Here is a 72,089-nt window from a genome sequence, read left to right on the forward strand (position 1 = left end):
AATTATATTATTGTAAAAAAAAAAAAAAATTATAAATGCAATTCACGATATATATTATATGTACATATATACATACATATATACACACATACATACATATATACACACATACATACATATATACACACATACATACATATATACACACATACATACATATATACACACATACATACATATATACACACATACATACATATATACATACATACATATATACATACATACATACATACATAAATACATATATACGTACATACATAGATACATATATATATATATATATATACATACATACATACATACATAAATACATATATACATACATACATTCACCTATACATACCCACACATACATGTACATGCGTATACATATGTACATACACATACATATATATATATGCAAAATAAAAATAAACATTAAATCATATAAACCTACTACTTGATCTTAAAATAATAAAAAAAAAAAAAAAAAAACTTTATTTTTTTTTTTTTATAAATAAATGTATGTATATATATTTATATATACATATATGTAATACATATACACATACATATATACATACATATATACATACATATATGTAATACATATATACATATACATAGCAGTATATATGGACTTAATTGTAAAAAAAATTTTTTTTTTTATATTATATAAACACATACATATAACCCATATGTATGTTTTGCTGTAAGTATTCACATGTATATACAAAGTATTTTTATTTATATAATAAATAGGTGAACACTTATTCTTCACTTCGTATTCTTAACTACTTATAATTCACTTCTTATGGTTTACTTCTTATTCCTAACTACTTATTCTTCTACTCATCGATTCTTATTCGTCAACTCTCACGTTGCACTTGTAATTCTTTTCCTTCTTTATTCTTTGTTTTTTTTTCTATATTCTTCTATTTCTTTAGAGTAACGAACTTTATCTAACTGCGCCTTCTTCTCATATGGTGACTTCTGAGCTGGACTTAGTTGACCCCAAGCTTCACCTACCAACTTCCCTACTTGTGCTACATCCTTTGCTAATTCTGGTCTTTCTTTTATTATTTCTAATCTTTTGTCCTTAACGTAAAACATATATGCTGACAAGGCTCTCTTTGGAGCTAATGGATCTTTTTTCTTTTTTTTATTCTGTTTTTTTAAAACTTTCTTTTGAGTTTTCGTTGCCATTTTTTATGACCTGAAAATGGGGGGAGATGGTTAAAAGGGAAAAAAAAAAAAAATGAATAGCAATAAAAAAAAATATAATTAAAAAAATAGCTACCAAAAAAAAAAAAAAAAAATGAACAGCAATAAAAAAGGAAATAAAAGGAACAGCAATAAAAAAGGAAATAAAAGGAACGGCAATAAAAAAAGTAAAATAAAAGGAACGGCAATAAAAAAGTAAAATAAAAGGAGCGGCAATAAAAAAAGTAAAATAAAAGGAGCGGCAATAAAAAAAGTAAAATAAAAGGAACGGCAATAAAAAAAGTAAAATAAAAGGAACGGCAATAATTAAAAGTAAAAAATAAAACAAAATAAAGAAGAATGACTAAAAATATATTATATTAAAAAGGCATAAAAACGGGATGTCTCTTGTGCTCATTTGTGCAATTATTCATTCATAAATATTCAAATAGAATAAAGGCAGGGAGGGCCCTTGTAGAACGACGGAATAATAAGTCACAAGTATATAATACATCGGATGGGGGAGCTTACAGGCATATTATGCCTGTATGTATGTATGTATGTATATATATATATATATATATATATATATATATATATATATATATATGAAGCGTTGCAAAAGCATGATAGTTCTTTTTTTTTTTTTTTTTATAAATAGCTAAACAAACAAACAAAAAAATAAAAAGCTTATGAAAGAAAAAAAAAAAAACAAGAGAAATAAAACCATTAGAAATGTAGAATTTAGCTAGTTAAAAAAAAAAAAAAATTAAAAACAGTCAACTATACACATATTACGTTAAAAAGTTGTGTTTACCATAATACATAATTGATATGAAAAGGACGTTTAAGAATCAACGAAATATATGCAAATGTGAACGAATATAAACAAATACGAAAAATAATATATATATATATATATATATAATACATGATTGCATGGTACATATATACACACGAACGAAAATTACCGTAACTTTATGCAATTTAACGCGTGGGACTTGCACAAAGACACATAAAACATAACTACATGACGAACGAATGTAATGTATAGAAAATGTATGTAGCTTGTTTTATTTTAAAACTTCTATTCACAACAAAAAGGAGAAGTAAACAAGAGGATATAAAACAAAAATAATAGTTCCTCGAAGAAATAAATAAACATGGCACAACAAGGAAGGAAAACACGCAACATAAAGCACAGCCATGCATATATACATATATATATATATATACATACACGTAACACATACATACATTCATAAGATCAAATATACAAAAACGACGTGGGCGCACAAATTACATATGCAAGCGTGTAAGTTTCCCACGAGGAAGCAAAGTATGCATTTGAAAGTATTTCTATACGCATAGATATGCATGTATGTATATATATATGGATATACTTATGTGGAACTCATTATATATGAAACGAATCATAATATATTGTTTAACATGTAAACATATGCTGATGTACAATACGGCAATCTGTCATAAAATTAAAATATCCATAACGTATATATACATATGTATATGTATACTTACATATATGTATATGTATCTCATGAATACGTTTATATATGTATACGCTAAATACAAATAATATAATATGAAGCAAAGGTACAAAATAACTATAACATACATAGTGGTCCTTACGTATATTATACATCCGTATGTATGTATATATGTATGTATATATGTATGTATATATGTATGTATATATGTATGTATATATGTATGTATGTATATATGTATATATGTATGTATATATGTATGTATATATGTATGTATATATGTATGTATATATGTATGTATGTATATATGTATATATGTATATATGTATATATGTACGTATATATGTACGTATATATGTATATATGTATGTATATATGTGTGTATATATGTATGTATGTATATACGTGTATATTTATATATACATAAAAAGCTTTCGTTCTTTCATTTTTACCTTTTTTTTTTTAATTATTTAATATTTGATTAAAATAAAAATTTCAAAAATACTTAAGTTGTTATGAGGAAATTAATGAGTTGTGATTATTACAATATTATAACTTATGTTTAAATAAAAATATTCTTATAAATATGATTGTTGGAAATTTTTTAAAACTTTAAATGAATTAATGAAAAAAAAAAAAAGAAACAAATTATTTTTAACATTAATAATAATAATTATTTAATTTTATTTTAATTTTATTTTTATTTAATTTTAATTTCATTAATGTATTAAATAAGTGCTTATTTTTTAATTTTAATGTATTTAAAAAAAAAAAAATTTAAGTACTGAGGAGTAGGACTTACTAATTACTACATTAAAATATATATATATATATAAATATATATATATATAAATATATATATATATATATATATATACATATACATATACATATACATATACATATACATATACATATACATATACATATACATATACATATACATATACATATACATATACATATACATATACATATACATATACATATACATATACATATACATATACATATACATATACATATACATATACATAAACATATACATATACGTATACATATACATATATATATACATATATATATACAACGTAAACAATGTTGCTTTAAAAAAAAAAAATTGTAACCTTGTTTTTTATGTATATATATACATAAGTACATATATGTACATATAGTATATGTATATTTATATATATTTTACTTGTATACTCCGTTTTATATACTTACATATGCAATAACGTCAACAAGAGTATGTACGTATACATGTATTCATACATATATAAGTGTATATATATAAATGTACATATATAAATTATATATATATATATATATATATATATATATATATATTTTATTTTATACAATAGGGGGAAACGATATTTTTACAAGAAAAAAAAAAAATTGAGGGTTATTCACATACGTATATAATATATTATATATGTTTTTATATACGTATTACTGCTGCTTGTCGTTAAAAGGCTCTTGTTGCAGTAAAGGTATTACATATATAAGAATGACTAATTTTCATGCATGTATTAAACACCGAAATTATGTATTTTTCATGTTTATATAAAGGAAATAAAATATATATATAAATATATGAGTACAAATATACGTTTACGTATATATATACATATTGCTTTAATTTTTATGTTTTTATTAGCTACTAATTTTTTTTTTCGTCCTACGACGAGTTAATGATTTATATATGGCATATTAATATACGTATTTAATTGAATATGGTATGTTTATATGTTCGTATATTTTAATATGTTTGTATATATGTATATATATATATATACATATATACATACATTATTACAAACATATGTATTTTTTTTTGCGCAGTTTATAAAAGTGCAAATTATGCTGTACCCGTGTAAGATAAATAATTGATATGAGACGAAAGATTATATTTATTTTAAGTTTTAAAATTTTCATTTAATTTTACATGGGTGTTTATAAGGCAGATTGTACAAGGGAACGACAAATGCTTGTACGTAATTGTAAGTTCTATGTATGCATATATATATATATATATATATATATATATATGTATTCATTTAAATGTATTTGTTTATATGTACGTGCGTAAACGTACATTCGTTTGTGTATGCATCCATATGCACCTATGTATAGTTATATGTATAAGAATACTAGCCTTTTTTTATAAACATGTATAGGCTTTTACGAAATGAAATTTTGTTCATATATGTATATACATATATGTATATACATATATATATATATATGTATATATATGTATATATAAATACACGTTTATTTGCCTATACATATGGCTCTTCGATGCGATTGTAAATGATTGTGTGTTTGAACACCATCGGCTTTTATTAAAAAGGGTGTCTCAATACTTTTAAGGAAAATGCATTTTTCCCCCCGAATTAGTATTATTGTGTGTACATGAATATATAACATGTGCATGTGTACATGTATATATATTTATATATTGTGTATAAGTACACACATATGACATATGTTAATGTGCCGGAAAAGCTTAGCAATTAATTAAAAGCACCTCTCGGAATGCTTCATTTAGAGCGGTATTTAATATTTATAATAGTTGTGTATGTATTTACTTTTACCTTTTTATTTCCCCCATGTTCTTACCAAAAAAAAAAAAAAAAAAAAAAAAAAAGAAAAAAAAATGAAGCAATGAATGCAGTAAAAAATAAAAATGCGACGAAGGTGTAGCTCACGATACCTATAAAATGCAATGATATATACTGTTATGCTGTGGAACATTTCCCTTTGTAATTATTTCCAGTAGTTACAAAATATGTCGTTTAAATAGGAATATATGTTTTTACTATATTTTTAAGAACATTTAATAACTGGGTCTTTTTAACGCAGTAAAATCGGTTGAACCGAAATCTGCTAAGTATTTAAAAGGAAAAATAAAAAAAATAATATTAAAAAAAATAATATTAAAAAATAATATTAAAATAATTTTAAAAAATAATATTAAAATAATATTAAAAAATAATATTAAAATAATATTAAAAAATAATATTAAAATAATATTAAAATAATTTTAAAAAATAATATTAAAAAATAATATTAAAAAATAACAAGGTTGAAGTAAATCTTGTTGCCCATTTTATATACTTCATTTTATTTTAACCCCATGTAGAAATGCTAAAATTGACAGAAGCGTTTTCATTGTTTTGCATATGTGTGTGTGACTAGTGTGCTAGTGCTGTTTCTTCCGTGTATACAATGTAGAAAATGTTCTCTGATATTTTAGTGTAATTTAAAATGCTTTAACGGCAAGAAGAGCAGTTACGTGGCAACACAGACTTAACAACATACCATCATAATAATTATTTTCGCTGTTGCACACTACTCATTAAATTATTGTTATGTCTGTGACCATATTACGTGTGTGCATACGTGTATAACACATATGAACTATGAGAAGAGCAAAAAGAACGGAGAGATCATATATAAGACAAAAAAATTTACAAAAAAAAAATTTACCATTTTGAAATACAAAATACCCCTCTTTGGCAGTATTATATTTCGGCATTTTAGATGGAAAGTTTATTGAAGATCTTGTTAAAATGTGTTAAACAGTTTTTATATTATATATCGTTTTATGTTTTCTTCTTTTTTTTGAACATTTTTGTATCCTTTTTTATGTGTAATGGATATACAATTATAGTTACTCCTTTTTTTGTCAACTTATTTAAATATTCTGAACATGTTCATTTTTTTTTTTTTTTTATTTATATTAAAAATGTTCAGAATGCTCAAATGCATGAATTTGTTTCCATAAAAAAGGCCAATAAAATGGTTGGGGCTTGGGTTAACGCGTACAATAAAAGTAATAATAGTAGTAGTAATAATGAGGAATATATATATATATATATATATTACCACGTTAGTGCGACAATATTGAATAAATGTGTATATGTTTACACAACTAGGTAGCAAAAAAAAAAAAAGAGAGTGTGGATCCATTGAAGTTACATTTTTTTCATTTTCAAACGTCCTTATTTGAATGATTATTTAAAAGAATAAAAATAAAGGCATTCATATTTTTTCCTAACTGAACCAAATCAAAGAGATTATAACACAGTATTTTTTCAACGCCTTATTTTATTGTGTCAATAGGTGGAACATATATATTCCTAACGTACTTACAAAGAAATAAAAAAATAAAAATAGAGCGTTTGTTTAGATTTTTCTGCAACCGGATGAGGGAATACAATTGGGGTATTCACCTATAAGTACATAATTATATGCATATATATATATATATATATACTGTTGCGTATGAATGTGTACATATATTATATGCGTTTACATGGACAATCCACGTACAACTTGAATTTTCTAAATAAGAATAAAAAGCAATTACCATGGGATACTGCCGAAAAGATAGAAGCAAATGCAAAATGAAAGTTAAGCATAAGTCCTCAAAACAGTAACTCAACTTGATAGAATAATTTGGTTAAGTGTTAAAAGATAGAGAAAAAAAAAAATTACAAAAAAGATAAAATAAGGCTTGGAAAAACGAAAAAATGTGTTCTCTTGATGCCTTGCATGTGCACATGCACGTATACATGCGTATATGTAAGAACCTATGTACGTATTTATGTATTTATGTATTTGTATATATATATATATATATATATTTATATTTATATTTATATTTATTTATTTAATTTAACTGAAGCAAAAAAAAAAAAAAAAAAAAAAGGAAAAATATTCCACCTCGATTAATCCTATTTGCTCCCGTAACATAAAATTGATATTTCTATAGTTGAGTAAGAAATGAAAAGATGTTAATATATATTATATTATGTCATATAGCCCCTTTCGATTTTTCAAATAAAAAAATAAAATAAATAAAAATATATATATAAATAAAAATATAAATATAAATATAAATACAAATAAAAATATAAATACAAATAAAAATATAAATACAAATAAAAATATAAATAAAAATGTAAATATTTTGACTTCATAGAATATATAGTAGTTATAAACTGTTCTTTCCTTACTAGAAATTAAATGAAAATAAAATTTTCAAAGTTAGATAAAGAGCAGTATAGTAATACATATTAATTTAATTTATCTTATTTCATATCATCTTTACCATGATTTAATTATTTGAAAGTTTGCCTTTATAAAACTAAGAACGTAAATATACATAAGTATATACAAGTATAAGTCAGCGTATGTTAATGTTTACATTTCCGTATTATACATAAATTCTTCTACCGCATAACTTCTTATTTTCTAATGGCAAATTAATAATACAGGATATTTTATTGTGAGGTTTTATTTTTCATCTAACACAATTACATAGTCCCTTTTTTTTTTTATTTTTTTTTTATTTTACATGTATAGAAACGTGCATATTTATTCTAACTGACCACGTTGAATTGCGTATTCGTGCATCATTTTATACATTAGTTAATACCTATGAATGAATATATCCACGTATATATTTACGTGTATCTAAGTCTATATCTACATATCTACATATCTACATATCTACATATCTACATATACATATATATATATATATATATATATACGCATGTTTACTTGTAGAAGGAATGCATATGAGGATTTTTCCGCTTTTCCTTTAATTTATTACATATAATAGATACATTATTAGTTCATTCACTCTGCATATAGGCATACATTTACGAGTTCATATATACATGTACATGTGTATGTATCCATACGCGCATAATTAGAGACCGCCAGTTCCTGTCATCTTCCTTAAAGTCAGCATAATTTAAATTTCTTTTTTTTATTTTTAAAAACTCAGAGTTTTTTAATATATAAGGAGCTCGTAGTACAGCAGTGTGACAGAGTTAATCGTTGAGTATATAATGTACATGCTTTATCAGTAACATATGCGCATTTTTTTTTCCATTCTGTAAAATAAGAAAAAGAGGAAAAAAAAAGAAGGTTGCGTATTGTTCTGGAAATTTTAAAAGAAAAAAGAAGAGAAAATAAAGAAAAAAAAAAAAAAGAGTACAGAAAAAAGAGAAAATAAAAAAGAAGAGAAAATAAAGAAAAAAAAAAAAAAAAGTAAAAAAAAAAAAAAAAAAAAAAAAAAAAAAAAAAAAAAGAAAAAAAAAAAAAAAAAGAGAAAAAAGAAAAATACATACGAACATGTCATTTGATATAAAGCCGAAATGATTGATCATGTTTAACGCCCTTTTCAAAAGTAAAAACAAACCGGCTGATGAGTTAACGTCGACAAAAGAAAATATCGAATCGAATAAGAGAAGACCTGACAGTACAGATTATTATAACAGGAGTGATGTAGAGGTGGATGGGAATAATAATAATAATGATGAGAGTGACAAAGGAAAAATCAAAAACAATGTAGAAGTATATGAACAAAGTATACAAGGTAAGGAAACAGAAGTATTATCGTATAACGAACATCGAAATGACGAAAATAATGATTGTATAGAAAATAATTATGAACAAAGGAGTAAAGAAAAATCGATAGACAGGAACAGCGAAAAAAGACATGAAATGAACAATGATGAAAATAATGTTGTTATAGATAGCATAAATGAAATAATGAATGTGAGCTCAAGTTTTAGTTCAATTGATAGGAGCAGCAATCATCAGAGGAGCAAACACCGCAGAAGGAGAAGAAGTAGAGACAGAAAGAGACATAGAAGTAGGGGTAGGAGGAGACACAAAAGTACGTCTAGAAGTAGGGATAGAAGTAGGGATAGAAGTAGGGGTAGAAGTAGGGATAGAAGTAGGGATAGAAGTAGGGGTAGAAGTAGGGGTAGAAGTAGGGGTAGAAGTAGGGGTAGAAGTAGGGGTAGAAGTAGGGGTAGAAGTAGGGGTAGAAGTAGGGACAGAGACAAAGACATGCATAGACACAGGCACAGACATAGGCACAGGCAAAGAAGCCGGGATAGGCATAGGAGCAGGGATAGGCATAGGAGCAGGGATAGGCATAGGAGCAGGGATAGGCATAGGAGCAGGGATAGGCAAAGAAGCCGGGATAGGCATAGAAGCAGGGATAGGCATAGGAGCAGGGATAGGCATAGAAGAACGTCAAGTAATGCTCTTCAAAGGTATAGCACAAACAGGGGAAGCAACAGAAGGAGTAACGAAGAGAGCAATAGAGGGAGTGTTCTCAGTTCGAGTGTTTTTCCAAAGAGTGAAAAAAGAAGGAGAAGCATTTCGTTTGGACAGAATGATGATGCAAGGGATAGGGATGAAGCAGTTAACACTAATGTGAACAGTAATAGTAATATTAATAGTAATACAATTGCGCAAAGGGTAAGAGGGGGATATAACACAAATAATGAGTCGAATGAAACGAATGGTCCCAATGAATTGAACGAATTGCCAGAACTATATGATTTTGATGAGGATCACTGGAAAAATAAACGCATCAGAAAGGATCTAGTACAAAATAATCATCTCACATATTCGATGTTAAACAGAAATAAAGAATTGCCGCAATTGTCAAATGACAAAGAAAAGAAGGAGGATAGTTTATCAGAGAACAGTGATATTGAAGATTTGTCTGAAGGTCAACTGTTAAAAAGACTTATGGGTATAAGCGAATTTGCATCGACAGATAATAAATGTCATAATGAAACGGACATTTCAGGCATTAACAGAAGAACAAAAAGAAAATATAGACAGTACATGAACAGGAGGGGTGGATTCAATAGACCATTATCCCCTGCCTTCTAGATCATGTTGTCATGGTACTGTGGCATATCATTATAACGTAGTTTATAGTAATCTAAAGTAGTATATGGAGGAGAGGTATGATTGCTCGAGCACGCTGACCTGCACATTTGCTAGTACTAACTAGAAGCACGAACAACAGTGTATACCCCCCCCCCTCTCCACCCCTTATATGCTATTACACCATTTGATTATGTATCGTCGAAAGTCTTTATTTAGAACCTTTTGCGCTTAAAATGAATACTTTCTTCCACCATCCACGTACCAAGTTTTTATTTCTCTCCTTTTAAATTTGTTTTTAACGTTTAATTATTTTCTAACATATTTTTTATGTACTTTTGTGTGTATGTAATAATCATTTGACTGTGTAACCGTGTATATCTGTTTACATAAATTTTTTTTTTTTTTTTTTTTTTTTTTTGTTTAATGCAAAATTTGTTAATCATCTAAACACAGTAAAGCATAGCAGTTTCGCGAACATGCGAATAAATATATGCAATTGGAAAAAAAAAAAAAATGCAAAATAAATGCAAAGTAGATCTAAAAATTGTAAACGCGCTTCCAATATTTCTTAGTTTACAGTGAACTTCTATATATTGCACTGCTGTGTTATTGCAGCTAGTCATTGGCCATTGCGCCGCTGTGCTACTTTATATAGGGAAATATAAAGAAGTTATCACTTGTCGGGATGTGTTCTAATTTTAAGTGCGTAATATATCATATACACACATATACGAATTTACACATAAACCCATTACACACATACATACACATTTTTACATTTTTGTCCCTTTTTTTATAGGTCCTCCCATCAACAAATAAAGCTTGCACCTTGTGCTATAATAATTAGTTTATAAACATGTACAATATATATATGCATAGCCCTCATCACATCACGCGTTATTGCCTAAGTAGTTTTTATGATATCCCCTATTTCATGCAAAAAAATGAGCAAATTTTTTGATGTATTTTCTTCTTCTTTTTAGCTGAACAGGTTTGTTTGCTTAAGTTAACAAGAAGAAAAAAAACAAAAAAAAAAAAAAAAAAAAAGAATAAGAAAAAGAAAAATAAATTGCAACGGGCTTGAAGCATGTTTTTTAACAGGAAATGATGAAGCACTTCAAAAAATAAGTTTTTAACAACTTCTAAATTAATACGAATTTTTCAAACTCGTGTAGTTTTACATGCATGTGCTGATATGACCGCGTATTCGCTCATTCGTTAATTCGCTCGTTTGTGATTTCATATATTTTTTCCATTTTTTTTTTTTTTTTATGAACGCGGTAAAATTGTGGTTTGACAAATCAGGCACAGCATCTATGACCTATGGACTGCTACGCCCTTTTAGTCAAAATGGCAAAAAACAAAACGAAACAAAACAAAACAAAATCAAACAAAACAAAACAAAATCAAACAAAACAATATCAAACAGAACATAATCAAACAAAACAATATCAAACAAAACATAATCAAACAAAACAAAATCAAACAAAACAAAATCAAACAAAACAAAATCAAACAAAACAAAATCAAACAAAACATAATCAAACAAAACAATATCAAACAAAACAAAATCAAACAAAACAAGATCAAACAATACGTAGGGCATTGAGAACTCTTTCACATGTTAGTAGCTGCATAGTACATGGCTTAAGCAAAAGAGCAAACGAAAGAAAAAGCTTAATTAATACCGCTTTATTAAGCAATGCCATTTTTTAAAGAAAAATAGTTTATTCCATTGAGTAAAATTTAAATAAATAAATAAAAAAAAAAAAAAGTACTTCAATAAAACTCTTTTTCCTTCCTTTGAATTGGAATAAAAATATAGATAATATTTTAAAACAAAAAAAATAAAAAATAAAAAAAAAATGTATTTCTCCTATCAGAAGCCAAAAGGGCATGCGTTTCTTCCTTAGCATATTTTGAACATGCATAGAAGTACATGTATATTTTGGGAGCAATTAATTTTGGCTAGTATGTGTAGCGAATGTAGGCTGAACATTTTGTGCATACATGGATAACTACGAACTACATTTTTGCCATATGCTAATACATTTTGGAAATATGAAATAAATTGGTGTTAATGTTTATATGCTTATACGAACGTACTAATTTTAGTTCCCCTGTTTGGTCATGCAGATGTTCATCGTGTACTCCATTATGCTGCTTCTCCCAGTTGAAGAAGCTCATAATTTTTGTGTATTGAGCAACAAACTATCTCTCACTTTAAACACTTTGGTGCGATACGCATGATTTAACAAGAGTTTGTCCTTACAGAGGTTAGGAAAACGTGCATATTTAGAAAAAGGAAAATAAAAAAAAAATATATATATATATATATATGTATATGTATATATACACTCTTCTAAATGGTATGTGTTGTACTCCCACCCCACCTCTAACACACACACATGAACGCACATGCAAACAATTACGTACACATATAAACACATATACATGCAAACATATACCACTAATTATTGCCCTAATTACCGCTCGAATTGTTCTTTATGTAAATCGGGGAAAAGATCAGCATGCACTACCATTTTTAAAATATGCAAAAATATTTAGGTATGTGCATATATATGTACATATACATACACACATATATGTGTATACATTTTTTCCGTACACATTTCTACACATTCAAACAAAAACTTGTACACTCCTCATTTGTGCTTTTTTAAAAAAATATACTCTTCTAAGTACAAAAAAAATGAAAAATGTTTTTCCTTTTAGCTATATATAATAGTTTTTACTGCATAAAAATCCGAAACGTAAAAGAAGATTTACGAGAAATTAATCTTATTTTCCAAAGTGGAAAAAATAAAAAAAGAAAAGAAAAAACGATAAAACATAGAATAAAATAAAAAGGACAAAAAAAAAAAAAAAAAAAAAAAAAAATAAAGTAAAAGAAAAAATAAAGTGAAATGAGAAAAATAAATTAAAAAGGGAATAATAAAACAAAATAAAGCGGAATAAAGGAAATAAAGCGAAGTACGGTAAATCAAAATAGGAGAACACGAAGCAGCGGAAAACGCGCTGGGTGAGGTGACGGAAGAACAAGAAAAGAAAAGAAAAAAAAGGAATTTTAATCCATACATGGTTTTCTGTAAACTTTTACAAAAGTTGAAAATATTAAGCATACTTGTATAAGTTAAAATTTACGCTTTTCTCCCCTTCTTACTGTTGTAGTTTCCATTTGTTCTGTTCTTACAACTGTTCTTGTAACTGTTTACACTAGCTTATGGTTCAACGCTTTTTTTTTTTTTTTTTTTTTTTTTTTTTTTTTTACATGCCCGCTTGGGAATTAAGATGCACTGGGGGGGGGGAAAAATCGAGTAGGAAATGAATAAAAAGAAGTGTAAAAAGAGGTTTAAAAAAGGTTTAAAAAAGATTAAAAATAGATTAACAAAACAGATTAACAAAACAGATTAACAAAATAGATTGACAAAATAGATTGACAAAATAGATTGACAAAATAGATTGACAAAATAGATAAATAAAATATATTAAAACCAGATTAAAAACCATCAGAAAAAGGAAGAAAAGCGAACAAAAAAGAATAAAAAAATAAACTCAAAAAGGACATTTAAAAAAAAAAAAAAAAATTAACAAAAGAAAAAAATATATCAGAAAAAATGTGTAAAAAAAAAAACGAAAAAAGGAGTAAAAAAAAAAAAAAAAAAAAAAAAAAGCCGAAAAAATGAGTAAGTAAAAAAGCCGAAAGAATGAGTAAGCAAAAAAGCCGAAAAAAAGATTTAAAAAAAAGAAAAAAGAAAAAAGAAAGCTCTAAAAAGAGAAAACAAAATTTTTTATGGAAAATTAAGTAAACATAATTGTTAACACAAAAACGTGCTTATAAAACTTTAATCATATGTATATACATATATATTTACACATGTATACAAATATTAATTCATTTTTATGTATCCGAACTCGTTTGAATTTATCTCAACTCGTTTGAATTTATCTCAACTCGTTTGAATTTATCTCAACTCGTTTGAATTTATCACAACTCGTTTGAATTTATCTCAACTCGTTTGAATTTATCACAACTCGTTTAAATTTATCTCAACTCGTTTGAATTTATCACAACTCGTTTGAATTTATCACAACTCGTTTGAATTTATCTCAACTCGTTTGAATTTATCTCAACTCATTTGAATTTATTTCAGCTCATCATATTCCACTAGTCGAGAAAATTTAAAAATGTAAACAAAGCATTCATTAGCTTAATATTGTGTTGTTAGTTCTATATTTTTTTTGTAAAATTGCTCGTTCGAATTTTTTGGTTTATTGCTTATAAAAATCTTCTTTTTTTCATTTTATAACCATTTCTGTTTTTTCCATTTTTTTCTATCTTTTTCTCGTTTTTTCCATTTTTTTCTATCTTTTTCTCGTTTTTTACATTTTTTCCATTTTTTCAATTATTTCCATTTTATCCATTTTTTCCATTTTTTCTTTTTTATTTCCCTTTTTTTGCTCATTCCATTTTTCGTTTTTCTTTTCTGCCCCACTTTCCTGGCTTGACCCCCTTATAGCAAACACGTTGTGCTATCTGCTTTTAATTTTGTTTTATTTTATTTTTTATAATATTTCTTTCGAATTGTTTTTTTTTTTTTTTTTTTCTTTTTTATTTCGCCCTTTATGGTTAACTATATTTTAATAATTTTTTTTTTTTTCCTTCAAGTTTATAAAGCTCTATAACTTAAGAGGGTAACTCTTTAATTTTTTTTGTTTTACGTGCGTATGTATGGGTAGCTGTGTAGGCATATGTATGTGTAGCTGTGTAAGCATATGTATGTGTAGCTGTGTAAGCATATGTATGTGTAGCTGTGTAAGCATATGTATGTGTAGCTGTGTAAGCATATGTATGTGTAGCTGTGTAAGCATATGTATGTGTAGCTGTGTAAGCATATGTATGTGTAGCTGTGTAAGCATATGTATGTGTATATGTTTATATGCTCACTTGTGCAAACGTATGTATGTGATAGCGCAATGCGTGACTGCACACATTTACTGCCATTTTCTACTTACGTGCATAAAACAGCTCTTTTTTTTATTCCCTGAGTGAACGTATAACTTCAACTCTCTGGTTGTCCATCTGCCCATATACACGCACAAGTACAAACACAAGAGCATACGCCCACACGTATGCATACGTAGATAGGTACGTACATGTGTGCGCATGTTTGTTACCCATATTGCGATTTCTTTTACATGCTGCCGCACTCCACGTTTTGAGTACTTGTTTACTCACTTCCAACCAGCGTAACCACTTCCAATCAGTATAACCACCTCCAATCAGCATAACCACCTCCAATCAGAGTAGTCACTTCCAGTTTATTTAATTCCAGTATGGCATGCTCACCGCTGCTGAGTGAAGAGGACTTATATCGATTTAGGACTAAGCAATGCTTACGATTAGCTAAAGGAATGTGCAAGTTTGGGGTTGACAGGTGTCAATACAGTCATAATGGCGAGTGGATAAGGAGAAGCCCGTACTATATATCTTTACCTTCTTACCTTAGGTATATTCCTGTATCATGTCCATTCTTCATAAAAAATGTAAATAACAACAATAATGAACAAGATAAAGAGAAAAAGAATACTATTATAAAAAATAGTGTATTTCTGACTAACAAAGATGGAAGTGTAAATAATAATTTTTATAAATATATTGAAGAAACAAATATTCATAAATGCCCTTTAGGTGTAGAATGTCCATTAGCACATAGTAAAGATGAAATAGAGTATCACCCTCTTGTTTATAAAACGAAAAGATGTGAAAATTATAAACATGCTAATTGTAATAGGTATTACTGTCCTAATTTACATGGATTAGCTGAACAAAGAAAGATTAAACAATATTTTATTCCATTTTCAAATAAAATTCATATTCCACATTATCCAAATGTTACTATAGTTAATAAAATACAGTATGGCTCATTCAAAGGGCAAAATCAAATTAACTCTTCCGATAAAAAGGACATCATAATACGACCCTTTAATTCATGTTCTTATGATTTTCATTTTATGCATGTGAGTGAGAGAGACTCTAATATAGACGAGAGTATGAAATATGGAGTGAACAGTAGTATTATGGAGAACATAAAACATAACATGGTGAAAAGCAGTACGAATAATAATAAGGGATACGTTAATAGTTATAATACTAGTAACAGCTACAATCGAAAGGAAGAATATAGAATAGTGCCAAATGGTGGGGGGAAGGACCGAAAAATTAAAGATTTCAAAAGCAATTCAATTAATGTACCATGTGATGAAAAGAATATAGTGAAGACAAGAGGAACCAGCTATTCTACGGGATATCCCATTTGGTGTTCCTACATATTAAAGAACAATGGAAATTCGTTATCAAAAAAAAAAAAAAAAAATTCTATTTTTAGTTATTTGAATAATTATGATGATGATAAATCTAAGTTATATTTGCACATATTAAACAAGTTTCCATACTTGTTTAATTTGAATGTTACTGACATTCATTCGAACAGCAGTTACTTGGGACCAGTAAACATGACCAAGTTGCCAAATCGTTCAGTTTTGGACGATAATACTACGAGTGTACTTCATGCCAAAAACAATGCCAGAGCCATGTTTGACCCAGTCATCATTGATGGAGATACTCCTGGAACAACTCCTTCCTCTGCAGCCGGATGTAGTAGAGAAAACATTTTCTCTAAATTTTCTGCAAAGGCAGATGGAGTAACGGATGCCGACAGGAGGGAAGAAATACAATATGAAATGTTTGAAGAGAAAACTAAACATTTATTTTTAAACAACACATATTACGATATAATAAACCATATTTTAAAAAAAAATTTAGAAATTACGAGAAATAAAATAAAACATGAACACAACTCATCAAGTGCATTAATCGACTTAGATAATTCTCAAAAAAACTGTTCAAATGATCTTGTTAATTTGGAATTTATTAAACGTTGCACAAGTCAAAAAGGGAACACGGATGAGATACAAATTGAATCGTATGACAGCTTTTTAAATTTATTAAGCTATGTACTATGCTTGCTTTATTTTACAACAAATTCAAGAGCACATTCCTCATTCGACTTGTATGCACAGCAGCTGGCCAAACATGTAAAATGAACTTAAAAAGAAAAGTGCCGAGGCAAACTACATACATAAACGTCAATATGAGCGCATATATACATATATATATACATTCATATGAACTTCATATGTATCCGTGCACCTACACTTCTTGTGTTTACCCATTTAGGGCGAAGAAATGCAAGAGAAATTGCTTATTTTGTCTCATGGCAAATATTTCTATTGTTCTTCATATCTGCCTTAGTGTGCACAGTTACACGTACCTACGAATTCGTTTATTTATTTGTTTATTCATTTATTAATGTATCTATTTATATATGTATTCATTTATATATTTGTTCATTTGTTCATCTGTTCATTTGTTCATTTGTTCATTTGTTCATTTGTTCATCTGTTCATTTGTTCATTTGTTCATCTGTTCATTTGTTCATTTGTTCATTTGTTCATTTGTTCATTTGTTCATTTGTTCATCTGTTCATCTGTTCATCTGTTCATCTGTTTATTTGTTCATTTGTTCATCTGTTCATCTGTTCATCTGTTCATTTGCTTATTTGTTTATTTGCTTATTTATTTTTTTATTTTTTATTTTTTTTTTTAATATTTATATTTTGGCTAGCTGAGATATATTCAAATGAAAGCTCCTTTTGTGTTTGTTTTTTCTCCTGCATTCTGACATGTACATACGTACACTCATGTGTGCATATTTTTTTTTTTTTCTCCCCTTTTAGCTACATAGTGAAAGCAAGAAAATGAGGGACTTTTCCATGGGAACAAATATGAACAAAGCGGTAAAAGAACTATTTTAGATTAACTCAGAATCTTTTACTTTAAGCAATAAAGAGGAAACGTTTTGCAGAAAATTTTATTCAAAGGTATACACATGCTAATGTTATAAATAGTGGTGATATATATATATATATATATATTTTTTTTATTATTTTTATTTTTTTTCTGCTCGTTCATAAGTTATACAAAGGATGAAATGTTATGGAGCAATATAAAAATGAGGGTACCTTCAGTGTACCTTTAGTGTATCTTTATTATGTTGATTTCTATGGATTAGTAATGTACATATATGTACATATATATATGTATACACACTTAAACTTTTCAATTTTTATTTCTGCTTCATTATTAGTTAATTTTGTTTTTTGGTATCCTTCCTTTTAAACGAAATTAAAATTATATTCGTATATATATAATACATGAGCACATAAGCACATAAGCACACAGTTCACTGTAAAAAAGCTAATTTTTAATTTGTGACATGTTCAGGAAATTAAAAAGATTATGTTATCTCAATCCTTTCTTCAATTTGAAGCATACAAGAATTATATGAGGAGTTAGGAGAGGTCTTAAAATGATGTATTCATAAATAAAGGAAATATTAATTAGTACTTCTTATACAAAAAAAAAAAAAAAAATATATTAAGTTTTTTAATTTAATTATACTTCACATTTGTGCTACTTTTAATTTATTCGTGCATTTCAATTTTACATGACCCTTTTATATTATATTTGTTTATTGATGAACTGTATGCTTAGGGATGTAGAATTTCTTTTGTAAATTTTTTAAATGCCAAATTGTAGTTTTAAATTGATTTATGCGTTATTTGGTTTTATATACATGGGCACATATTAACATAGGTACATATTTACATGTCCATATATTTACATGTCCATATATTTACATGTCCATATATTTACATGTCCATATATTTACATGTCCATATATTTACATGTCCATATATTTACATGTCCATATATTTACATGTTCATATATTTACATGTTCATATAATTACCATTGCGAATGCTCATATGTCCTACTACGCACTTCATATATTTGCTTATCCTTTTAAACTTGAAAAACACAAAATAACTCAGAACAGACTTTTAAGAATCTGCTCATTAACTACTTTACTGTTTTCAATAAACTTATTTTTATACGCCTCACTGGGGCGAAATATCAATGACAAATGCAAAAATAATTACAAAAAAAAAAAAATAATATATAATGAATAGTACATAATAAATAGCAAATAATAAATACCTGACATGTTAATAATAATAGGCACGTATACACTTATATAAAGATGTAAACGCAATGGTTTTATTAAATTCTATTTAAGAATTTCGTTTTAATCATTTTATTTATATATCGCCATATTTTGTTTTTAAATTGTATATTATGACGTTCAAATGAGCTAACACTTTGAGCGCTTTTGTGTGTAACCCGTAAAAAAAGCACACACATATACACATATATATATATTTATGCATATATTTGCTTTTACAATATTAGCTTTTTTTCTTTTTCTTTTTTTTAATGCAGAGAAGAAAATTTATTAGTCAGTGCTGTTAATACACAAGCGCAAACACACACACGCTCACACACATAAATATAGGGTACATGTTGTTGTAATGAACGTTATAATATGAAACCTTTTTTTTTTTTTTTTTTTTTTTTTTTGCTGTTGTTTGTTGTTGTTTGCTGCTATCTAATAATACTGTAAATGCAAAACATCAACTTTTTCGTGCTTCTTTATAACAAGTTCCCACCATTTATTTCTTTTTAAAAGGTAAGTAAAAATAAATTATATTAAAATGTGACTTACACATATGCATATGCATATTAATATGTGTAAACGCGCCAGCATAAGAATTGATGATTGCACTTTTAAAGGCAACACAATGAAAGGCTCCAACGATTTGATATATTTTCATTAATATGTCAAAAAGATATAAAAAAAAAAAAATAAAAATACATATATATATATATACATATAATAATAATATATAACACAGCCCAATCATCATACGAATTTCCTGCAAAGTATCAATTATCTTTCCGTCATGCAAATATATACGTATGTACTTTACGTGCATATAAATATTTTTTATAATATTACACAAATACCTAATCAAAATTTATAACAAGTTAACGTAGGGGGAAATATACATTTACATAAGTTAAAAGGAAATGATACAAAAATAATTTGTAGTAAGTGCCACAGAGAAGTTTCAAATAAAAAAAAAAAAAAATATATATATATATATATATATATATAGAAAAACATACTTATATTTACTTATTTATTTCTAACGTACTGTACATAAGTACGTGCGTATATGTATACCTTAAGCCTCAAACAAAATTATGTTTACGCAATGATCGCTTATAAATACAATGTACACTTATCATAAACTTGGTATAAAAAATTGATAAGTAAAAAATCGTACGTTTTTGCTTTTTCCCTTATTAAAGCATGAACACTTTTTTTTATTTAATCCAGCGAAAAATAATTTTCTTATATTAAAATGTGTATTATAAATATGTTTACTAAGATTACACAGATATTTCCTTTCTTCTTTTTAAAAATAAATTATTTGTTAATTTTGCTTCATTTATATGTAAAATATTTAAATTTTACTTATTTTAGTTTCTTCTTACATTTTTTTTTTTTTTTTTCTTTGTGCTATTAATCAAATTTTCATTTCTTTTCAATTTTTAAGCTTAAGTTGATGCTTAAGGTATATATGAGCTATGTACATAAATAATTATACATATATATATATATATATGTACAACTCCGTAACATATGCATATTATTTATTATATACGCCCCACTCTCACATATGTATTATCGTATGTATATACATATATATATACATATATATATATATATAATATACTTATATATCATATATGTGTAGTAGTATATATATATGTATACGGTTACAAGGTTATGATTAAAAATTTTTCCTGCTCATGCCATATGTGAAAGTGTATGCATATCAACAAGAAAAATATTTGAAAGCATGCGACAAGCAGAGCAAAGTAACATTCCTCAAGTCGTTAAAAAATGGAATAAAATGAAATCAAATAAAATATGTAAAATAAATATTCAAAATGTATATGTGAAAAGTAAAATAATAATATAAAACTTGATATAAAATAGTTAAACATATTCAATTAATTGTTCATTGAAATGATAGTAAAGCACAAATAATAAATGGTACATATTTTTTAAGAAAAAAAAAAAAAAAAAAAAAAGATATTGCATAAACATTATGCACACAGGTTTGGGGACAAGTTTAACAAAAAAAAAAAAAAAAAAACTAGGAAGATAGAAAGAGCAAAAAGTTAAAGTGAGATATTTTATATGTTCACTATATATATGTATATATATATGAATAAAAAAAAAGAACAAAATATAAAAACATCATAAAGAATATATATTATATATGTATGTATAAAAAAGAAAAAATATTTAAAAAAAAAAAAGAAAATAATCTTTTAATTTCAAGATCGATTGATAAAACTAAATACCTATTGTGCTTTACTATTATATTTACAATTTAAAACAAGCGGGCTATTTTTTGAATATAAACATACAAACATACATACATACATACACTTATATATTACATATGTATATATATAATGTACATTATGTACGTATGTGCTTGCACATTAAGTGTTGAAAAGAACATATTCTGGAGAGAATAAATAATAAATAATTGAAACAAAAAAAAAAAAAAATAAATAAATAAAAGTAAAATATGCAAAATATGCAAAAATGCAAAATATGCAAAAATGCAAAATATGCAAAATAAGCAAAATATGCAAAATAAGCAAAATAAGCAAAATATGCAAAATAAGCACAATAAGCAAAATATGCAAAATAAATTTAATTTTTTTTTTTTTTTAAACAAAATAATAAAATATTTTATGCTGAATAATAAAAGATATAACTTTCAGTGCATAGCTTGAACTTGAAATAATTTATACATATATAATATATATATAAATACATATATGCATATTTATACGTATATGTATACATGTAAACATACATAATAGAAGTTTATTTTATTTTTTTTCTTTTTTGCCTTAGGCTCCTCTTAATGATTCTTGACTTAAACTTCTTTTCCATTTTTTTTTTTTTTTTTTTATAATATATATATTATATATATATATATATTTATATATATATTTTTATGTATGTATATGTTCATTTATTGAGTACATTATTTATATTTTGATTACAGTAATACATAGTGTAATAGATACAAAATCGCATTTAAAAATACATACGGCTGAGGAGTTTTTAGCTTTTACAAAAATATTAATAATATACATTTATAATATAAGGAGGAACATTAAACAGAAGAAATAAATAAAGTTTAATATACATATATATATATATATATATATATATGAACGTGAACGTGTATAAACATTTACATAGTTACGCTTACATACACATTTACCTGTATGCAAATACGTTTATTTACAAGTACATTTATATACAAGTACGTAAACATACGCTAATATAAAAAATGGCAACCGCAGAAGAGTTAAAACAGTTAAGATCTGATTGTACATACCGATCCAAGTTAGCCGAGCAAGCCGAGAGATATGATGGTATAAATAATACGTTTAATAAAAGGGGAAAGAGCAAATGATGTTATCGTACTGTATCGTAGCTAATGTGATATAATGCTATATAATGCGATGTATTACATATTCGTGCATACGTATCTTTGTCAAACACACATATATACTTATATAAGGGCTAATTATGTGTACACTCATAGATACATATATTTTTAAATATATTACACAGTGCTACTAGGTTAATGATTATTTAATTTAATTTTATTTTATTTTTTTGTTCTTTTTAATAATGTGTACAAAAGTGTTGTTTATTTTTTAAAAGAGAACTGCTTTTTTTTTTTTTTTAGTAAAACAAGAAATGTCCTTGTTTGTATGTTTAAGGAAATTTTTCTTTTTCCATTGCATTATAATAATATTTTTAAATACATTTTAAAAAAATTGACGAAATTATTTCTGCACTAACCTTTTACCTGAAATGTTCATAAAATTGTATATATTTTTCATTTTTAATTGCACTAACCTTTTTTTTTTGAAAATTTTTTTGGAATTGTGTAGAAATGGCCGATGCGATGAGGACATTAGTGGAGCAGTGCGTTAATAACGATAAAGATGAGTTAACAGTTGAAGAGAGGAATCTATTGGTAGGGGGCGAATGCATGCACACATGCATAACATATATATATATATATATATATGCATATATACAATAACACGTTTGTTACATTTAGTGTGTATCTGTTTACCCAGTCCTTTGAACATTATAGTTTTTACATTTTTATTTGATTTAAATTGCGATAAAATATACACGATAGATATATATATTACTCATTAAGATTTTTTTTTTTTTTTTTTTTGTTTTTCATTTTTTTATTAATTCCATTTCTTTATAGTCTGTTGCATATAAAAATGCCGTTGGTGCTCGTAGAGCTTCGTGGAGAATTATATCAAGTGTTGAACAGAAGGAAATGAGCAAAGCGAATGTTCATAATAAGAATGTTGCTGCTACTTATAGAAAGAAAGTAGAAGAGGAATTAAATAATATATGTCAAGATATTTTAAATTTGCTAACAAAAAAGTTAATACCAAATACATCGGAAAGTGAGAGTAAAGTATTTTATTACAAAATGAAAGGCGATTATTATCGTTACATCAGTGAGTTTTCATGTGATGAAGGAAAGAAAGAAGCATCGAATTTTGCCCAAGAAGCTTATCAAAAAGCTACTGATATTGCAGAAAACGAATTACCTTCAACACATCCAATACGTTTAGGTTTAGCATTAAACTATTCTGTTTTCTTCTATGAAATTTTAAATCAACCACATCAGGCATGTGAAATGGCCAAAAGAGCTTTTGATGATGCTATAACTGAATTCGACAATGTTAGTGAAGATTCGTATAAGGACTCTACGTTGATTATGCAGTTGTTAAGAGATAATTTAACCTTATGGACTTCTGACTTGCAAGGAGATCAAACAGAGGGTAATACATGAACAAATCTGCGTCGTTGCGCGGAAAAGAAAAAATGAAAAATAAGAAAAGGTGTAAATGAAAAATATTGAAAAAGTGTACCTACTTAGGCCTACGATAATTCGAGCAAACACTTTTTTTTGTGTGTGTGTGTGTGTGTGTGTGTGTGTTATTTAAATGTTTGGCTATTTCATTTCTCCCTGAACTGTTAATATATTTTGCATGAATTATGCGCTAATTTTTTTTTTTTTTTTTTTTTTGTTCAGAAAAATCAAAAGATGAAGGCTTAGAATAAAATAGCAAGTTATTTTTATATCAAGTACAAGCAGCCATATATTTTAAATGTATGGGTATTTACGTCATGTACACTTACATTTACCTGTACATATATATATGTATACACATGTACATGTATATATGTATGTACATGTATATATGTATGTACATGTATATATGTATGTATATGTATATATGTATGTACTTGTATATATGTATGTACATGTATATATGTATGTATATGTATGTATGTATGTATATATGTATGTATATGTATATATGTATGTATTGTATATATGTATGTATATGTATATATGTATGTATATGTATATATGTATGTACTTGTATATATGTATGTACTTGTATATATGTATGTACTTGTATATACATGTATATATATATGTGTGTATGTATATGTACCCTTGGTTTATTGAAAAATGTCGTATTTTTTGAGAACGTTATCAACTGTTTGATTTCATAGGTTTAAAACTTGCAAATACATTTAAAGAATTTACCCTTTAAAAAAAAAAAAAAATCATACATGTATGTATGCATACGTATGTATACATATGCATATAAGCGTTTATATGTTCATATTCTTTCTTTACTATAATGGATTCTTTATTTAAAGAAGAAACACATATGAAGTGAAGGTGCTAGCGTTTATCTGCGTGTATTTATATATATGAGAATTACGAATATGTATATACACATATGCCGCCTGTACATGTATATATGTATACATATATATATATATATATATATATATATATATATATATATATATATATATATATATATATGTATATACAGATGTACACGTGCATATACGAATATATATATTCCCAAAAGTACACCTATATATGCATGTTTATAAATATGTACATACATGTACGAAGAAAAGATGAAGAAAAAAGAATTAAGAAATGAGATTTTAAATGTTGATACAATATTGCCAACAAATTATTTTCACTTTTTTCCCTTTTAACTTTCAATTAAAGTGTTATATTATTTAATATTATTGCATTTTATTTTATTTATTTATTTTCTATTTTTTATCCTTTATTTTTTATCATATAAACATTTTTTTCTTTTTTCTTTTTTTTATATCAATTACATAATGTTCATTTAATGAAAAATCCTTTTTTCTAAATTTTTTTTTTTTTTTCATCCCACATGTAAAAATTTATTCTTTACAAGGATGAATAAATAATTAAAGAGAAGAAAAATAGAAAATAAATGCGAAATAAATGCGAAATAAATGCAAAATAAATGCGAAATAAATGCGAAATAAATGCGAAATAAATGCAAAATAAATGCGAAATAAATGCAAAATAAATGCGAAATAAATGCAAAATAAATGCGAAATAAATGCAAAATAAATGCGAAATAAATGCAAAATAAATGCGAAATAAATGCAAAATAAATGCGAAATAAATGAGAAATAAATGCGAAATAAATGCGAAATAAATGTGAAATACGCAGAGAGAAGATTAGAGCAAAAGATAAAATTGCTTTGAAAAGGTCGAAATGAAAGGTACATGTCCAACCATATATATGTTGATGTAATGACCCCAGTAACGTCAAATCAAAATTGTTTATTGTATATAATGTATTAAAAAGGTATAAGTACTTTTATAAAATAATACCATGTTGCCCACCTAACAACATTTGTTTGTTTGCTTGTTGGTGGTTAGTTGTTTTTTTTTTTTTTTTTTTTCTTTTTAATTCGCAGTTGTATGTTTGTTTATGTATATATATATATATATATATATATATGTGAGTGCGTGTGAATGACATACTATTCTGGTACCACTTTTTTTCTTGTTCTAACGATTTGACAATCGTAGAGAAACACAAATAAGTTTTGCAATTTTGCACCCGTATTGTCAGCTCACTATTCGTTATATGCATTTTATCTTTGCAGTAACAATAAATATCTTTTCCCATTTTTGAACATCTCTTGTGTTAACTTGAATTAACATGAGTAGATCCTCACTATTGTGCTTTTTTTTTATACCTACACAGATTTTACTTTTTTTTTAAAGGTTTTGTTTAGCACAAATTCTTTTCATCATTCTATTTTATAATAAAGAGAATTTAGCATTCTATTTAAACGTGTAAGCAACAAAGTAAAGGTTCCTTCAATACGAGTATTTAAATGTTGGTTTTATCTACACATATAGATCTAAATGTAAGAGTGTATATGTGTGTGTATATGTGTGTGTATATGTGTGTATATGTGTGTATATGTGTGTATATGTGTGTGTATATGTGTGTATATGTGTGTATATGTGTGTGTATATGTGTGTATATGTGTGTGTATATGTGTGTATATGTGTGTATATGTGTGTATATGTGTGTGTATATGTGTGTATATGTGTGTATATGTGTGTATATGTGTGTGTATATGTGTGTATACGTATGAGTGTGTGTGTGTATATTTGTGTATACGTATGAGTGTGTGTGTGTATATTTGTGTATATGTATGAGTGTATGTGGGTGTGTGCGTATGGGTTTGAGGGTATATTCATTTATACTTGAACAAAGCGTCAGGGTTGTGATCACTTGTTATTCGAATATATACAAGACATGGTCTTATATACACCTATAATAATACTCTACTAGAAGCAAGTCTTCCGACGCTCCAAATTTTGTTTTATTGTGTTGTAGGGGCTTCTTTGAATAATATTGGGTAGACTAACTAATACTGGATAATGGAGGAAAAAAATGGAAAAAGAAAGTTTTGAAATAAAACTAATAGCTGTGCCAAATGTAGTGATAATTTTTTTCAAAATTTTTTATTTTACCATTATTTTGACTATAAAGACACTAACTCGTACGAATAAATGTCTACGTGTTCAAATATGCGAATTTGTATGTATATGCTCATATGAGTATATATCTATATATATATATTATATATATATATATATATATATATATATATATATATATATATATATATATATATATATATGTATATGTATATACATATGTAGACATATCTGCATGTACTGGAGTTTTTGTTAAGCGTACCTACGGCAAATACTTTAGAAAAAATGCCCTTAAACAGCTACTTTAATTTATATCTATTTTTACTTTACCCCTTTTGTGTAAACGCACACATTATTTTTGACACGTAAGGAAATTGGCCACTTGTTCATCGCTTACTCGTTCGCTTAATCATTCAGTTGTTCATATTTTTTTTTTTTTCCTTTTTTTTTTGTGTGTTTGTGTGTATGTGTTTGGACAAAACAACATATATCTTATTCCTTTTTCGTGCGTTCATTTTGAATTACCACAGCTACATTTAACCTCATTTTTGCTTTTGTTCTTCTTTTATTTTTGTTCTTTTATTTTTGTTCTTTTATTTTTGTTCTTTTATTTTTGTTCTTTTATTTTTGTTCTTTTATTTTTGTTCTTCTTTTATTTTTGTTCTTTTATTTTTGTTTTTATTTTCATCTAAAATGGAGGAACCAGGTTTATGTATCTATCTTTGTAGCTTCTTTCTAAATTTTTTTTTTTTTTTTTTTTGGATCAGCAAATATGTTAATAAAAAAATGAGTACGAAATTTTGTTTTTTTTTTTTTTTTTTTTTTTTTTTCTTACGTTAAAAGCCAAATTATACATGATTTAAAAAAAAATGAGTAGCGACAAATATGTAAAGTTACTTTCGTTAAATTTGGATAGGCGTATAAATAGAAGCCAAAGCACTGCCAAGAATGGAACTACAAAATCTAACTTGGATTTATCACCTACATTGAGCAGTGTTGGTAGGAAGTCAAACAGCTTGTTAGGCTTAGTTTCGGTTAAAACGTCTACAAACTATTCAAACACTTCACGCTCGTCCAGTGCATCAGACGTATCCATTGCTTCTGATCTGTCTAACTTGTCTAACAAATCCATTAAAAGCGAGCAGTTAAACCCCTATAAAAGAGTGAACTCCCTAAGTGAGTACATATTCAAGTTTAAAAAATTAAAGACAGAAAACAATACAAAGCTGGGTAGTATCATATTCAAAAAATTTAATACAAACAAAAAAAAAAGGGTAGATACATTAAATAAATATACGGACACTAACTTATTAAGTTTTAGATGTGTATCAACAAATAGTGAAACAAATCCTACCAAGGACCTTTACAATTTGCATAGCAAACAAAAAGGTCATTTAGAATGCAGCCAGAGTACCCTAATAGAGGGCGAAATGGGGTGCACCAACATTACTACTACTACCACTACTACTTTTCTGTTCAACAACATTAAAGGTATTAGTAACAGTAGTAGTAACAGTAGTAGTAACAGTAGTAGTAATAGTAGTAATAATAGTAGTGGCAATTGCAGTGGTAACAGTAGTAACAACGGACGTAGTAATAACAGTCCAAGTAATAATAAAAATCGTAGTAATAGTAATAGGAGTAATAATAATAGGAGTAGTAGTAAAAGGAGTAGTAGTAAAAGGAGTAGTAGTAAAAGGAGTAGTAGTAAAAGGAGTAGTAGTAAAAGGAGTAGTAGTAAAAGGAGTAGTAGTAAAAGGAGTAGTAGTAAAAGGAGTAGTAGTAATAGTAGTAGTAGTAATAGTAGTAGTAGTCGTCGTAGATCATGTGAACACCACACGGCAATAGGCGAGTCCCCCCTGTGGTCCTACGTCAAGAGTGTACACAACCTAGGAATAAATGTTCTCCATGAGCAGACAAAGTCATCCATGTATTTTTTATCTTTCATAAAAATTAATAGAGAGATAAGCAAAAAAGGTAAAACGAAAGAGGAAAACGTAAATGCGCTAATAATGTGTATTAAATAAAAACAAAAAAGAAAGACTAAAGGAAAAAAAACTACAAAAAAAAAAAAAAGAGATAAAAATAAAAAAGGTACAAAACACTGAATGACAAGCTTGCAAGGGTGCAAGTTAAAGTTTTGCAAAAGGTTGTACACTACTAAACTTGCCACTTCAATTGCTTGTGTTATTGCATTTGTTACTCCTAAAAAAGCACATGCATTAGTATATGTATACGTGCATATACATATCCACGTACGTACTTATACATGTGCATATACATATCCACGTACGTACTTATACATGTGCATATACATATCTACGTGCGTACTTATACATGTGCATATACATATCTACGTGCGTACTTACACACGCGAGGATGTTCGTCCTCCCCAACTTCATTCCTGTTTTCGACTAGTGAGTAAATATGCACTTCAACTCCTTTGAATGAGAAGCGATTACACGTACAGAATAAAACATGACTTCGTTCTGCATATATAGCAACGAACATATAATTCCCTTGTTCATTAGTATCGTCTTGTTGCTCCTTTTTTTTTTTTTTTTCTTACATATCTTCATTTTATTTCTTTGCACTTTCTTTGTAGACCTACTAAAGGAACCCAAGGAGATGGAGTATATGCTCAGAACAGTACCAAAAAAGTATTGCCTTAAAAGAAGTGCAATAGATTACTTGTTTAAATATGTTAGAAAGTCTGATGAACTGATGTATAAACACAAAGGAGATAATAAAAAAAAAGCAATAAAAGTTTTACACAAAAATGGAAAGACAATGGTAACAATGATGATAAAAAAGATGATAATAATAATGATGCAAATGTGTAGTATACAAAGGAACAATTCGAAAAAACAAAAAAAAAAAAATTGGAAGCATTTAACACATAGTAATCACAAAAAAAAATTGATGAAGATTTTATGGGAAAAAAGGAATTACAGATATAACGAAAAAAATAAAAATCACATTTTAAAATTATTTTTGGATTATATTATTTCTTTTTATTCAAAAAAAGCAAAAAATTGTTCAGCTTTAAAAAGAAATTGGGGTCGAATAGATACATATATTTCAAAATTACTTTTTAAAAATATTTATAAAAAGAATGAAGACGATTTAGTATTATCATCAATTGATCATTCTTGTAAAAATTCAAGGATGAGTACTACGAAGGAACAGAATGAACATGTCCAAAAAGAGTGTAATATAAAATCTTCTGTTATTGTTCAATTAAGTAAAAATGTAACTATAGGTAGTGGTAATATATTATTCCCTGGTTCAACTTTTATTTCGAACAATGCAAAAATATACATAGGTCATCATAATTTATTTGAAGATAATGTCATGATAATAAATAATACAAATAAGACTATGCATATTGGAAGTTATAATATTTTCCGTTCAGGCACTTGCATAACAAATACTCTTTCGATAGGAAATAGGAACTACTTCGACTATAAATGTAGGTTGTGTCGGGCGTTGTGGCGTATGATTCATAGGTGCATGTGTATATACATATGCATATACACATGCCCATATACATATGTACATTTTATTTTTCATACCTTTATTTTGTCCCCCTCACCCCCTACTCATAACAATGCTAAACATTATGCTTATTATGCATTCGAACCAAATGTATATTGCTTCCGTTTCATGGTCCCCAGGAGCTTGATGAATATATGTACACATGCTTACACATACATGTATTACCCAATAAAGTAATATACAGTCTCAAGCATATCATATTTTTTTACGTGCATACAGGTACCATTTCCAACGGAGGTATTGACTGTTGTTCATTTATAGGGACAAATATGCTTTTCAGTGATCCGTGGAACGAAAAAAAAAATTATAAAATTGTTAGCAGCGCTATAAGCAAATTACATCCCGTGCTTGTTGAAGTAAAGAGGAAATGGAAAAAAAAAAAGAAAAAAAAAAAAAAAAATGCAAATTGCAAATTGCAAATTGCAAATGTAAATATGAAAAAAGAAAAATCAAAATAATAAATTATACGTTCCATATTACGATGTGAAATTTTTAAATTGCAGCTTCCTTATAATATCGCATATATAAAATGCTGTTATTTATTTTTTTTTTTTTAGGAAAACGTAAATGAAATATTTTTAAGATATAATCACCTGAATAATTCAGGATAAATTGGATGTCCTGAATGATTCAGGATAAATTGGATGTTCCTTTTTCCTGTAAGGGATGCAATAAGTCTTGAGCTTACAAGTTCATGTTTTACTTCTTTCGAATTAAGTTATTTTTTTTTCATACGATGTGAGGACTTTTTTCAGCGCTATAGTAAATTGTACTAACTTTGACAATGTTCATTGAGCATGTTACATGTATGGATTTGCAGCGTACATATATATGTGTATATATATATATGTACGTATGTGACAAGTCGATTAACCCTTAACCGAAAGATTATTCAGCATTATTATTATTATTTTTTTTTTTTTTTTAAAGTTTGGATACTATTATACCCCATTTTGCCTGAACGGTTAATATAAATTTTTTTGGCTAGTTATATTATGTTGTATTTTATTTTACGCCCTTTCAAGTTTGCTTTTCATTTTTTGTTTGCCTATTTTAAGATATTCTTTTTTTTTTTTTTTTCTCTTTCTTTATTGTTTAACTCGTTTATTTTTTTGCTGAATTGATTTTCACATCGTATAAATATTTCGAGTTTTTTTTTATTATTTTATTTTATTTTATTTTTTTTGCTACAACAAATAAGATTTGATATTGTGGAATAACTTGACAAATTAAAAAAATAGTACCATTAATTCTGGTATTTATTACCCAAAATGTTTTTTTCTTTTTTTTTTTTTTTTTTTAAACCATATAATATATAACTAATAGGAGCAGTATACGGAACATATATATATATAGGGGTGTAGGGGTTACATATAAAAAGCAAATGGTAAATATAAATTATTACCATGAAACGAAAAAAGCAAATAAGAGTACACCAGAATGTATACATATATATATCACACTTCATATTATACATAATATTGTAGCATTCCCTGCTGCCATTTTTTTTTTCTTTTTTAAGGTATTAAATTGCTTCAATATGCTATGTAAAATGGGAATGTACCAAGGTAGATGTGTATTTTTACATCCCACAAATTATGAACAAATTAATATTCTGCTTAAATTTATATGCACGTTAATATCACTACATCGTAATATCATTATATCATAATATTGTCAGGAAGTCTTTCAATTCTGTACTTGAAATTTTTGGCATATAAAATTGGCACTCCAGGTATTTTTCGTAATCTTATTTTTAAATCTTTGTCATTCGTTGCAATAATATAACAACGACTTTCAGTAACTCGGTTAACAATACAATCATCTGCATATGTGCCTTTATGTGTACATGTTAATCTATTATATCTGGGGTCCTTGAGCAATTTTAATGCAAGTGAAAAACGTTGACCTAGCTTTTCCATTTCTGCTACAACACAGTCAGTTACGTAAATATTACATTTGGCTAATAACAATTCTGAACATCCTTTAATAATATCAATTTTATATTGTATACTTGAATTAATAAAATTCGTATCAAGTATTATGTTATATGGTGGACTTAGATTCTCATTATAATTAAAAAATAAATTGCTGTCAATTGGGGCAACTTGCTTTATTTTTTTCCCATCTTTATAACTGTTACTATTATTATTATTATTATTTTTTACTTGTTTTTCCTTGTTTTGTTTTATTCTACTATCATTGGGGTTTATTACTCTTTTCAATTTTAGTATCTTTTTGGTTTTCTTAAACTTCCCCTGAAATGCAAAAGGGATAAATGGCCATTAGGTGGATGCAAGAACACATGTCAGCAAATAATGCTAAAATGTACGTGCGTACATACATATATATATATATATATATATATATACATGTACGTGTTTATGCGATTATTCTAAACGCAGGAAATGCACGAAATCATAAAATATAAACCCGTAATAGCACAGACATAGATATACGCCAACACATGCATTCTTTAATATATACGCACATTTGCAAATGCATAGGCACATTTTGCGCGTTTCTTACCATTTCTGCATTTTTTTTCTCTTCATATCAGTAACCAAATTAGAGACAATTTTAAAAATTCATTCGTCGCTATGCATATAATATATATGTTTGTAAATATACATGTACTAACGTACATACGTACATATGTACATACATACATACATACGTATGTACGTACATATGTACGTACATGAATATATTTATTTTCTTGGAAAGAACAAACTTTTCTTTATTTACAAAAAATAAAATAACAACAAAATGATATAATAACGACATGCGAAAAAAGATAATTGCAAAATTGCCATATAACTTTCAGTTATGTACTATTTTTACAAGAAAGCGAAAAAAAAAAATAAAAAAAAAATTAAAGCATATCTATAATTTATTTGACTTTTATACCTGTAATAAACATTAGGAAAAAAGCCAGCTCATCCAATGCATATTCTTTTTTTCTCTCCACAATATATAAATATACATAAATAAATGTACATATATAAAATGTACGAACATAATTTGTACATACAATATGTTTATACATTTATTTAATTTTTATGCGTATAGGCACACGCTCAGGGATTCGTTTATATGAATTTTGAATATCGCTGTAAATACATACAAGTTGGTACCATTTGGTATCGACATAAAGCTTAAATTTTTACATACATAAAAATTGCATATAATATGAACAGTTAATGCATAAAAGGAGAGAGAAAAATTCTAAAAAAAATTTAAAGTAATCGTAGAACGTACATATATATTAATGTTAATTCGAAAAGGAGAATTTTATATTTTCGACTGATTGATTATTTATAAAATTAAGCTAATTTTTGTAAAATATGTTCTTACGTTTATGTTATTAGGTCTAAGTATATATATATATATATATATATATATATATATATATATATATGTACATGTACAAAAAATAACAAAAAACAAAAACAAAAACAAAAACATTTCTAATGATATAATGATATAATGTGATATAAGATTGTTTCGTTTCGTTTCGTTTCGTTTGGAAGGAATGGAATTACGTGTAAACATAAATTCATCAATTGCAAACATTCCATAAGAATCTGATGAGAAAAACGGGAGTACATGTTTATTTTTAAAAAAGCGCAGTAACAAAGTTAAGCAAGATAAGAGAGTACATACATTTAATATGTACGTATATGAATATATATATGTACATATGTGTACATGTTAATATGCAAAATTATACGTTAATTTTGCCATATTACCAATATTTGCTTTTTTCTAGTAGGAGATAATTATTCATTATTGTAATTATTGTAATTATTGTAATTATTGTTATTATTGTTATTATTGTTATTATTGTAATTATTGTTATTATTGTTATTATTGTTATAACGCGTAAAAGTGGCTTGCCCTTAGAAGACGTTTAAAAAGTTTGACTATTTTAAATAAAAATTACAAACGTAAAGGAGGAAGAGGAGAAAAAAAGGAAAAAAAAAAAAAAAAATTTCATATTACCGCTAGAATTACCTGTATTGTTCAGAATTTTTTGATCATAGTTGAGAGATTAAATTTAAACAGTTCGAGTAACAGAATATTTTTTTATTACTGATTATGTTTTATTCTGTGTTAATGTACAGCAGTTTACACAAGCGTGTTAAAGCAAGTGTATGTACATACATACGTACATACAAACATACATTTATAATTCCTATATCATACGTTCATATACGCAGACAAATTTCCCCCCTTTATTATTTTGCATAGTACATCAGTTTTTGCTGAAAGTTACGTATACATATATATATATATATATATGTATATATATGTATATACATATATGTATATGTATATATATATATATATATATATATTATAAATATATTTACACGTTCCCATTAAATTTCAACAAAATATATATATTTTCCTTGCATATTTGATAATTAAAAGCAAAGAATTCATTCGTACGAAATACTCTCCTGTTAATATAGTCATTATACACGCATTAAAAGTTTCTTCAGTGTGTTGATTCAAACGCTAAGAGAACTTAAAAAAAAAAATTTTACTGCTTTTGCAAAAAGCTCGCATGTAGTGTGTGTACACGTACATGTACACAGTCATGTGAATAATGAGGAATATTGAGTTGATTTGTGCTTTCCCTTTCTTTGTATACCTTTTCTTATTTATTTTTCTTTTTTTCCCACCCCTTATTTTGCATATATATAATGCTATATATTGCTTCAAACACGCGCGAACACCCCATGTAACGCATTAATGCATATAAATAGTGCGATCCGGTTGTGTGCATATATATATATATGCATGTATACATATATATTATTTATGTGCGTATAATATATATATGAACAAACATATGCAGCATATGTATTATCGCATAAAATTTAGGTTATTCAAATTTTATATATTTATTATTTGGAATATTTTAAAAGAAAAAGATCATAAATTACTATGAGCTTGTATAATAATCGCTAGCTCCCTTCGAAGGAGGTTAACGATTAATCAAATACGTATCTCATGTGAATACTTGCAAAATAAATTATTTAAGCGCACATATTGCGAACAGTGATGATGGTAAAAAAAAAAAAAAAAAAAAAAAAAAAAAAAAAAAAAAAAAAAAAAGGGCAAATTCCTTCAGCAACCGCGTGTATACTTTTCTAGGTCAAAATGTATAATGTGTACAAGTATAAATATAAATATAAATATATATATATATATATATATATATAAATATATATATATATATATATATAAATATAAATATAAATATAAATATAAATATATATATAAATATAAATATAAATATATATATATATATATATATATATATATATATACATACGTACATACATTTGCTCTATTTTGACACTTTTGATTTTCAATCAACTCATTTTTTCGGATGAGTACATTTCCTCCATCATTAACTTTAAGCGGTACGGGGTCGCCATGACTGATATTATTTCATATTGCTCTTAAATTTTTCATTTTTTGGATTCGTTTATTTTTGTTAAGTTATCTTTCAATTGATGAAATTATTTTATATTACATTGTAATGCCTTATATTTCATCATATTTATTTACATTACACTATATTTCACTATTTTATTTTATTTTTTTTTATTTTATTTTATTTTATTTTTTTTTTTTTTTTTTTTGGAGTGAACGGCATACAAATAAAAAGAAATTAGTACTGCTTCGAGGTATAATATTGTACATATATGAATAATATGTAAACTTATAAATACATACATACATACATATATGTACATATATATACAAATATATACATACATATATATATATATATATATATAAATAATATATAATCGAATAATTTTATTTATTGCCTTTTTCCTTCTGCGTTTTGCTTTTATGCCCGAAATTTGCTTTATATTTCTTACTCGCAATTACTCAAAACAAATTTGTGATAATTTTATTTTTATTCATTTTTTTTAAATACAGCAAATTTCAATAAAAAACTGTTATATATAATACAGTTTTTCCTAAATTGTTCATACAAAAACAGCCATGGGGGTAGCCTACACATATATATTTTTTTTATATACGTTCATTGGCATCTTACTAGTATTATGCGTCTGAAGGTATATATATGTACATATGTATGTATATATATGTATATATTTAAATGTATATATACGTGCTGTATGGACGTATGAAGTACATTCTTGTATATATTCGTGCGCTTAGCGCATAAGCGTAATATTATGTTTTCACTATATACAAAATTATGCGCTATATAATTTGCTAAACATATGTATGTATGTATATATATATATATATTATATGCATATTATGTACAAGTATACATATATTTGTTTTGTAACTATAAAATGTGGTTAGCTCATATATTTTTTTTTATTGTACCCCCCTCGTTTATTTTTTTTTATTTTCCTTTATGCATTATATAAACGTTTAGCAGTTTTTTTCTTCCTAGTAACTGCTTAAAAAGCGCCGAATGTACATGTTAATGATGAAATTCGTTACGCCAAATATGGCCCCTTATATCCAAAAATTTTTACTTATGCATATATGTTGTATAAACAAATAAATATATACATGTACATACGTACAAATATACATACGTACGTATACAAATGCTTTATACGTGCGCGCATTATAAGAATTCAAGAAATATATACATATATATACATACATATATTGTACTAACGTAGTACGAATTCTTGTTATAGTCGTCTATTAATAAAACATGCATATAATATACGTACGAAATGAATGTATTATATATTAATATCTTAAAATAAAAAAACAAAAAATATAAACGCTAATAATATTACGCGGGAAGGTGGTAGAACTAAGCAGCTAGCAGATATATTGTTTTAAATAGTTACATGTACATATACGTATATATGTACATAAATATATATAAACTTTTATGTACGTACTTCTACATTCATATATTTCTTTTATGTACAACGAAAAATGGTTGGCACGCGGTAGCTGTAATGTTATGTATTTATGAATACATATAATCAATTTGTACAGTGATATATACAATAAAACAATGTAAATCTAGAGTAATGGAAAAATAGAAAAAATAAAAGAAAAATTAAATTATAAAAATAAAACCAAAGAATTAAAACCAACAAGATATAAAAACAACCAAAGAAATGAAAACAATAAAAGATATAAAAACAACGAAAGAAATGAAAGCAACAAAAGATATAAAAACTGTAAAAAAAAAAAAAAAAAAAAAATAGCAAAATAGAAAAATAGCAAAAAAGAAAAATAACAAAATAGAAAAATAGCAAAATAGAAAAATAACAAAATAGAAAAATAGCAAAATAGAAAAATAACAAAATAGCAAAATAGAAAAATAGCAAAATAGCAAAATCAATAAAAAAAAAAAAAAAAAGGGCATATATTCTGTGTCAACTTAACACGAAGTAAAGTGCATCGCAATATATGACAGCAAACGGTACATATAAATGTATACAATAAAAATAATACGTTATTATATGAACGTATGTTAATATAATTTAACTATATTTATACATGTATAAATATTATAATATATATTTGTATATAATTTATTCATACTATTTTCTTTATTCGTTTTTTGGCATAACGCGCATATAAAATAAATCTAATAGTTTTTGAACCAAAAAAAAACAGTTCATGTATGTTATATATATATATATATGTACATATATATATATACATATATATACATATATATACATATATATACATATATATATATACATATATATATATATTATGCACGTATATGTATAATATATACATTATATATTATAAACTTTAAGAAAATAAATAAATTTACATTATTGAACAAATTTTTAGTATATTCACTTGTGTAATAAACGAATTGTTTTTGCTTTTTTGCTTTGCTTTCTTCATTTTTTGATATCCAACCAATTTCTTTTGTTATATATAGCATTATTGCTTTTTGTTATATACGTATATTATATATATATATATATATATATATATATATATATTACTCACAAAACAATAAATATAATATATATATTTACATTAATACATATATATATATATATATATATAATATAACAAGTATATAATAATTTAAACAGTCCTTTGCCTGTTGATGAACCATAACTACATGCGCTGATTACATATATTTTATATCATAATTTTTAAGCAACCGTTTCATTCGTTCATTCATTTATATCTTTATTCGTTTTTAAATATAGTTGCCTGGGTTTTTGAAATCAAAGTTTTTTTTGTTAGCCACGTACATACATATATATATATAGGAGTGTATATATATATTTTATATGTATACCCGTTTTGTTTGTTTGTTTTTTCTTCCAACGTACAAATTTTCATCTTTCTGAAGTCAGGGTAGCGTTGTGCTACGTTTTCACATGTACATGTACATATAAATATACATACAAATATTTGTACGTATATATATATATATATATATAGGCTTACGTACATGTAAATGCTTAAATATATTTACGCATAACACAATTACGTATAATGTAATTACATATGTAGTACATTTACTTGTAATAAATGTACTTGTTACTCTTTTATTCGTACTATATTTACTATGTACATTTGTGTTTTTTTTTCCCTTGTCAAATGCAAAGGAGAAAAATTGATGATGAAAAACAAAAACGTATACTAAAATAAAAATTTTTTTTTTGATAAGTTACATAATATACCAAAAAAAGAAAAGTGCAAAATTGTAGATTTTGTGTTATTTTATATATATATATATATATATATTTATGTATATATATTTATGTATATATATATATATATATCAATTAGCTAAAAATTGCAAAAAAAAAAAAAAAATTAAAAAAAATTTCGTGCTCATTTTTTTATGAACATATCAGCTAATCCAAAAAAAAAAAAAAAAAAAAAAATTACATACATATATATACTTACATATATATACATGTATAGATATATATACATATATATTTTCATATATATGTATATATACACCTACACGTGTACACATTTGTATATGTATACACGTAGTTCTACAGTACTGATATATATATACATACATATATATATATATACATATACTTACCTTCTTTTTGCGGAGGTTAAAACGAAAAAAAGGTAAGAAAAGGCTAAGAAGAAGGAAGGACACAATTATTTTATCAAATGACCAATATAGTTGAATAATTAAAAAAAAAAAAAAAAAAAAAAAAAAGTGTGATTTAATAATATATATATATATATATATATATATATATATATATATATATACATACATACATGCACACATATGTATATGTATGTATGCATATATATATTTATATAACCCACAATTAAGTACGCGTTAAGGAGCATAATATATGAAGAATATATTATATATAAATTTGAAGCAGCCAAGAGGGGTAGAAAAAAAAAAGAAAAAATAGCGAATTAACTTGTTAAATTAGGCAGATATATAATAAATAACAGGGTGCTTATAAGGACTGACATACACACATACCTATATATATGTGCATATATGTATATATGCACAAACATATATACCGTATATGTACTCATACTTATACGACTTCTATTCGTGCATTGTTAATAAATTCTATTGTAAGGATATAAAAAAGAATTAGTTTAGTATATCCAACATATTTTGTATGCATACACAATTGTGTTTTCATTTAAAAAAAAAAAAAAAAAAATTATATTATTGTGCAACCATCTGTTAACTTAAATGAGTATGCAAAAAAGAAGTATAATAACTGGAATTTCTTTTTATTATTTTTTCCTTTATTCACTGTTTTTTTTTGAAATATTTTTAAGAAAAACAGTTAAAGCAATGGATTCGGAAAAAAAGCCAGCAACGGTAGGGGAGAAGGTACAGGTTAATATTTGCAAACTTGTGTAGAATAGTTATACGCTATAAGCATATATATATGAACATGTGATTAAATGTAACTCACTACTTGTGTTCTTATCCTTGCTTACGTAACACCCTGTACATGTTTGTATGTATATATATATATATATATATATGCGCAGATTTGATCCGTGCATAAGTTTTATTATATACGAGATAAAGCGAATCTTTTTATTACATGTTATGCGCTGCTTATTTTATTAAGTGCCTATTGTGCATTATAAATGCATGTTACATCAACGTCATTTATTTATTTATATATTTATTTATTTATTTATTTATATATTTATTTATGTATGTATGTACAATTATGTATACATTGTTCTTGTGCTTTTATAAAAGTGTGTCATGCTTTTGCAGTACGTTTTGTTACACATACTCTGTTTTTTTTTTTTTAATTATGTTCATAATTATGCTTATCTTTGTGCCCATGTTTATTATATTATAATATTATAATATTATTATATTATTAAATTATTAAATTATTATATTTTTTTTTTTTTTTTTTTGTATAGCCGCCCCCAGTGCTGTGCGAGAACAATTGCGGGTTCTATGGAAATCCAGCGAACAACAATTTATGCTCAAAGTGTTTTAGGGAATCAGAAGAAAAAAAAAAAAAAGAGTTGGCTAATATGGAAAAAATAAGTGAATATATTGATCCAAATTATACAGAGGGAAAAGGAAAAGGTAAGGGGAAATCAAGTAAGGGAAAGAAGGAAAAAACGGGAGATGATGAAACACAAGAGAAAATGCAAATACAAAGAGATATGGTGAGTCATGATAATAATACAGGTATTAATAATAATAAAACAAGCGTTAAAGATGATAATGTTAATTCAAGTATTAAAAATGAGAATGACAATAATACTATTGCGAAAAGTAATAGTAATGATAGTTGTAATACTAACACTAATACCAAAAGTAGTACTAACCCCAGTAGTAATAGCAGTATCAGTGCGCTTGGTGAAAAAAATACTGAGAACAAACCGTCTACCAGTGGTAGTAATACTGCAGGCACAACCGAGAATAAAACAAAGTGCTTTTTATGTAATAAACGAATTGGATTATTAGGTATAAAATGTAGATGTGAACATTATTTTTGCGCACTTCATCGATATGCTGATACACATAACTGTACATTCGATTATAAGAAATATTATAAAGACCAGTTAATGAAAAATAATGTTAAAGTTGTAGCAGACAAGGTGAAAAAAATATAAATTCTCAAATTGGCATAGCGCGCAACCCCCACTCCCTCCCCACCTAACACGTGAAAAACCTACGTATTGTATATATATACATATATATATATATATATATATATATATATATATATATATATATATGTATATATACATAATATATGGACGTATGTACAATGCATAAATGCGTACATATGTACATGCATATATATATACTGTATATATGCATAAGCGTCTGCATATTCCTGCACAATTTTAAAATTAATTTTTTAAATGTTAATAAATAATACGTTTATATTTATGTGTGTGTGTGTGTGTATACGTTAATACCACCTACATTATTTTTACGTCAATTTTATGTAATTATATATATTTTTTTTTTTTTTTGCATTATTTTTAAAAAAAGAAATATATATACGCGAATATACGCAATTATTTACATTTGCACAAATGTATACGTATATATATATATATATGTGCATATTCATGTTCATTCCAAATTATGATTTGTTTTTTTTTATCGTTATGTCTATATTATATTGCCAGGCCAACAATTATTATCATATAAACACCTTAAAATTTTAGTGCCCTACACATTTAGTATATATATACCTCTCTATAATCGCATAATATTTTCCTATTTGTAATTATGTGAATATATCATTATATTTTTTGTTAAATTTTACATTCATAAGATTTATTAAAGTTAATTTTATTATGTTTTATTATTCTTTACTATGTTCTTTTATGTTTTATTAACTTTTTATTTTATTTTTTTTCATACCTTGAGCATTTCCAATTATTGCCTTTTCCCCCTACAAAGAACCTACTTTCGTTATATATATATATATATATATATATATATATATGTGCGTGTGTGTGTTGTATATTTTTATGGCCATTTTTTATATCTACCCATATATATTATGTATAAATATATACATATGTATTACGTATGTATATGTATATTTATATGTATATATATATATATATATATATATGCATATGTAGTAAAAGAAGTATATATTATATATATATATGTTATTAGATAATTTTACCATTTTTGATTATTCATTTTTGAAGTGAAAAAAAAAAAAAAAAAAAGAACAATCCTTATAAACTATTTAAATAATTAAAATAAAATAAACACATTTTTGTTTTTTCTTTTTTTTTTATTCTCTTTTATTTTCTCTATTTTCTCGATTTTTTTTTTTTTTTTTATGCTTTTTTAATTTCTTTATATTATTTATTTCTTTTTAATTTTTAAAATTTATATTATCTTCCATGCTGGTAATTTTTGTAATAATGATAGACTAAGTCCGTATGCCAAGTGTGTATGTGTATGTATAAAATATATACACACAAGTATATTTTATATATTTTCCTTTAACTTAATAATTTCCATTTGAGTATAATAAATACAGGTTTTTTACTTTGCACTAAACTCATACATTTATTAGATCGTGTATGTGTGTACATGTACAAATAAGCACATAATACTCTTATGTGTATGCTTTGCTAAAAAGATACAATTTTTTGGTTCATTTATGGAAGTATTTCCATTGATACCCAGGAAAAGAATGTGGGTCGTGGGTTGCAGGTATAAATGCAGTTGTTAAGGCTTATGTATAAATATGTACAAACATATATATATATATATATATATATATATATATAAGAATTAAACGGTAAAACGTATATTATATTGTTCCTATTAGTTTGTCAGATATGAGAGACCCTTATCGTATCACGGTTGTTTTTGGTTTTCCATTTTGCGTATGTAACTAGTCCACTAGTTATCGTGCTACTACTTTACTAACGATAGAGCACTAAACGTTTGTACATAAATGTATCTGCATATGTATATGTGTGTGTGTTTGTACTATACGGTATTGCAAAACTGTGTGTTACATATCTGAGGTCGCTATTCATCTGAATTGCACACACGTGCATATATATACGCTCATTTGGGGATCATCAAAAAAAATGCATAATCAAAAAAAAAAAAGCTGTGATATGTTTCGTTATACGTTATAGGTTATATGTTATACTTTTTTTTTATTTCCTTTCTTTTTTTTCTTTTTGCCCCCTTTTCGCGTATGAGCATGGATTGGTAAATGGACGGAAATGGAACTTATACATTGACTATGATTTCTCTTTCCTGCACATCCTCTACGTGCACTTTGTACAACAAATAGACAAATTGGGAGTGATATTAGAGAGAAGATTATATATATTGGGTTTTGTTGTTATCGATATTAAAAAAAAAAAAATTAATAAATACACAGATACGTAAATGGATAAATGAATTAATAGCTAAATGAATTAGTACTAAATATATTAGTACTAAATATATTAGTACTAAATATATTAATGCTAAATATATTAATGCTAAATATATTAATGCTAAATATATTAATGCTAAATATATTAATGCTAAATGCATGAACAATATATAAATGAATAGCTTAATATATGGATAAATGAATAGACAAAATGAATAGTATATTATTCATATAATAATAAGTAATAAGGAATTATGTGATACCGGTAAAAGAAACTAACGAAAAAAAAAAATTAAACAAACACGTTCATAAATGAAAATGTAAATTAATTTTTTAAAATATTAATTCTTTTGTAATTATGAATAATACAGTTATAAAACTATTTAACAATGAAAAGGGGCAATAATATAATAACGACACAACAATAACAACAATAATAATACTAACTGTAATATATGTATATATATATAAACACATATACATACATATACATACACATGCTTATACGTACACATGCATATACGTACACATGCATATACGCACACATGCATATACGTACACATGCATATACATACACAAATTAATAATTTTTTTTTTTTTTTTTTTTTTTTTTTTGCAGTATTCTTTTATGTATACAAAAAGCTACTTATAACTAAGTTATGAATATTTTGAATACACATTTATTACTGTACACGATATCCAAAAATAGGCCCAACGTAATATATGTATATATATATATATATGTGGGAGCTGACCACATACCAAAATTATAACGAACGTTTGGTCATGCTACCACAAGCTAGAGGGGCTTCTACACGTTTAAACTACTTCTGTTTACTGTTCCTATTCTATTCCATTTATATTGCTTACTCAATTAGTCTTTGTGAAAAGAAAGCAAAAATAATTAAAACCGTGTAAAGGACTTTTCTCAACAATGGAAAGGGAGCCTTATATTACAATTTGGACAGGAAAAAAAAGGAGGCTACTTCAAATACATAGACACGTATGCACAAGTATACCCATGTATACACACAGAACATATGTACACGTAGTACCCTATTTTTCTTTACAAGTTCGTCTAAACATCTTGCACAGATAAGTTCTCAACAGCACCACCACCATTAACAATATTAATATCTTTTCTTTTTTTTTTTTTTTCATATTCCTCTTTATTATCCTTAATAAAAATAGCTGTTTCGATAAACTCCTTCAATGAATTGAAATATTCTCCATGATCACTTATAATAATGTTATTATGCGTTCCGTCTTTTGAAATAAATAAATACTTATGCTTACTTGGGCATGTCTGTATTGGGATAGGATGGGTGGGAAATGGAAAATAATAATATGTACAGTGAACACAATAAAAAGTAAACATTGCACACACAATAAAGGTCAACTATGTACGCGTTATTGGGTATATTAATAAAACATTCATGTAACTGCATATATAATTATGTATAAATGTAGGTGGTGCAAGTCTTTGGGGTATTTCAGATCAAACGGGCTGATACATACGAGTGATAGTATACGAAAAAAGAAAATGATATAGGGAGAAGACAAAAGGAAATACACTAATGAAATAAAAAAGACGGGAAAAAAAAAATGCTACAATAAATTTACCTCGTACAATGTTTGCGTGTGCCTAGGTGAAATAGTTTCGTCCTGAAATGAGTGAAGCATTAAAAAAAAAAAAAATATATATATATATGTATGTATATATATGTATATATATGTATGTATATATATGTATATATATATATGTATATATATATGTATATATATATGTATATATATGTATGCACGTATGCATGCGCGTTTTCCCCATGCACTACATTACATGTCATAATGTACATTATACTATTTTAGGACTGCATTTTTTTTTTTTTTTTTTTTTGCTTTTATTTTTGGATCTCTTTTCTTTTTATTTTGCTAACCTTGGCAGAAATAGTAAACAAGACTGGAGAACGAATTTTCTTTATTTTTTTTTCGTTGTCCATTTTCGTTCTAATAAGGAAGTCATAACATACAAGAAAAAAATACAAGAACGGCTTTTTTTCACGTGCCATTTTTTTCATGCTTAAAAATGTGTTCTGAACGATCAATCCGTATATCTGCGGAGGGAGGGAGGATTAGGAGCAAGTTAACGTAACATATAAATATAAATATATATATATATATATATATATATATATATATATATATCAGTACACATGTATACATACGTAAATACATGCACATATACAGGTTGCAGACACATAATTATGCGCAAAATGTAATATTAGTGTAATATTAGAAATGTGTTTTCAAAATGAAAATGCACTTACGTCTTTCTGATTTTTCAATGCCGCTTCGATAGCCACTGCTGCGCCCATGGAACTACACAAACGGGGAAAAAAAAAAAAAAATTTAATTAATTCATATATTTGCACATATACTGTATGAATACAACATATAACTATGCACACGCAAAAACATACATAAGACATACACTTATATGCACACAATTATCCACGCAAATGAGTTTTATGTATACAAAAATACTCTCGTTTGTTGCACTATAAATATGCGGTTCCCACAAGATGGATAAAGACAGGAAGGGGGAGAGGGGAGCCATGAAAATAATTGTTGAGATAAAGTTATTACCTGCCGAATACAATTATTTTTCTTGATTTGTCTTGTTTTAAATAGTTTAAGTAAACATTTGCGTCTTTATAAAAATATTCCTCTGATGGCTCTTCGTCATTTGTTCCGCAGCTTTGGGGGAAGGAAAAAAAAAAAAAAAAAAAAAAGAATTACACATATAAATATGTACATTTATATTTATGTATAGATATGTAGACATACACACGTACATACTTATGAATGCGCACTCTAAATCGCATATCCTTTTTGTGTTATTTATTATTATGTATTGTATTATTATTATTATTAAGTATTGTATTATTATTATTATTAAGTATTGTATTATTATTATTATTATTATTATTATTATTATTATTATTATTATTATTATTATTATTATGTATTGTATTATTATTATTATTAAGTATTGTATTACTATTATTATTAAGTATAGTATTATTATTATTATTATGTATTGTATTATTATTATTTTATTATTTTTTTTTTTTTACCCCCTGTTTGTGCAGGAGAAAATGTTTACATCCACTTTATCGACGATGCGATCGAAAAGGTCAACGTACAATTCTAGGTCTACAAATAAACAAGAGTTTTGTAAATATTTGGGACGGAGGTCTTATTATACATTCATGGGAATACGTAAAGAAGCATACCACATGCTGTAATTGAGCACATGTAAACATACATATATATAAGAATAAACCATATATAGAATGATGTATAACTCGAGCAACATTATTTGCAAACGAATATTTCTCAACACATACATCCTCCATTCCCAAGGAAGTATAAAAGTATGGGTTTTTTCTCGTGGTCTGGTGCCTTTACATACCAACTGGGAGCACAAAAAAAAGGAAAGTAAAAAATGATGTTGTAACGATATGAAGTTTGTTTTTTTGTTTTTTTGTTTTTTCGTTCTGTTTAATTTTCCTCCTTTTTTTTTTTTTTTTTTTTTTTTTTTCATGTCTTTTTTCGCATTTACCATTGATGTGTATATCCATCTTCGGTTTTTACCAAAACTTCTTCGTAATTATTGCCTGATGGGGGAGGGGTGCAAATAAAAAATAAAAAAAAGAAAAGAAAATATTAAAAATAATAATTATAAAAAAAAAAAGAAAAGAAAAGAAAATATTAAAAATAATAATTATAAAAAAAAAAAAGCTCAAAAGGGAGATTTACAAAAATGCAGTGGATGGATTACCTGGTTTTTGTGCTACGGCAGGGTCATACTCTATATAGGGGAAGGGAACAGAAAAAAAAGAAAAAATTGAAATTAAAACAGAATCAAAATATATGTTACAGTTATATAATATATTTTCTTTATCATTCCTAAGCATCTTTTATGCCATTTGTTTTTTTCTATCATTTGGTTTGGGGAACTATTCGTCTAGCATAATATTTTTCCATGCCATGGATCTGTCTCGATTTTGTTCTTTCCCTTGTTGATTAAAACTTACTATCTTTTGCAAATATAATATCATCCTGAACCAAGTACATGTAGCCTAATAAGAAGAAGTGTGTTTGTCATGTAGTTCGCTACTGCACACACTGGTAAAATTGACTTTTTTTTTTTTTTTTTTTTCATTTTTTCGCTTTTCAATTTATATATTTTTCCATATTTTCGATTTTTAATTTATCGAATTTTCGGCATGCATATTTCCTTACTGTTTAAGGCTACAACAAAGAGGAGTACACCACAGAGAGAAAACAAAAAAACTTTAACAATTAGCATTTTATAAAGATGAAAATTAATATGTATATGTATGTATATGTATGTATGTATATGTACGTATTACATACGTATGTATGTATTACATACGTATGTATGTATTACATATGTATGTATGTATGTTTATACGTATGCACGTATTACATATGTATATATATATATATATAGGACAACTACTTTTCATAACAAGTCAGTGCTTATCCGCACGCAATATTGGACTGTATATATCTGAATTGAGAAAAAAAAGGAAGCAATTATAATCCTTTCCCCTTTTTCGTAAATATTCTCTTACACAAGCAACTTATTTCAAAAATTTAATTATTTTGCATTATATTACACAATTTTATTTTGTTATGTTTATTTTGTTATATTTATTTTGTTATATTTATTTTGTTATATTTATTTTGTTATATTTGTTTGTTTTTTTTTTTTTAATTCATTTTATGTAGTAATTTTTTTTCTTTTTTTTATCTCAATTTTTAAGATGTTAATTGCAGAAAAAGCAGAAAAAAGAAAAAAAAGCATAATTATTGTATATGTAAAAATGTATATAAGCACCTATATGAACATATATACACATTGCATGCATAAAATGAATATAATAATAATTATATAGGTATAATACATATCTATATATATTAATATGTATGTGTATATGAGACTATGTATGTGTATGTGCTCTTATGTATGTATACATGTATGATATACTATTTACAACTGGTGCGGGAGGGTAGTATTTTCTTTAAAAAAAAAAGGATATGTTGTACCTTCCGTTAACAAGAAAAATAAAAAAATTATAAAATTATAAAATAAAAAAATTAAAAAATAAAAAAAAAGATAAATAAAATAAAAGCGGCAAAATAGAGAATATAATAAAAAGGACCAAATAAATTGTAGGACGCAAAAGAAAGTAAAAAAAAAAAAAAAAAAGGCTATCAAAGGAACAATATAAAAAATGCTTTACGATAAATGTATATAAGTTTACATATATATTATTATATGCACATGTATATATTTAATGCTTATATTTTTGTATATATATATATATATATATATGTATATATTTACATATATATTTACATATCTGAGAATATTTGTAATGCTTATTCTTTACTGATACATATTTATAAGCATGCACATTTTCGTTAAAATTGAGAAAAGGTCTAAAAGAACACATATGAATATATGGGCACTTTTAAGTACGTAAATATAATATATATAAATATTTATATAATAAGTATACATCCATATGTATATATATTTTTCTCTTAACGTTTAATTGGAGCTTGATAGCAATATTAAAAACTTGAAAAAGGAGTATTCAAAAAAAAAAAAAAAAAAAAAAAAAAAAAGAGTATTTTTTCTGTTTGTTTTGTGTGTTACATTCTTTTGTTTTTTACTCCTTTATTTTGCACTCTTGATCATTAATATAAATTTTATAAAAAGGGTAAAGCAAAAATAAAAAAAAAAAAAAAATTTAATAATTCAATAATTTAATAACTGAATTGAATAACTGAATTGAATAACTGAGTTGAATAACTGAATATCTTAATAACTGAATTGAATAACTGAAATGAATAACTGAAATGAATAACTGAATTGAATAATAGAAATGTTGAATAATTGAAATATTGAATAATTGAAATATTGAAAAATTAAAAAAATTGAAAAATTAAAAAAATTGATAATGTGAACATATGAAAATTTGATAGGTGAAAAAAGAAGTTTAACTTAAAAATAGGACATCAACGGGAATACATTTTTATTTCATATCGACTGCGTTTAATGCATCCTGAAGGGGAAAAAATAGGAAAAAAAAAAAAAAAAAAAAAAAAAAAAGTAAAAAATGAAAAATGAAAAATGAAAAATGAAAAATGAAAAAATGAAAAAATGAAAAAATGAAAAAATAGGAAAAATATCAAATGTAATTATTTGTTCTACCAACTGTTCACAACTCGAGTTGTAAAAAAAAAAAAAAAAAAATCGTAAGAATTATAGATACAACACAATAATGTAAACATTATAAACAAATTCGTAACTTAACATACAAACAACAATAACAAATATATATATGTTCAATTCTTATTCTTTCGAGCAAAATAAAATAATCAAACGATAGAACATTACCTTTATCAAAGCACTTTGTAGCAAATCGCTGTTTCCGCCAAAAGCTTGATCAAGATGTAATTTTGCTTTACAGCACTGTGAGACATGGGTAAAATAAAATAAATAAATAAATAAATAAATAAAAAATAAATATATAAAAAATAAATAATAAATAAATAAAAAATATATAAAAAATAAATAATAAATAAATAAAAAATATATAAAAAATAAATATATAAAAAATAAATATATAAAAAATAAATAAATAAAGGAAACGATAAGATAACATGATACGATGGCGCGATAGCATTACATGGTAAGAACAAAATAGCAATAATTACAAAGTGCAATAACTTCGTTAATTAAATGTACATTATGAAAATAAAAGGAAAAGATAACAATATACATGCCTTAACCACGCCATCAAACCAACGAAGAGAAGCCATATATGAAAGCAAAAAAAAAAAAAAATTGCAATTTTTGGTAATAACCTTCAGTATGCTCTCTTCGATGGTGTTCTTGCAGCACAACCTGTATATGTAAACTTCGTTTTTCTGGCCTGAAGAATGCGAAGAAGATATGGTTATATCCAATGCCTTTCAACGTACGTGGGTAATGCCTATGCACTTGAGCTAATTAACTCACAATGAAATACATATATTATAAATCAAACAAACACAATATGCACTGTTTGCTTTACCCAGCCTGTGGACTCTATCCTCCGCTTGTCTATCGTTGTGTGGATTCCAGTCCTACGAAGGAGAAAAACGACAGTGATAGTGATGACAGAGATATGGAAAACATGAAAAACATGAAAAACATGAAAAACAAGAAAAACATGAAAAACAAGAAAAACATGAAAAACAAGAAAATCATGAAAAACATGAAAAACATGATAAACAAGAAAAACAAGAAAAACGAGAAAAACAAGAAAAACGAGAAAAACAAGAAAAACAAGAAAAAATAAAAAAAGAATATTACATGAAAAATGTAAAACATAACATGAACAATATAAAATATAACACGAAAAATGTAAATTAAAACACAAGCATAATCATGTTCATTTATTATTTTTTTTTTTTTTTTTTTTTTTTTGCTATTCCCCTTGGCTTCTTCCTTTTTTGCTTCGCGCTTGCTCCTTACCTGATCCATGAGAATAACGTGGTTGGCGGCAATCAAGTTGAGGCCTACGCCCCCGGCCTTGGTAGACAGCAAAAAGATAAAAACATTTTCGCTTTTTGAAAAACGCTTTATAATTTTTTGTCTTTCAATAGTATTAGTTGAACCATCCAGTCTAACATAGATTTGATTTCTCGTCTTATTATCAGATGTAAAAGACGTCGATGTTGTAGTTGAAGAAAAACAACAATCCTTTTCTTCACTTTTGTTATAATCGTTATTTAGATCTTTGTTTTTAATGGAATTTTCTTTCTCTTCCGTATTGTCCAAGTCCTCCGCTATTAACAATCCTCCTTCTGTTACTCCATCTTGGGCTGCTCCATCTCCCGCCCTCTCCACAGCTTTACTACCTTCACCAGGCTCGTTCTTGCTAACACTCTGCGTACTCCTCAAGCATTGCAAATGATTTTTGAAATCTTGTTCATCATAAATAAACTCATATAGTAAAGCCTCTTCAATTATGTCAAGGAAGGTGGTAAACTGCGAGAAGATTAACACTTTTTCTCTTTTTTGTCTTATTTCTCTAATAAGACAAATCATATGATGAATTTTGGTACTATTTAAAATATGCTCCTTTGCTATTAAATATTTATTTAAATTTGTATCTCCTTGTGATATTAAATGTTTAATAGATAAATGGATATCAAAATCTGATATTTTCATAAATTCATTTTCTACTGTTTTTAAATCTAAATCTATATATTGATCTGTGTTGTTATAAAAATATTTGGATATATTTTTTATGTCTTCTACTGAGTAGTAATATTTATGTAATAATGGATGATTACATATTCGGCGAAGAATAAATATAGAGGCGTTAATCATCTTTCCACGCACTTCTTTACCAGCTGTGGTAAGACCTTCTTGCACTAATTCATCGTCTCTCTTATTAATAATTATATTACTTTCCTTGTTTTCCTCCTCCTCTGCTCGTTCGATGTTTATTGTTTCCTCGTCTATCTTGTCATCATCATCGTCATCATCGTCAACGTCGTTCCCCATATCATTATTTCCGATATGATCCATGCTGCTTATATCGTTCTTGCCAATATCATCCCCGCTAACACTATTTCCCTTTTCCGGACCGTTGTTACATGAATCGGCTTCATTAATAGACTGCTTCTTAACTACCACATCGATGCTAAGTGCTTCTTTATTGCCTGTTCCATCCACCAATCCTTTATCCCCCTTATGAGTTCCTTTCTTCTCCAGAATGGTGCTTATCCTTTCCAGTTCACTTTTACTTGAATGCTTTTGTAAAAACTCAAGATGCTTGTGCGTATGTTGTAGTTTTGAAAATATTTCATCTTTATATAAATTCATTTGTGTACAGTTTAATGGTAACTTTATAATAACACTATGTTTTTTAGGCATATCAATGAAAACATGTTTTTTCGACCTTCTCAAAATATATGGCTCTATAATAAGTTGCAATAAAATTATTTCCTTATTCTTCAACTCCACATGCTTTACATCGTTTCTTATAATTTCGATTAAATAATTTTTTATAATATTGCTCGTCTCTTCTGTCAGGTATACACCTGCATCGCTTCCCCTGTCGTCCACCTGCTTTTCCGCATATTGCGCATTCACTGTACTTCCCCTATCTCGCTCCGACTTTATATCATATATATCAAATAGTTTGTCGCTCCGCAGTGGAGTGCTTTCGGATATGGCCTGCTCCTCTCCGTCCTTCTTATTCACAGTATCTTGATACATTTTTACAAATGCACTCAAGGCATTATTTATATTTTCTTCCGTAAATATATCTGGCATTAGAAACAAAAGTAGATTCATCAATTCTTGTGTCTTGTTTTGTATAGGTGACCCTGTTAATAATATTTTATTATTAAAAACAATTTTTTTTTGTAATTTTTTATATATTAAAGAATTTTTATTTTTCAAAAAGTGGGCTTCATCAAATATTAGATAATCATATTTTTTTATTTGTCGAAAATAGGAAACATCATTCTTACCTATAAGCATATTAATACTAGTAACAATTAAATGTATATTATTTGTCTTATTTGTAAAAATATCATATGCTAAATATTTCCTCTCATTCTGACTTCCATAATATATTATTTTATGATTTCTTAAATAAGGACACCACATATTTATTTCATTATTCCAATTTTTTAACAAACTAGTTGGTGCTACAATAATCGTTTTATTTTGTAATTCTCCTGTCCTGTACATGTAATCTAAAAATACACAAGTCTGTGCTGTTTTTCCTAATCCCATTTCATCAGCTAAGATTCCATTTTTTTTTTCTTTATATAATATATATAACCAAAAAACACCACATTTTTGATAATTCTTTAACTTATGAAACGTATCAACATGTTTTTCAAAATCTTCAAAATTTGCATCATAATTGCTTATTCGGAAAGACCCTTTTACAAATTCTTTTATTATATCTTGTCTTTTCTCTCTTTCATTGGCTGTAAAATATTCAATAATTTTATTTTTTATCTTTATAGATATAAATATGCACTCAAATAACACCTTTAAGTTATTCTTATATTCCTCAATTTCTTTTTCATTCGATGTTATAAGATCATTCTCCTTCAAATACGAAGAGACCTGACTTTCTCCATCATACTCCTTTTTGAGTGTGTCCTCCTTCGCTTCATTTCGTCCACTCATTCTGCTCATTCCGCTAATTCCGTTTAGCCCATTTAACTCTGTTTTTTCTCCTTTTATTTCACTATTTCTTTTCTTGTTATTCTTGAAGCCTCCTTCCTTCTCATTTTCCGCTACACTGTTCGAGCTGTCCAGTACTCTTCTCAATTTTTTTTTTTTTTTCTTTTTCAAAACACGCTCGTCGCTTTTCTTTTCCTCTGCTTCGTCCAGCTTCTCTTTATACACATATTTGTCGAAATCAAATAAGTTGTTCGTTAATTTTCTTTTTCTCAACGGGTCAACGAATTCGAAAACGTCCATTTTGGCTCGTTCTGCTTCGTTTTATCTTTTTCCTTTATTTTTCCTCGTTTTTCCGCGTTCTACTTCGTTTAATTGTTTTGCTTTAGTTTGCTACACTTTTCCTCGTTTTTCTTTTACTTTTTTAATTTACTTTTCCTCGTTTTATCACTTTGTATATTTTTTTTTTTTTTTTTTTCCTTAACATGTCAGAAAAAAGCGGATCTCCTTACGCTTTAACCTGGTAACTTGCTCAATTTTAGCTATTTTTTTCGTCACTTTTTTCCAATTTTCTCGAATTACTCCAAAAAAAAAAAAAAAAAAGAAAAGAAAAAATTTAACCATTAGACAGTTCACAAAATGTGTGCAAAAAAAAATTTCGTGGATGATAAAATAACCAGTGTTCAAAAATAGTACAGCTTGAACATAAAAATAAATGGTAATATGTCCCTTTAATAAACGTTATAAAAAACGGTAAAAGGTGTGGCGAAATAATAAAATAAAGAAAAAAAAAAAAAAAAAAACAGATTAACATAAAATACACCAAGGTAAATGCACACACACTGATGAATAATATGAACAGTTCATAAAAAAAAAATATATATATATAATAAAAAAGCTGAACAATTCAAAAAAAAACTGAGTAATTCAAAAAAAAACTGAGTAATTCAAAAAAAAAATTGATAATTTTGTAAAAAAGGGATATATTCTTAAAAAAAGGATAAATGCGTAAAAAATTGATATATCCATAAAAAATGAGTAAACCATAAAATGGTGAATAATTCATAAAAAAATGAACGAACCATAAAAAAGGAATAGGCGATTCAATTGCAAGCCATTAAGCATAACTCGACGAGATTAAGATTTGTATATCCTCTCTTCATTAAAAGAGGAAATGGGAATACCAAAAAGTATAATACCAAAAATAAACAAAATGCAATTTTTAAAACAACAAAAAAAGGAGTAGTATATATATGTGTACATAAACATTATGGGAATATTGCGCACTTATTGCTGAACATATCGTAATATTACATAAAGGTCATATATACATATATGTACGTATGAAAGTATATACGTATGTAAGTATATACGTATGTATAAATGTATGTATATACGTATATATGTATGTATGTATATAAGTATATATGTATGTATGTATATAAGTATATATGTATGTATATAAGTTTATATATATGTATATAAGTATATATATATGTATATAAGTATATATGCATATATATGTATACGTATGTATATGAAAAAAGGTAATTAGCAATAAACTGAAAAAAAGTAAAAAGCGCAAGTAAGAACTGTTCGAAAAAAAAAGAAAAAAGAGAAAAAAAGGAATTAATAAAAGATTGCTGAATAAGGCCCGTTCATTCTTAGTATATTAAGTCATTTTTAAAGCGTACACTGAAATACACATTTTTTAAAATGAATATATTAGTTTAGATGAGCGAAAAAGTAAACGCAAAAATGAGCTGTGTTATAAGTGATATATGTACATAAATGTGTGTACATATTTGTCTGTGAGCAATGTAGCGATATATATATATATACACATTATATACTAATCTATGCATATCGTACACATATAAATATATATATACTATATATATATATATATATATATATATATATATATATATATGTTTTTACATATATAAACACATATACATAATATATGTATATATAAAACTAACGAAGCCTCTCACATCCTCTAGCTCATTTACAATTTTATTTTAACTAAAACTGTTCTACTTTTTAATTCACTAAATCTTTAAAATTTTTGTGGATGGTGCTTTTAAAAATATTATTTTCTTAATACGAAAAAAGAAAGGGAAATTATTTCTACATACATGCATACCAATGTACATATATGCACGTGTAGTAATAAAAAAAAGTATTTTTATAATTCGTAGTGAATATGAAAAAAAATTGTGGAAAAAAATGTTTCTTACATATATTTATATTTTTAAATATAATAGCTTTAACTATTTTTGAAATGTAAAATAAATATCATAATAATAATTTCTGCTATTATATTTCCTCGTTGTATTGAAGTTCTATTTTTATTTATTTTACACATTGACTTGTTCCACGCGTAGCAAATAAAATAGAAAAAACAATAATTTAACGTAATAATAAAAAAAAAGTAAAAGAAAATTAATTTTTTTTAGTTCATAGCCTTTAATTCTTTTTTATTAAAATTTAAGTATTTTTACTTGAATTTAAAATATATACCTTTATTTTTAAAAAGTTCAAAATATTGGCTAAGCAACTGGACTTGCTATAAAATCATCTTTTACGATGATCTATTGCTTCGTATGGTATTATATTTATACATGTATAATAAGTATAATACGTATAATATTATATGATACATTTACATCATATGAACATGAATAAAAAAATTTTACTACATATATGTAATATATAAATATATTTGAGAATAAAATGCATACAAATGATTTAATTTTTATATATACGAATGTAGTAATACATATATATTACATTTTATTTTATATTTTTTTTTTTTTGCAGTTAAATGTAACTTAATAAGAATTACTTTTTAAGAACAAACGCTTGACTATATTTTTATTTATAAAAAAAAAAAAATAAATAAGTTATACTTCAAAAATAATTGTATTAAAAAAATGTAGTTTTTATTATACTTTTTTACATAAAGGTTTATACTAAAAAAGTAAAAATATTCAGAATTTAGAATTTTTTCCAAGTAATATATTCATTTAATTATTAATCGTTCCATTAAAAAAAGAGGGAAACATAATTTAAAGTTTTTTATGTTTTATATAAGAGAAAATGTTTTTAATTTTTTTGATATACTAAATTTTTTTTTTTTTTTCTATACATTATATATATATGTATATATATATATAGTATACATAATTATACTCTTAGAGAAAAACGAATTTTAAGGCATCATTATTTTTTATTTAAAAAATATTAAAAGACAAATATTCTGTTAACTTGATAACGCTAATATAAGAGCAAAGTTAAATATAAGTATAAACGCGGGTATGTGCATATAAATATATATATATATATATATATGTACATAGGCATGTATATATACATATTAACATATGCTAATGGAAAGACTGAGAAAAAGGAAGATTTAATAATTAACGATAATTTTTATAAGCTGATAATCTAAAATTTTCCAAAGCATAAGCTAATTTCATAAAATTAAAATAAATATACACATCAGTATGATGTTTTTAATTCATCCTAAAAAAAAAAAGAAATAAGCCTGTTTCGGTATGAGCATATGCATTTATATATATACATGTGTACATTTACGCGGGAAAAAAGCAAATGAGGGAAATCTACACATTACATCGTTGCTCAACAGCTTGCCGTCAAATTAACTCAAGAATTTTGATTTTATGTATGCATGTATGTATATATGTATGTATATATATATATATATATATATATATATATAATATATATATATATATATATATACGTGATAAGCATTTCGTCAAACAGATACATTTTCACATTTGAGCAATTTATATTTTTGAATGATGAATGGAAAAGTATCTACGCACACATAAATATGTGCGTTATACTACTATTTTATGTAAAATAATATGATTAAGTTATTAAATCATCACATTTACCTTTTCATAAAAAGAGGTAACATAATTGGTGAATAATTTATGAACAGGTCATAAAATTCCTATTTTCCGAACTATTTTTGCACACTTGTTCATAAATAAATTTTTACGCATATTATAATATCTATTCGGTTAAACGTAAAATATGAAATATGATAATTGTGAAAGTTCAATCATAGACGCAAAAGTTAAAAACAAGTGGACAGCAAAATTGAAAAAGGATAGACAAATGATTACATAAATAATAGCAAAACATAGCAAAACAAAACTAAACGGGAACAATCTAAAATTAAGGAATTGGCACAATTTATCATTTCAAAAATTTTGAATTGTGCATGTTATTTTTGCGTCTCCTGTCTTATAAGTCTTCTGAAATAAATTCCTCTCAGACATGGATTTTACGTGTCCTGCAAAAAGGTATACTACACATTAAATATATATTTTATATATATATATATATATATATATACATACATGTGTGTGTTTGCATATACATATGTATGTGTGCATATATTTATGTAGCTTCACTTTTTGGCTGTGCCCCCTCACTAAATATAAAATTACTGTTATATCTCGCATGAACACCAAGACACACATTAAAATATTATCCTAAAGAAATAAATGAAATTCCTTAAATTCAACAATTTATCTTAATATGTAAGAATATATATGCACAAGTCATGTAACAAATAAAATATTGAGAAGCTGAAATTTTTATTGAGTATTATTCAATTATTTTTAATTTTTTATAACATTCACTATTAGACTAAGATTAAGTTCCGTAAAAAAGTGATCACATATTAAATTGTTTTTTTTTTAAAGAATACAAAAAAGGAAAATTAAATAAAAAGAAAAAAATATGAAAATAAGAAAATATATTAATATCTATATATACTATCTTAATATAAAAATAAAAGAATTTATGCAATTTATGAGTAAATAGAAAAATAACTTATTAAGTTTTAAACTTTCTGAATTGTACATAATTTTTCCATTTTATCCCCTTGCATACATAAATGGAAAATATTTTTTTATAGAAATGTAGTTTGTGTGAAACAGGAAATGTAAATGTGTAAATGTGTAAATGTGCAAATGTGTAAATGTGCAAATGTGTAAATGTGCAAATGTGTAAATGTTCAAATGTGTAAATGTTCAAATGTGTAAATGTTCAAATGTGTAAATGTTCAAATGTGTAAATGTTCAAATGTGTAAATGTGTAAATGTGCAAATATGTAAATGTGCAAATGTGTACGTTTATGTTCTACGAAATAAAATTATTTCCTCCATATTATTATTACGTAATATCTTGTAAGTACACAATACACAAATGAAATATTGTTACCAATGAAAAGAACGTAAACGTGATATATATATATTCAAATACATATGGAATTCTTCTATATGAACGCTGTTAAACGTACAATAAATAAAATATAATTTATAGGTAACACAATAGTCTTTTTCTTCTATCAGTACATGACAATATTCGTTTAGAGCATATATTATATTGAATTATACGCAATTTTGTATTGTTTACATATAATAAAATTTTTCTTAAATAAGAATAAAAAGTGTTTTATAATATTTACATATAGATATACAAGAAAAAAAAAAAAAAAAAAAAAATATTTAACCTTTCATATATTTTTAATACTTCCGAATCTTGATAATAAAAATTACCCACATTATACATATTCATCTAGAGCCTTTAATTCGTCATAGAAAATATTAATGGCTAAGTTAATAAGACAAATACAGAATATATGTTCTTCATAATAAAGATATTACTAAAATTATTTTTATTATATATAATTAAATGTTACCCTTTATATTTAAAGTATAAAAACATATAATGGTGAATTACTGTAGCAACAGTTATATATAAAAAATAAAAGAATTTATAAAACCAATGAACATTAAACGTAAAAGTTTGGTGAACTTCCGGAGAATTATACACATGTACATTCTATATTTCCGCTTTTTTTCGTAATAATTATTTATCATTTTTTTTTTTTTTTTTTATTTCTATACAAAAATTAATAATAAACGGAAGCTGGAAAAGTATGTTACATATTTCATGGGTATTACAACATGAACGAATAAATAAATATATAAATATGCATAAATTAATATGTACATATATGGATATATATATATATATATATATATATATATATATATATATATGCAAATGGACATATACTATGTTAAGTATAATAGTGAAATTACAAATTACAATTAACTGGTGTAGAACAGAGATTAAAAAAAAAAAAAATAATGAATATCGATGTAAAAACTCAATAAAAACATGTGAACAATAAATAAGTAACACATCAGTACTGTATATATTAATATACAATCGAATTTTGTATATTTTTGTTACTGTATTTGCAAATTATAAAAGTTGATATCAGTTAATTTTTTTTGTTTTTCTTAAAAACATTTAATATCATTTATACATCAACAAAGATTTTACTTTTACAAACATATAATAAACATATGAATAATATACATTGATGAAAAATAAATTAAAAGTAAATCTTAAAATTAATTATAATTAATAGTTAACTAATATAAAAAACGGGGAAAAATAAATTGGTGTGTCCCTACCCCTGTATGACTAATGCTGTGTATCAGGATTGTTATTTTGTACTAATATTCTTAAACACGTGGGAATCGAGCCCTCGACGAATACTTCCAAAGGTAGCACCCTTAACCACTGCGCAAAAGACAACAAGAATAAAATTTTGTAATTGTAATTATAATTTTTTTTTTTATATTCACAAAATTTTTAACTTATGTACAAATGAAAAAAAAAATATATATATATGATATTGCAATAACTACAAGCAAAATATGCATAATGTCCATAAGAGTCTAAATAAACGTAAAGTAGGAATTAGCACAAATAAAAATTTATTAAAATATAAAATTTAAGAAAATTGGTGAAACGTATAAGAAATTATACTTTATATTATGCGACTTATGCATAAATGTCTATATTACTTTTCTTAAAATATCTCCAAATAAAAATCTTATAAAATTCATATAAAATGTTTATTAAATTAATTCTTTTAAATACATATACATAGTGAACATACAATTATAATAAGTAAATATTATTACATTGACATTGCTAATGTAAAAAAGATATAAAAAAATTTGATCGACTCCATCCCAAGTACTCCCTCGCAGTGATTCATATTAGTATGTTGACTTGTGAACGCCTGATACCCCGGGACTTGAACCAGTTACTATCACTTCCTAATCAACACGCCTAACCACTGGTGTACGAGTCGCTTAAAATTATTCTGTATAATTATAATTATACTCAATTTTTTTTTTTTTTTTTTTTTTTTTTTTTTTTGATTTGATAAAAGTATACATACATAAAAAAAAAAAAAAAAAAATTAAAAATATACCCTCTACAGTGTGTACATATATAAAATTAAGTTATATTAAAATGTATAATATTAAAAAATGTTTTTTGAAAAATGAGGATTTTCTTAAACACAAAACGTTTTATCTACAAGTTTTATGAAAAATTATGAACAGTAAATATTTTTATATCTCAATTTGCCTGACTTGTGCATAATTATAATATTATGCATTCTTACAATTTTTTATTTTTCATAAAATTTGTAAAAACATCTATCTATATATACATACACAGTTCATTCACATTTTAGCTGGAACGCAATATAGATGATAAAACATTGTTATTATTTATATCATATGAATAAGTATGTAAGATATTGAGATATTTAAAAAATTAAAGATAAAATAGTGATCCCCTGCTCTATCCCAAGTTTCTTCTTCAATTGATCAACATAATAACCTTGTTGTTAGAGTTTTAAGAACAAGGGATTAGAACATGAAAAACCTGAGACCTCTAGTTCCAAAGCCAACATCCTTAGCCACTATGCTAATAACGACAAGAGAATCACAGTAGCATTGTTATTATATTCATAATTTTTTTTTTTTTTTTTTTATATGCATAAAATCTCTCATTTTCGTATATACAACGGAAAAGACGAAAAAAAATGAAATGTTGCTATTACGCCGACATATGTACATACATAAAATACATAAATATCAAATTAATTAAATGTAAAATACAATTGTTCATAAATAAAATTTTTTTTAAATATTAAATTTATAAAAATTTATGATATGTTCTGAAATTTATATTTTATATTAGAAGACATATGCACAAATGTCTGTATTATTATTTTTTAAAAGGTATCCAATAAAAATCATACAAAATGGACATTAAATAATTTCTTTTAATCACATACATGTATACACTGTGAAGATACATTAAGTTAAATTTTATATTATTACATTAACATGATTATTGTAAAAATATGTAAAAAAAAAAAATTAAGGGACTCTATCCCTGGTATTTGCACGCAATAGCCATATTAGTATATTGACTAATGAGAGCCTGCTTCCCTGCAACTTGAACCGGTTACCATCACCTCCTTATCAACATGATTATCCGCTGGAATAAGTGTCTATTAAAACTGTTTTATGTAATTATAATTATGCTCTTTTTTTTTCTTTTTTTTCTTCGTTTTATATATGTATTCATATAATTAATTGAATGGAAGTTAAAAAACATATTCCTTGTACTAGTTATTCGAATGCGTGCGTAAAATAAAATTAAAATGTATAATGTTCAAAATAATTTTAAAAAAATTATGAACATTTATACATATAAAATGTTATATTTTCTAGTTTTATAAGAAAAATTATGAACAGTTCATGTATTTATATTTCAAAATTGCCTGACTTGTTCATAATTTTGCTATGTTCTTTCTCTTTTTTTTTAATTAAAAAATATCTGAAAAGATATATAACATTAATTCTTTTTTAAACTGCAATTTAATACTTATGATAAAATATGGATATTATTTATTTTATATAAGTATCAATATGTAGTATTTATATTTAAAAAGTAAAAAAAAAAAAAAATGGTGCGCCCCTACCCCAATCTGCTTTTTCAGAAGATCCAGATGTTAAACTTTGTTGTAATAGTTTGGAATTCGAGAGACTCGAACCCCAGACAATTATTTCCAAAGGTAACATCCTTAGCTACTGTGCAAGGGACGACAAGAAAATTATATTGTTTCTTTAATTATATTTATAATTTTTTTTTTTTTTTTTTTATACATATGTGATATGTTTTTCACATTTTTATGCCCGAGAAAAAAATATATGCCAACGTAATAAATAATTTGAATTTATGTATACTCTTAAAATACAAAAAAATTCAAGAAAAATGGATGAAATATAAGAATATGTATTTAGGCTGAAAATTTTTAAATTAACACAATTTGGTAGAAATATTTAAGTGCAAAAAATTATAACAATTTCCCTACATGCATAAAATAGGTGTATATTATTTTATTTATTTTTTTTTATAATTTTTTTAAAAAAATTCATTTATTTTTTTTAATTGTTTATGATAATTTTACGAACTAGTATGGAACAGTACTCCTGTCGTTCCCTTTTCTTAAATACAAACATTTTACAAATATAAACATATAAAAAAAATAATTTTTTTTGTGTTATTTTATCTATTTAATGATAAAAAAAAAAGTGCGAAAAATTAAAATTGGTGTGTATTGAATGCAAACTTATTTTTTGCATAGGATACATATGTTAACTTTTTCGTGAAAATTTTTAAGCAGTGGTATTCTATCATGTGGTCCGTACTTCCAAATATAACATACTTCTCTACTTCCTGTGAAAGGACAGGAAAATTGTATTGTAATTGTATTCTTAATTTTTTACTTATATAATATCAAAATACAATGGAACGCAGTCTGTTTTTTTACCTTTATATACTCACCATTTTCACTATAACGTTCTCACCGTTTTCTCTAATATATTCTCACCATTTTCTATTTTACATATTATCCATTTTTTCTTTCTCCACTTTTTGTTTCTTGATATAAATAAATAAAAAAAAAATATCCGAAATAGGATATTGTAATAATAACTGTTTTACATATATAGTTAATAGCTGTATATATTCTAAAGTTAATGTATGTACACGTGTAAATAAATAAATAGGAAGAATTATAAAATTCAATTCCAAAATATTTTTCAAAATTAACGTCCTTAATGCAAACTAATTAGACTATTTGTGTATAACAGAGCTTATTTTTTATTTTTATTATTTTTTTTTTTTATATTTTAAAAATGTTATTTTAGCTAGTTTGTTTCTTTTATAGTTGTTAAAAAAAATGATACAGACTTCAAAATACCTATATACTTAAAATACATGAATATGGTAAGTATTAGTTAGATAATTGTTTTATACAATTTTATATATTTAATAATAATTTAGAGTTTAATAAAAAAAAAAAAAAAAAAGCTCCACTTTTACAATGTAACTGCTACTGTGAACGCAAACGTTAACTTTGTCGTAAGAGTTTGGAACCCGTAGGATACGAAACTTTGACACGTACTTTCAATATCAGAATAGTTAGTTACAGAGAAAAAGCGGTAAGATAATTATATCTTCATGTAATTATAATTTTTTTTTTTGTATACTTAAGTACAAATGTTAAAAAAAAAAAAATGCAATAATGATTATTTTAATATATTCATATAATTAAAATGCATAAATATCAAAATAATTAAATACAAAATATCATTGTTCATAAATAAAACTTTTTTTAAATGTTATATTTATAAAAATTTATGACATTTTCATAAATTTAACTTTCATAATGCATGATTTATGCATAAATGTTTTTATCGTTTTTCTATTTAAAAAAGTGTCCAATAAAAATCATATAAAAATTATACAAAGTTCATATTAAATAATTTCTTTTAAAAAATATACGTATGCATAGTGATCATATAACAAGAATAATTGAATACTAATTAACTAATAATAAATAATGTTAAAATATGTAAAAAAAAAAATTAAGAGACCCCTATCCCAGGTATTTGCTTTCACTGGTTCTTACTATGCTATCTAGTGAGAGACTGCTTCCCGGGAACTTGAATTAGTTATCAACACTTTCTTATTAGAATATCTAACGAGTGGAATAAGAGTCGCTTAAAGCTATTTCGTGCAATTATAATTATATTAATATAAATTGTTTTTTTTTAATCGTACTTGTGCTTATATATTCAGATAAATAAAAAAATATATATATGCCCATTATACTAGTTCCTGAAATAAGCATATAAAATAAAATTAAATTGTATATTATCCAAAATAAAGGAATTAATAATATTAATATTCATAAATATAAAATATATTATGAATCCGTTTTGTAAACAGTTATGAACAGTGAATATTTTTATACCTCAATTTTCCTGACTTGTGAATAATTATAAATTATGCTTTCTTACAGTCTTATATTTTTCATAAAATTTGTAAAAATAAATACGGTTAATTTTTATTTTAATTGGATCACAATATGGTTGATAAAATACAATTATTATTTATTGAATATAAATAAATATATAAGTTATTGAATATTTAAAAATGTCAAAAAAAAAAAAAAAATGGTGCGCCACTATCCCAAGCTGCTTATTCAATGGATCCAAATGCTAACATTGTCGTAAGAATTTTAAGCCCGAGGGATTCGAACCTGCGATCCTTAGTTCCAAAGTTAACACCCTTAGCCACTGTGCTAGTGACGACAAGAAAATAATATTGTCATTGTGTTTATACTTATAATTTTTTTTTTTTTACGTGTGGCACATATTTGTACTTATATAAAAAAAAAGTTGTGTTTGTCAGAGTAATTTAAATGTTCATCAATGTTTTAGTGAAAGTTTAAATACTTATATAAAAATAAAATAAAAATAAGCACTAATGAGAATGGATAAATATAGAACATTTTCTTGCCTTAATTAGAATAACATTAAGGAAAAGTTTATTAACTATATTTTTTTATATCTTATTTTACCTGAACAAATTATATTTATTTTCTCTTTTTAAATTTCTGATTATAACCATATTAAAAAAAAATAAAGTGGAATACCCGTTTTATCCTGAATTTTATGACAAAAATATAAGCTTTTATTATATGAGGAATAAATTTTTATATTTTTTTGATTATATATTCATGTTCACCAAATTAAAATTATGAAGTATGTGAGCATAAGTAATTTTGCTTAAAATATTTTCTTCTAAAGCTGGAAAACTTTTAATGTAAAGAAGCTTATTAAAAAATTAAATATAACCTGCACGTGTCAGGTAGCAAAAAAGTATGTTTAATGTTTTAAAAAAAATATTTTTAAGATCTTATTCATTTATTTTTTTTTTTGCATAATATATCTTTCATTGTTTAGTTATATGATATGTTGTAGAAAAGTGCTGGCACACACTACAAAATTTATTAGTTATTTAGAGTTAATTCATAATATACAAAATCTAGCTAAATAAGTGAAACATTATAAGATAGAAGGAAAAATTAGTTAATATACACATGTAAAATGTTTTTTTAAAATATTAAGCATACAGTAATAAAATGATGAGAACTGTGTAGTTTTCAGTATTTATCGTAAAAGATTTAAAAGCTTTTTTGATTTTTTCCTAGGTTTATTCATATGTACTACTACTGCTACTACTGCTACTACTGCCACTACTGCCACTACTGCCACTACTGCCACTACTGCCACTACTGCAGATATGAAAGACATTTATCTTCTTTAAGTTAGTCATATTTTTCTATATCGTAAAAAAATGTTGTATCAAGGGTAAAAAGAAGAACATATTGCTATAACTGCATAGCTATCATAATAATGTAATAAAAAATAAAGATATATAAGAAAAAAGAGATTAAGATAAATAGCCTTTAGTTATTCTCCAGAATTTTGAAATATTTTAGGTAAAAATTTCCATTATGCAAATATGAACTAGCGTTATTATAACGTGTTTTCATAGTATTGGAATACATTCTTTAGGGACTGTTGAAATATATAATATACATTTTGATTAAATTCTGTAAATATATTTCTTTTTTTTTTTCATCACATATATATATTTACGTGTGTGTATTCATGAAGATAAATTTTTATAGTCCTACAAAACAAATTAAGAATAGAACTATGTTCTAAACAACTGCTACTGTAAAAGTGAGATACATATATATCAAGGATAACCTAGGGTGTTAATATTACCGATATTTATACAATTTTTTTTTTTGTTTATTTCAACAGCAGAAAATTCTGAATATAATACATATATTAAATAAAATATCTAGTTTCACAAAGTTTATCAACATGCAAGTAGTAAATGAACGCATTCAATAATATATCATCTCCGTCAGAAATATTTATTTCAAAAAAAATAACATATACTCATATTACATAAATACTTAAGCATATTTCTTTCACCCCTTATATATATATACTTATTCTAAGAAATAGGTGTTTCATAATAATATATTCATAGTACAAAATTTTTAAAATACTGTGCTTTCACATATGCATACATTATAATAACGAAATTATGTTATATGTCTCTTTTATAAATAGAATAAATAACTACATATATTCAACCAAATAGAAGAAAAACAAAATTAATTAAAAGAACAACAAAATTATGCACAAGTCAGGCAAAGTGAAATATAAAAATATTTACTGTTCATAATTTTTCATAAAACTTGTAGATAAAACGTTTTGTGTTTAAGAAAATCCTCATTTTTCAAAAAACATTATTTAATATTATACATTTTAATATAACTTAATTTTATATATGTACACACTGTAGAGGGTATATTTTTAATTTTTTTTTTTTTTTTTTTATGTATGTATACTTTTATCAAATCAAAAAAAAAAAAAAAAAAAAAAAAAAAAAAAAAATTGAGTATAATTATAATTATACAGAATAATTTTAAGCGACTCGTACACCAGTGGTTAGGCGTGTTGATTAGGAAGTGATAGTAACTGGTTCAAGTCCCGGGGTATCAGGCGTTCACAAGTCAACATACTAATATGAATCACTGCGAGGGAGTACTTGGGATGGAGTCGATCAAATTTTTTTTATATTTTTTTTACATTAGCAATGTCAATGTAATAATATTTACTTATTATAATTGTATGTTCACTATGTATATGTATTAAAATAAAAATAATTTAATCTCAGCTGTGTATGATTTTTATTGGATACATTTAAAAAAAAAAATATATAATATAACCAGTGTCGCATGCGTCAGGTAATATTAAATATAAATTTATGTACACATCATAAATTTCTTTAAATTTAATACTTTTTTTAATTTTTTATGTTCATCCATATATTTCGTTTAATTCGTTTGATTTTTGCTTATTTTATTTATATAAATAAGTTCAAATAAATATTACAGAGGCATATATTTTTTCCCTTTGTATGTACAAAAGAGACAGAATTTGTGCATAAAAAAAAAAAAAAAAATTATGACTATAATCAGAATGACCAGATTATTTTCTTGTCATCACTAGCACAGTGGCTAGGAATGTTAATTTTAGAACTAAGTGTATTAGTTTCGAATACTTCTCGCTTAAAATTCTTACGACAATGTTATCATTTGGATCCACTAAATAAGCAGATTGGGATATGGGCGCACTATCTTTTTATTTTCTTTATAGAATGCCATTAAATACATGAATGAACATGATATTATATTATAAAAAAAATATATATGTATTCAATATACCTTTAAAAAAAAAAAAGATTAATACCATTAAAAAGGATTAATTGCGTTAATCCATTGCTAAAAAAATAATCATATCATTAAATCGATTTTTTCATTTTTGCATAATGAAGATAAAACATACATCCATGTTATGCACAATTGATGTACTTAGTGGTGTTGCAGTAGTTATCCCTGAGGTACCACTAAAAAGAATGAATGCGTTAATTTTTTCTATTTATGAAAATTAACTTGTTTCATTGTTTAAATTTTATGTATATAGAAATTATCCATGCGTACACACAGATAATTATTGGAATATCTGATTTTATTTTTTGTTTCGTTTTTACTTAAGTATGCGTCGAAATTTTGTGAGAGGAAACAATGGTTAGTGTATAAGAGTGAAAATAGTAAATATACTAGAATGCGCATAGTAAGTGTACTATAGTGAAATAGTAAGTATAGTATAGAGAAATAGTAAGTATACTGTATATAAATAGTAAGTATAGTATAGAGAAATAGTAAGTATAGTATAGAGAAATAGTAAGTATAGTATAGAGAAATAGTAAGTATAGTATAGAGAAATAGTAAGAATATTAGAGTGAAAATGGGGAGCATATATAAAAGTAATCGTGTGGAGTTTATAAATCTAAATAATATCGAAAATGTTAAAGTAAAATACGATTATCTTATATAAGCAGAAAATTATAAGCATAATTGCAATGGCAATAAAAATTATTTGCTGTTACATATTCAGTTGCTAGTATTAATGAAGATGGATGTGCAAGTCGAGGTCTTTATTGCCAATGTTATCTCCAAATTTTCATAGTAATGTTTGCATGTGTATCCTCTGCAAAATAATAAGATTGGGGTAAGGGAATGCCAAAATATTTTTTCATATTCCTTTGTATTAACATGAAATGCTTTCAATTGTAATGTCAAATGTTTTTAATAGTAATATGAAATGTTTCAATTATTTATACTTACTATTTAAGTGTGTGTACAAAAAAAGAATAATATAAAAGATGAGTAATCTTTTTAATAATTATCTAGGAATTGAAACAAATTAATAACATCTTGAAATTTTGTGAAAAAAAAAAATATATATATATATGTACAGCAATTTCATGCACACATCAGGGATATGTTGCTATATGTGTAAGCACTTTTGAGGAATTCTTAGAAATTTATTATTTCATTTATAGTTTAATGATGAATATTCTTACTCATCGACAAATAAACTACATATATATATATATATATTTTTTTTTTTTTTTTTTTTTGTATGGTTAATGAGATATAATAAAATTTTTTGTTATTGCTCTTCCAATGGAATAGCTATATTTACATATATATATATATATATATATATAGCTATTCGAGCAAAAACAAAAAAAAAAATTAAATTTATAACTACATGTAGACAAATTAATCATTAAAAAAAGAAAAATTACACGAATACAAATTATATAAAAGTAAATATGAAAAAATAGAAATAAGTAAAAAAGGGTTTATGTATAATTTTATATGAGATTGGTTATTCTTGAATAATGCATCATATTTTGCTTTCTCATTTTTAATATTTCACTTAATAACATTACATAAAATGCATATATTTTATTACAATATAATCTACAAACATTTATATTTTTTTAAATGTTAATATATAATTCGTTATTTTACTTTCATAATAATAAAAAATTTACATTATGTAGCTTATTAATTTATACATCATTAGGAATTAACATTTTCAATATAGTAAAAACTGATTTTTCTAATTCATCATTTTATGAAAAATTTGAACAGTACCTGAACAAATCATATAAAATTTGAGTTACGTTATTTAATGGAATAGTAAATTTCCTGTAATACATTCATTTAATACATGTTTGTAAGAATATTTTCATTATATTGTATGATGTATTGTGTGGCATCACAGGGATGATATAAAATTATTCGCTATGAAATACTTGTACAGCTTAATATACAATCATTATGAACAAATTATGAACAAATTATGAACAAATTATAAACAAATTATAAAGCAAAAGAAATGATATATATTTCATAAGTAAAATGCAAATAAATGAATAATTCTGTTGAAGTGTAGGGAAATTACGCATATTTTTACATTTCAAAATTTCCAAATGATCTGCATGTCGTACGTTTTCCTAATTTACCAACATTCACTATGAGATATACGAACATAATATTAACTTGCTAAAATTGTTAAATAAACACACCCTCATGGCATATGCCCATATATATATATATATATATATATATATATATATATATATATAACAATAGGTAGTGTATTCATAATATTGATTTTTAATGAGTACTAGAAAATTCATTAATAACCACTTAACATATAATGCACTAAAAAAAATGGCATTTCCAGTAAGAAAATTAAAATAGAAAATAATATTACTTAAAGAAAAGTGTAATATAGTGCGTGTTCGCTTATTTACATTAAAAAAGTAAAATTAAATTAAAAGAAAATAACCCAATTAATTTATTAACCGATCAGATATTTTCTTATAATGCAATACTATAATTCGAAAAATACTATACCATTAATGTACGCAATATAATAAGCATAACAATAAATTATAAATCTCAAAATAAAAATTAAAGTAACAAACATATTTAAAGATAGTAATAAAGTTAATAATAGCTATACTTAAAATAATTAAAAATAATAATTCAAAATATGTATAAGCAATAAATTTTGTATTATCTTTTTGAAAAATATTCAAGTAATAAAATCTTTCTTTCCTCTTAACTGTATACACCATAACATAAGCATTATGCTCTTGATATTACT

The 72,089-nt window shown here is 25.2% G+C and overlaps 9 protein-coding genes across 9 annotated transcripts; 5 read left to right on the forward strand and 4 right to left on the reverse strand.

Moving 5' to 3' along the window:
• Positions 1 to 888: 888 nt before the first annotated feature.
• HMGB2 (high mobility group protein B2, putative) lies at positions 889 to 1,188 on the reverse strand (the record flags this gene model as incomplete). The annotated part of the gene is made up of 1 exon (XM_029003538.1): positions 889 to 1,188. One exon carries the CDS (start codon positions 1,186 to 1,188, stop codon positions 889 to 891), a length of 300 nt encoding a protein of 99 aa, XP_028860474.1.
• A 7,700-nt stretch (positions 1,189 to 8,888) lies between these two features.
• On the forward strand, positions 8,889 to 10,418 carry PmUG01_05032800 (conserved protein, unknown function; the record flags this gene model as incomplete). Its single annotated transcript, XM_029003539.1, has 1 exon — positions 8,889 to 10,418. The coding sequence occupies one exon, from the start codon at positions 8,889 to 8,891 to the stop codon at positions 10,416 to 10,418; it is 1,530 nt and encodes a 509-aa protein (XP_028860475.1).
• A 5,358-nt stretch (positions 10,419 to 15,776) lies between these two features.
• PmUG01_05032900 (zinc finger protein, putative) lies at positions 15,777 to 18,316 on the forward strand (the record flags this gene model as incomplete). The annotated part of the gene is made up of 2 exons (XM_029003540.1): positions 15,777 to 17,537; positions 18,239 to 18,316. The coding sequence occupies 2 exons, from the start codon at positions 15,777 to 15,779 to the stop codon at positions 18,314 to 18,316; spliced, it is 1,839 nt and encodes a 612-aa protein (XP_028860476.1).
• A 4,538-nt stretch (positions 18,317 to 22,854) lies between these two features.
• Positions 22,855 to 24,674, forward strand: 14-3-3I (14-3-3 protein, putative; the record flags this gene model as incomplete). The annotated part of the gene is made up of 4 exons (XM_029003541.1): positions 22,855 to 22,939; positions 23,468 to 23,553; positions 23,803 to 24,391; positions 24,646 to 24,674. 4 exons carry the CDS (start codon positions 22,855 to 22,857, stop codon positions 24,672 to 24,674), a joined length of 789 nt encoding a protein of 262 aa, XP_028860477.1.
• Positions 24,675 to 28,301: 3,627 nt separating this feature from the next.
• Positions 28,302 to 31,601, forward strand: PmUG01_05033100 (dynactin subunit 6, putative; the record flags this gene model as incomplete). The annotated part of the gene is made up of 4 exons (XM_029003542.1): positions 28,302 to 29,409; positions 30,038 to 30,904; positions 31,210 to 31,418; positions 31,548 to 31,601. 4 exons carry the CDS (start codon positions 28,302 to 28,304, stop codon positions 31,599 to 31,601), a joined length of 2,238 nt encoding a protein of 745 aa, XP_028860478.1.
• Positions 31,602 to 32,651: 1,050 nt separating this feature from the next.
• On the reverse strand, positions 32,652 to 33,522 carry FCF1 (rRNA-processing protein FCF1, putative; the record flags this gene model as incomplete). Its single annotated transcript, XM_029003543.1, has 2 exons — positions 32,652 to 33,248; positions 33,520 to 33,522. 2 exons carry the CDS (start codon positions 33,520 to 33,522, stop codon positions 32,652 to 32,654), a joined length of 600 nt encoding a protein of 199 aa, XP_028860479.1.
• Positions 33,523 to 40,813: 7,291 nt separating this feature from the next.
• On the forward strand, positions 40,814 to 42,114 carry PmUG01_05033300 (zinc finger protein, putative; the record flags this gene model as incomplete). The annotated part of the gene is made up of 2 exons (XM_029003545.1): positions 40,814 to 40,858; positions 41,410 to 42,114. The coding sequence occupies 2 exons, from the start codon at positions 40,814 to 40,816 to the stop codon at positions 42,112 to 42,114; spliced, it is 750 nt and encodes a 249-aa protein (XP_028860480.1).
• Positions 42,115 to 45,459: 3,345 nt separating this feature from the next.
• Positions 45,460 to 48,521, reverse strand: PBLP (BEM46-like protein, putative; the record flags this gene model as incomplete). Its single annotated transcript, XM_029003546.1, has 10 exons — positions 45,460 to 45,687; positions 46,005 to 46,046; positions 46,319 to 46,495; positions 46,709 to 46,760; positions 47,028 to 47,138; positions 47,519 to 47,597; positions 47,792 to 47,859; positions 48,007 to 48,061; positions 48,226 to 48,255; positions 48,482 to 48,521. 10 exons carry the CDS (start codon positions 48,519 to 48,521, stop codon positions 45,460 to 45,462), a joined length of 882 nt encoding a protein of 293 aa, XP_028860481.1.
• A 1,994-nt stretch (positions 48,522 to 50,515) lies between these two features.
• PmUG01_05033500 (DNA helicase, putative) lies at positions 50,516 to 54,984 on the reverse strand (the record flags this gene model as incomplete). The annotated part of the gene is made up of 5 exons (XM_029003547.1): positions 50,516 to 50,545; positions 50,881 to 50,945; positions 51,351 to 51,418; positions 51,505 to 51,611; positions 52,003 to 54,984. The coding sequence occupies 5 exons, from the start codon at positions 54,982 to 54,984 to the stop codon at positions 50,516 to 50,518; spliced, it is 3,252 nt and encodes a 1,083-aa protein (XP_028860482.1).
• Between the last annotated feature and the right edge of the window lie 17,105 nt (positions 54,985 to 72,089).

Source organism: Plasmodium malariae (assembly GCF_900090045.1).
Source record: "Plasmodium malariae genome assembly, chromosome: 5".
NCBI lineage: Eukaryota > Apicomplexa > Aconoidasida > Haemosporida > Plasmodiidae > Plasmodium > Plasmodium malariae.